Raw genomic sequence first — 72,089 nt, forward strand, 5'->3', positions numbered from 1 at the left:
TCCTTAGAACCTTTTTATCCTCTTTGCTATGATGGGAGTTTTTGGGCCCCAGCCCATTTGACTTTGTGTATGATTTTTGGGGGCCCACCATCTGATGTTATAGAGGCCCATTGGGCCATGATTGTGGGGCCTATTGAGCTAGACCAGCGACCCTCTGAACGTCCAGTTGGGTTGACGTCCAGCATGGCTGGCCGTCCCAGCGTGCAGGCCCACCATGATGGTGTTTTTCATCCATGTCGTCATCCATCCTTCGGTGGCCCACATGAAAGGGTCCACCCTTGGTGGACATCCCCTGTGGGGCCCACCTCAGTTTATGTGGAGCCCACCTTAATTCATGTTTAGCCTTGGGCCGTCCAAGCCTTGGGACGCCCATTGTAGCTGGGCTGCTGCTGGACTTGCAGTCTAGCAGTAGGCCCACTTGGTTTTCATGCTAAATTCCCTTCCTCCATCTGGTGGGGCCCCCTGTGAATAATCCTAGCCCTTATGGGATTAATTCCCACATGATTTAACAAGTTTTTAGACTTCACCGGGCCTAAGATATTGGGTGGGCTGAAAGTCCAGCAAGGGCCCCAAATAAACATTCTTATTCTAGATTTTTATTGAATGTGGGGCCCACCATATTGAGGAATTTTGGTATTTGTTGCTCTTATATTTTAAAATATTCTTAGGCTTAATTAATGTATTTTTGGGTCACATTGATGATCACTTGTGGACCCAAATATATACCAGATTTTTGGGACTTCCAGTGGGCCCAGATTGGGCTAAGATGTCCCAGCTTGGCCCAGCAATATGTATGGGCTGCTTCCACCATTTTGCTGGACTTGTGGGCTGAGGTGAGGGTGGAATTGGGCCCTTGAATGCCCACTTAAATTACCAGTTAATGGGCTAATGTTGTGAGGTCCATTTCACCCAACTTAAACTTATTTTTGGGCCATGTATTTGTGTTCATGGGCTGCCCACCAAGTCTAACTAAATGCATGGATTCTATGGCCATTAGGACTTGGGCCTTAAGGCTTGATTCCTCTCTTTGGGCCCATGTTGTTGAAGGTAGTATTGGACCCTTTTTCTTATGCCTTTATGTGGGGCTTATGTATGTGGTTTGGATGTGGGCCTTGGGCCTTGTAGTTATATGGATTATAGTTGGTTATGCCTTTTGGGAAATAGTGGTTGAATGTCCCCATTTTGAACCCCTCTATGCCCATTTGTATCTAAGTGTAGTTGAATGCCCACCTTAGACTCTTGCTAGGCCCATCTCTATATTATTTAGGCCTATAGCTTGTATGCTTAGTCTTGTGGGCTACCCCATGTAAAGGGCCCCCCACTTGAGGTTATATATTCCTTATAAGGGATTGTTTAAGTGCCTAGACCCTGCTTGGTAAGGTAGAGAGTACATCTTCTCATTCACCTCATGGGCACCCTTATTCATCTTCATGGCCCACTCCCATGCACATCACATGCATGCTTGGTTGAGGTATGATTGATTATGGTTGTACCATTGTGTAGGACAAGTTGGTATCTCCCTGAGGGATGGAGCTTTCCCCTCTTGAGCACGATGGATGCTTGGGATTGATGCATGGTTGACTGTGTGATTCATACATCTGGCATTGCATGGCATGTGGATATTCACCTTTGCCTTATCAGGACCGTAGCCTCCACAGGTATATTGTTGATGGTCGTGTGTGGATGCCAGAAATGATTCTTGAGCATTTAGGGCTCATAGGATGTCCCTGGGTGAAAGCCCCTAAACCTTCATGGTACTGAGGAACGCGTCAATACCGAGACCAAGTGGAGATCATAAGCGCCCGAGTGCCTTATACCGTTAGGCCACGACTCCCACTATTACAAGGTCGATTGAGATGGGGTTTGGCCTTACCCGCCTGAGTGAGGGGGCATAGTTAGACTGAGTTTGACCAGCTCATGAAATAGGTCCACTACCGTCGAGGCTTGTTGGCAATTAGCTGTTCACAGGCCGGCAGTGAGGTCTCTTACGCTCGTTTGACTATGCGGGTCTTGGAGAGCGGCAGTCATCCAACAGTGTACTTGACCCTAGTAGATTCCTTATAGTGGCACTGTACTTGATATGTGGATTGGATATGAGGACTGACATTACTTTGCATTGCATTTGCATCGGCTGTATAAGCCTTATGTTGCATCACCTTGGTATGGCATCCAATACTCATGTATTGCATTGCATAGACTCGGTACGGCTTACTGCATTCATAGCTTAGCCTCGGTACGGCTAGTGGCATTGGTATCTTTCATGATTCCCTCTGCATCCTCCTATTTCTTCTGAGCACCATTGTCACACACTTACACAGCCCTCTAAGCTTTCTATAAGCTTATGCATGATTGATGCATACAGGAGATCCTAGGTTGATGCAGTAGCGGTGGAGCATTGAATTGGAGCATGCTGAGGACCCGTTGTAGACTTATGTACCTGTAAAAGTTTAAATTTCTAGTGGATTTTGCAATGCGTTGCTATGGTTACCTTCTGAGATTTACTTACTATGATCTTGGGTATGCTCGATTGAATTGAATTTATGATATAGAAATCCTCCTTGTAGGATCCCATGATCGAAACCTATCTCAGGAGCCGAGAATGGGGTACTATGGAGGCTGTTGCGGCCAGAACCGGCTATCGGGTTCCTTGTGAGTTTGGTCGCTGAGTCCAAGGGGTGACAGGAGTTGGTATCAAAGTATAACAAGTATTCTAAGAATAACTTGGAATAACATTGCATATCTGCTGCGAGCTTAGGACAAGTCGTGTCCCAAGAGCATTCCCTTCGTTCTGTTGAGCCTGCAAGATTCTGATCCCTTTGCACCCATCCTCCTTGTTGTTTTGTAAGTGATGCCGCCTAAGCGAGGCGCCTGTGGCCATGGTTCTCATTCTACTCCAGCGACCTGATCGACCTGAGCACATCCTGCTCCACTCGTTGTGGACCCTAGTCCCAATCCTATACCTGAGGTTGTGATTCCACCAATGGCACCTGTTCCCCCACCTGAGCCTGCTATTCCAGTTTCTAAGGCTCCTGCTGCTCCTATGCCTCCACCTAAGGCTAGTGCCACCCCTGTTTTCTTGATGGTTCCTGTAGGGATTGAGCATTTTCAGTAGATGATGTAAGCCGTCACTACTACCCTTCAGTCCCATCAGCCTGTCCCTGAGGCCCCTGTGCAGTCTCGATAGTTGCTAGCGAGCGCACTGCTCTACAATTTTAGGAAGCATGATCCCCCGCTGTTTAGGGGTGAGCCCGATCCTTCTGCCACCAAGTTGTGCCGCACTAAGGTGGAGAAGATATTCGACACCATGTAGTATCCATGTGAGCAGAGAGTCCCATTAGCCACCTTCCTTCTACAGGGTGAGGCCCGACATTGGTGGTCATCAGCATTGAGGATGGCCGAGCCCGATTTTGTTTGGACTTGGGAGGAATTCGTGGTCCACTTCGACCAAAAATTCTTCCCCGAGCATGTTCGTGATTAGCAGGCTATGGAGTTTGAGACTTTAGTCTAGGGAGATATGACAGTGTCTCAGTATGAGGTCCGTTTCATAGAGCTTTCCAGATTCGCTCCCTATCTCACCGACGACGAGAAGAGGAGAGCTCGCCGTTTAAAGAACGACTTGCGTCCATCTCTCCGCAGTCGCGTGGTGGGGCATTGGTTGACGACGTTTGATCGGGTCGTTCACAGAGTGTTGGTATATGAGGACTGGTGGCACGCCCCAAACTCAGAAACCGAGCTCACAAAATTCCCGATCACCGAATCCGGTGCCGACAGCCTCCGTAGTACCCCATTCTCGGCTTCAAGCATCCATAAGCCAAATTCCGATCCTGGGATCCTACAAGGAGGATTTTTCAATATACATTTAACTCGTAATAAGCATAACCACAAGTTTACCCAAATCACAAAGGCAACATCATCATCACATATCCACTAATATAATCATTTGAATACAATGCTGAAAGGGAAATACATATATCGAAAATCAAAGCTTCAGAAGACGGTTGCACGCTCCAAGCTCAATGCTGTTGCGACCTAACACCACCTGCATGTATCTATCGTGCATAAGCTTATAGAAAGCTTAGAGGGTGGTGTAAGTGTGTGCGCAAGATAAGTGCCATGCACACAAATACAACATCATAATCATATAATGTCAGAAATGCTGGCAAGATCATAAATCATATGATATCAGAGTAAGCGAAAACATACTAGTAAATCCATAAGTACCATCAGCCTTATCCAGGCTATGCGATGTAAAAACACAATAAGCCAATATCATATACTGAGGAAGCAATGTAGATCAACTATGCAAAGTGGAGACATAGCAAGCTAAATATCATCTACTGAGGAAGCAATGCAATATACAATCCTGACAAGTCCACGAATGCCATCAACCTCATCAGCTTATGCAGTTCAGAAGCAAAGTAAAACAAATGTTATGTGCTAAGGATGCAATGCAATATGCAATGCGAATGAAATGATCAAACTGAAGTGTGAAGTTGGGATGGTAGTACATAATATCGCAAGCTATGGGGTCTATCACAAGGGACTTCTATCCAAACCAGTCCCATACCTAAATTTGGATAGCCAGACTCAATGTGGTAAACCCCTGACCTCAGGTTAATTGCACGCCCCAACTGAAATCCTTACCATTGTGAAGGTACATAACAATTAGTTTTGTACCACTGCCCGAGTGGATAGTGAATGAATGAATAAATGAGTATGCAACTCCTACTCAATGAGTCCACATATCAACACCGTACATCTCTGGGATCATCATCGGGGTCTAGTACACTCCAAACTAGATTGCCGCCCCATCGCGCATAACCAGGTGACTGGAAGAGACCACACTATCTGCCTAGCCAGTAGTCAGCCAATACCTACCCGGTACATCGATAGTGGACCCATTTATGAGCTAGTCAAACTCAGTTGAGTTTTGCCCACTACGAATCATCGAATAAGGCCACACCCCCTTCCAACCGACCACGACACAGTGGGAGACATGGCCTACTGGTATTCAGCACTCGGGCGCTCATGTAATCCACTCGGTCTAGACGTTAGAGCGTCCCCTGGCCACGGGAGTTTAGGAACTATCACCCATGGACATCCAAAGTGCCAATATACTCAAACCAAACATTTTCGGTGTCCCATCTGGCCATCCACGATATGCTTGTAGAGGTCACAGCCCGGATGTGGTTAGGGCACGAAATGATCATGTCACAAAATGTAAGACGCATAAGCCATATCATCTAGTCATGCATCAAACCTGCGCGTACCGCGCGTTCATATGAGACAATCTCCGCCTATCAGGGAGTCTCATAACAATCTACCCAATGACATATGCAATGGTCAACCACATCTCATAACGAACATGCAGATGATGCGTATGGGCATGTATCATGATGCTAAGCTATCACACACTCATAATCGGTATTGGATGATATACTCGTAATTGGTATCGATAATCAGCCTTTACAATCTGCCTCGACAATCAAAATTGTCCTCGATGATCGGCCTCAACAATTGGAATCAGCCTCGATAATCAGAATCGGCCTTAACAATCGAAATTGGCCTTGACAATCGGAATCGGCCTCGATAATCGAAATCGACCTCAATAATCAGCTTAACAAGAGGCCTAAGGGAAGGTCACAATGTGAATATCTAACCACATTGCTCATCAATGTGGACATTTAACCAACATTATTGCCAAGGAGTGGCCCTCATAGAGCCAAAACATATAGTGAGCTCGTGGCCTCACATAAGGGCCAAATACACATCAAGTGGGCCGCATTGTAAGACCCGTGTCCTAATCCATACTGTTCCGTTAGCTTCCGCGATCCTTCCGGTCAAATTCCGGCAACCTTCGCACCGTATTCGGTGTTTGCGCACGATCCTAAGCCAGGTCCCGCGCACCGACGTCGGCTTAGTCTGAAAGTTATATCAGAGCGACCGCGTCGTCGCTGCGGTTCCAACGCCGTGACTTGCGCACCGAACCGATACCCAGGCAAGAAGATGCCGATCAGCGTTTATTCCGAAGAAACACCGCGCGTTGCGGATTTCGAGGGAATCTCTACAATTAGTCCCATCAATCAACCATTAAAGCATCCCATACCTCAAGTACATCAACCCATCCCCACCTTTTTCAAAAGTCCACCATTCTTTCCACCTCACCACTCCTCTTTTCCAAATTTCAACAACAACCATACACCTTTTCACAATTTTCAACCCAAACCATCCCCCATCACTCCATCACCCATCTCTTTCTCTCTCTCTCCCTCCCTTTACAACTATCTCTCTTATTCTTTTTTTCAAAAAAAATCCAAATCCAAGAGAGAGCACCATGAGTCCCCCATGGTGAGAAAACTTCATATGTGAGGTCCACCTTTCCCACCCCTTCATCTCTCATCTCAACCATCCATTTCTCATCTTCCACCATCAAAGAGGAGCTCAAGGAGCTAAGGAAGCCAAGGGAGCAAGAAGATCAAGCGGTGGGTGTTTGGATAGGATAGTTTTTGATGTTTTTAAGATGGGCCAAGTGAGGCCAACCGATCAATGGTTCGGATCTCACTTTGGACCCTAAGATGTGGCCAATGGCCCACTTGGATTACCATGATCATTCCATGATGGGGCCATTCTCCATGGACCCCATCATGATGTTTGTTTTCTTGCATATTTAGGGTCATCTAGACCGTTTAATTTAGTGGAGATGGGATCTCCACCGTTGGATTAAGTTTTAATGGGCCACATGAAATGGGACTCATTTGATGTATGATTTAGTACAAGGGAGGGCCCATAGTGCCGGGGTCCCTCCATCACGCGGATCTCGTCCTTTATCTCTTTCTATCCCTCTCTCTTTTTATTTTATTTTATTTTTAGTCTCTTTTTTTGTGATGTTTATGAGGTTAGGTGGCCCACTTGAATGGACCCCACCATGTAGTATGTATTGTATTTGAATGGGGCCCACCATATAAGTATAGTACCCTCACCATTTATCAGTGGTGGCCCACCTGAGTAGGCCACTTGTATGGCAGACCGTCCAGCGTCTCTGGACGCTGGACGTTGCAATGGGAAAACACAAATAATAGCTTGGTGCAACTTTGGGTGGCCCCTTTATGTAGGCCTCACCTTGATGTATGTATTAAATCCACACCATCCATTCCTTTCCCAAGCCATAATTAGGCGTTGAGCCAGAAGATGGGACCAATCAGACTTTCAGGCGGGCCATAGCATGGCAAACAATGCGCTCACCATTGAAACATTCCCTATTACTTCTAAACACTGAAATATGCCCAATATTGGGCTTGTTTTGCTTGTCTAGAAGCATGGAAGGCCATTAGACGGAGTGGATCATCGGACGTGGGCCCCACCTGTGAAAAACCACAAATAATAATAAATCATAACACAGCAGCAACGCTGCTGTGTCAGAGAATGCAGCAGGCGCTGCCTGCGCCCGCCAGCGCCAACGGACGGGCGGTCAAGCAGCCCCCACGGCTGTGGTTGTGGGCCCCACCTTGATGTTTATGAACCATCTAAACCGTTCATAGGGTGGGCCACCCCCTGACACGGGCCCACCCCAAAAATCAGCTTAGTCCAAGACTCAGGAGGCCCACACCGTAGGAAACAGTGGGAAGGAGCCCCTACCTTTGAAACCCTTTTCGGGCCCACAGAAGTTTTGGATCAGGGTGAAATTTGTTTTCACCCTTCATTTGGGCCCATGGGACCTCATCAACGGGTTGGATGAAATATAAACATTATGGTGGGCCCCACATGGAGCCCACAGTGATGTCAGTGTTTATATCTACACCGTCCGCCTGTACGATGGAGCCCTATGTGACAGTGGACGTGGAGCCCACTGTGATAATTGTGTGGGCCCACTGTGATGGTGGCGTGGAGCCCACTGTGATGCGTGCGTGTGTGTGTGTATATATATATAGATATATGTATATATATATATAGATATATATAATATTATAGTTCATGTAATATTATATGTATATTATATACTATATTATATATATATATATATATATGTATATAAATATTGTACTTACTTATGTTGAGGCCCATGGTTGAGGCCCACTTTGACATATAGGTAAGGCCCACCTCAGTTGCTTGTGGCCCATGAATGAGGACCACTTTGATGTTTATGTAAGGTCAATGGGTCGAGGCCCATAGATGTATTTTGGGGCCTATGGGTTTAGGCCCATTTGATGTATATATGGGGCCCAATTGGCGAGGCCCATTTGATACTCATAAGGCCCATGAGATTAGGCCCATTTGATAGTCATAAGGCCCATGAGATTAGGCCCATTTAATGCATTCTAAAGCCCACAGTTTATAGTCCATTGCAATGCACATAAGGCCCATTGGTGCGGCCCAATGGTGTGACCCACTTGATGAATACATGGCCCGTATAATATGGCCCATTTGACGTATTTAAGGCCCAATGGGACGTGCCTAAGGTCCATTGCAATGTACGATCCCAACATGATGATGTTTATGTCAGGGCTATGCCTTGGGAGCAGTGGTGGTTTGACGTCCATATTGCAAGTATAGTGTGGTTAAATGTCCGCATTATGACTTTTCCTAGGGCCCATTGTTAGGCTCGTGCGTGTTATGTGTAAGCCGTCTAGGCCCACCTTCGTTATGCACATCATCCATCCTATATAGCATGTTTAATTCCATGATTCATAATCATATGCATCATACGTGTGCTTGATATGAGAAATGACTGATCATAGCATATGCCTTTGGGCAGATTGTTTAAGGGCTCCCTTACAGGGGGTGTTGCCCTACATGAGCGCATGATACGCGCAGGATTGCTGTATGACTGGGTAATGTGATTCATGCATTCGCATTGTGTGATATGGTTACTATACGCCCTAGCGACATCAGGGTCGTAGCCTCCACAGACGTACCGTGGTTGGCAGGATTGGATACCGAAAATGCTGTTCTACATGGGGTGCGATAGATATCCCTGGGTGAAAGTCCCTAAACCCTTATGGTACCAGGAGGTTGCTCCAACGTCTAGACCGAGTGGGTGCATGAGCGCTGGGTGCCGATTACCAGACGGTTGTGCTTTCCACTGTGTCGTGGTCGGTTGGAAGGGGGTGCGGCCTTACCCGCCCGAGAGTAGGGGGCAATGCTAGGCTGAGTCTGACCAGCTCGAGGAATGGGTCCGCTATTGACGAGCCGAGCCCGATATTGGCAGGCGGATAGTGAGGTCTTTTCCACTCACCTTATTGCGCGCGATGGGGCGGCAATCTGGCTTGGAGTGTACTAGACCCCGGTGATATTTCAGATTTGAGCCGTATTGACATGTGGACTTAGATGAGGATTTGTATGCTTGACTTGCATTTTGCATGGCCTTGGTATGGCCGACATCATTCTTTGCACCGCATGGCCTTGGTACGGCTAATGGGATTCTTAGCATTCATCAGCATGTTCCGCATTACTCTGATACTGCATAACTACATCATCACCTTGAGCATACACTTTCACCACCCTCTAAGCTTTCTATAAGCTTATGCACGACCGTTGCGTGCAGGTGACGTTGGATCGCAGCAGCGCTGAGGCTTGGACGCGTGGCTGATCTTCTTTTGGAGTTTTGGTCTATCTTCATTGTATTTCCCTTATGCTCATTGTACCTGTAAAGTTTTTGATTATAGTGGAAATGTGATGGAGTTTTTTGTTGTTGTTTGTGGGTTATGCCTTTGGTTATGCTTATTACGAATCAAACTGATGTTAAAAAAAAAATCCTCCTTGTAGCATCCCAGGATCGGAACCTGGCGAATGGGCGCTGGGAGCCGAGAAAGGGGGTTCTACGGAGGCTGTCGGCGCCAGATTCGGCGATCGGGAATTTTGTGAGCCCGGTTTCCGAGTTTGGGGCGTGACACGCATTACATGGGCCTCTCACACATCACATCGAGCTCGCCATCTGGGCCTCACATACATCACACTGGGCCTCACTCTTGAGCCACATATACATCACATTGGGCCTCACTCATGGGCCTCATATACATCAAATTGGGCCGCTCACACGGGCCTAATATACAACATAATGGACCGCATGACATGGGCCTAATACGCATCATGATGGGCCGCATCACATGGGCCTCAAATACATCACAATGGGCCATGAATACACCAAGTCGGGTCTCATTCAAGGGCCAAAATATATGGTCTTCAAATACACAATAGGTGGGCCCTACACATGGGCCATAAATACGTCACATGGGCCTTACCAAATGGGCCAAAAATACATCACAATGGGCCTCATTACATCACATCGAGCCTTGTCAAATGGGCCATATACAAATCAGATTGGGCCGTTGGAATCAAACATATACATCACATAGGGCCCACGTCCCACGGACGACATTGAATGAAACGCATCCATCAAGGTGGTTCCCACCTATCAAATAGATGGACAACATGGAATGAAACACGTACATCATGGCAGGCCCACCATCTCATGCTAGACGGTGCAGTAGGTAAATCACTAAGATGGGCCCCACGTCTAGGGATGGATGATGTGGATACAATAAATACATCTAGGTGTGGCCCACGACACCACTGGACGGTGTGGGAGAAGCACATACATCACGGTGGTGTCCCACCTTCCCAAGTCTAGATGGACGGTGTGGGATCAAAACATACATCATAGTAGGACCCACCGTCCAGACAGCTAGATGGTGTGGGATAGAATACATATAACAAGGTGGTCCACTGTCCAGATGTTGGACGCGTGGACACAACACATACATCATATCAGGGCCCCACATGGCACCATCCAAATAGGTCCAGCACCGTCCAGCACTATCTAGACGGTGTGGATTAAACACATATATATCACAGTGGGTCACACCATCCCACACAGTGGACGGTGTGGAGAAATACATATATCACGGAAAGGTCCCACCGTTTGGATAGTCTGGATGAAACATTTTCATCCACATGGGGTCCCACATCCAAGATCTGGATGGACGGATGGACGGTGTGGATCAAAACCCATATTATGGTGGTTCCCTCACAGGGACGGTGTGGATCCAAAACATACATCACGTGTGGGTTCCACAAAACATGCTGACATCCCTGCAACAGTTATATGCTACTAGGCTTCTGTCTAGTAGCCCAATAGATGGACGGTGCAGATTAGGTGGGTCCACACACGTGGACACCACATACCATCAAGTGGGCCCCATAGCTGATGACCAGTGCGGGTAAAACACACACATTACATGCCCTCAAGGCCTGGATGGTGTGGATTTCACATGCACATTACTTGGGGGGGTTCCACGAATCAAGCTGATATTTATCTTTTCCCCTTCACCCACGCCGGTCAGTAGCAAGGTGGGCCACACAAATGGGCAGTGGGGATGTATCAAGTGCACATCATGGTGGGGTCCACAAAATAGTAAGAGAGAAAGAGAGAGGGAGAGAGAGAGAGAGAGAGAGAGAGAGAGAGAGAGAGGGAGAGAGATCAGAGTAGTGGAGGGACCCCGCCACTATGGGCCCCTCATACAAATCATACATCAAGATGGGTCCCACCATATGTGGGCCCTCAATCATCAAATTCAAGCAAAATGATGCAAAACTAATCTTAGAAAAGCACCCACCTTTGATCTCTTCTTCCTTCTTCTGCCAATGCATGCTAGAGCTTCGAAGGAACAATTCAACGGTTGAGATGGACTTAGTATGGTGGGATTGGGTGGTAGGAAGGTGGGCCACACTAGCTCTCTCCCATGGAGCTTGGACGTGGGTTGCTTGGGAGAATGAGAGAGAGATGAGAGAGAGAGAGAGGTTGTAAGAGAGAGAGAGAGATGGGTGAGTGATGGGTGAGTGATGGGTGTACTTGGTTCTAAGAGAAAGTTGACTTTGGGGAGGGTGGTTGTACTTGGGGATGGGTGTTGTACTTTGACTAATGATGTGATTGATCGGATTGATTTGATTAGAGATTCTCTTGGGTTTTGTAATTACACGGCGTTTCCTCAAACGAAACGCGGGCCCACATCTCCTGGCCTGGGTATCGCCTCGGCGCGTAATATGCGGTGTTGGAACTGCGGTGATAGCGCGGTCTCTAGGGTATAATTCTCGAGTCGACTCGACTCTGAAATATGGGATACAACTCAGGATCGTACGTAACTGCTATCTACATGTCGCGGGTCACCAAAATTCTACCGGGAGGACTGCTGAAGCCTAAAGAATGGTACAGGCTAGGATACGGGTCTCATAACTGGGCCATGACCCAGAGGACCTGAGATCAAAGTTCTGGCAGAGACTGGAAGAGGAGGGCACCTTCCGGTAGCTCCAAATAGCACCTTCAGTAGAGACGGAGGGGCAGATCTGAGTTTAGGCAGTTCACAGCGCAGTCAGTAGCATCATCATCAACATAGCCAGCCGCTTCTTCATCCAAGTTGTTTTCCACTATTTGCTATGGATGTGGGCAGATAGGGCATCAGAGGCGTGATTGCCTCTCCCCTTGCAGCAACAGAGGCCACTGCAATTGCCTCCTCCCCATCCTCCTCAGTAGCAGCAGCATTAGCAGTGAGTACAGCATCAGGCTCCCACTCTTAGGCCTCCTCCTCAGCAGCAGAGGTAGTCAGGCAGGCCTCCACAATGGCCATAGCAGCAGCAGAGATAGCAGCAGTAGAGGGGACATGTACGTCCCCCACAGGCCTTGGGTCAAGTATATATTGCCGCACAGCAGGTTCAGAGTCAAGATCCACAGTCTTTAGGCTTGCTTCCTTTTCCAGCTCAGGGCAGATTCTATTTCGTGCAGCAGGTGCAGGGCCAGGACCCGCAGTCTTCTTTTGGTGGAGTCATCGAGGGTATTCTCCTTATTTCTGCTTATGTTGTTCATGTTCTGTTTGATTCTGGTGCTTCTCATTCTTTCATGGTCAAGGATTTTTGCCAATCGACCGGTATTTCTTTGGAGTCCGCATTTGAAGCTTTGGCCGTTTTAACTCCCTTGGGGAAGTTCGCTGTTTTGTGCCGTCATTGCCCTTCTTGCTCGGTTTTGGTTGGCGATATATTCTTATCCGTTGATTTTTTTATGTTGCCGATGGTGGAGTTCGATGTTATCCTGGGTATGGATTAGCTTACTGAGTACCATGATATCTTGGATTGTGCCATGAGGACGGTCAAGTTTCATATTCTCGGCTTGCCAGTGTTCCAGTTCATTGTTGAGCCCAGAGGAGAGCCGTTATCCAATTTGTTGGCTTGTATTATCGAGGAGTTTGTGGCAAGGTGTATTGAGTAGCTGCCAGTAGTTTGCGAGTTCTCGGATGTGTTCCAAGAGATCCCGGGTTTACCGTCGTGTCGGCAAATTGAGTTTCAGATTGATTTGGTGCCCGATACAGTGCCTATCTCGAAGGCCCCCTACCGGATAGAACCAATGAAGTTGTGGGAACCGCAAGAGCGGTTGGATGAGCTCTGGGAGTTAGGTTTTATTCATCCCAGCAGTTCGTCATGAGGAGCCCCGGTATTGTTCGTGAAGAAGAATGATGGCTCATTAAGGCTCGATGTGGATTACCGCGGGCTCAATAGGGTCACTATCAAGAACAGATACTCGCTTCCCATGATAGATGATTTGTTCAACCAGCTACAGAGTGCACAGTTCTTTTCCAAGATAGACTTGCGCTCCGGTTACCATCAGATTTGGGTCTAAGAGGAGGACATACCGAAGACAGCATTCCAGACGCGCTACAGTCACTTTGAGTTTCTGGTCATGTCATTCGGATTGACCAATGCACCCGCCATGTTCATTTAGCTGATGAACGAGGTCTTCTAGCCCTTCCTCAATCAGTTCATGGTTGTGATTATTGATGATATTTTGGTATATTCGAGGACCCGGGAGGACTATGAGGAGCACTTGCAAATTGTGCTCGAGACCCTCCGTGCCCACCAGCTGTATGCGAAGCTAGAGGAGTGCGATGTCTGGCAGGAGAAGGTGAAGTTCCTCAGTCACGTGGTGACAAGGGAGGGTGTAGCTATGGACCCCTCGAAAGTTGATGCAGTGTATCAGTGGGGCCAGCCCGCGAACGCTACTGAGATTCATAGCTTCCTTAGTCTGGTGGGATACTATCGACGATTCATCGAGGGTTTCTCCCGTATTGCAGCACCGTTGACTTGGTTGACATGGAAGGGTGCTAAGTTTGTCTGGAGTGACGCATGTGAGGAGGCATTTATGGAGTTAAAGGACCACCTCACGTCCACTCATGTCCTCACTCTTCCTGATGAGAGTGATGATTTTGTTGTGCTTATCGATCCTTTAGAGTTGGCTTGGGTGTTGTCCTGATGCAGCACGGGAAGCCTGTGGCATATGCCTCGCACTAGCTCAAGGTCAATGAGCTGAACTACCCTACCCATGATCTGGACCTAGCATCAGTTGTCTTTGCACTGAAGGTGTAGAGGCATTATCTTTATGGGGTTAGGTTCGAGCTCTTCTCGGACCATAAGAGCTTGGAGTATTTGTTTTTGCAGTCCGAGTTGAACATGCGATAGAGGCGATGGATGAAATTGTTGAAGGATTATAACTTCGACCTTCAGTACCACCCGGGTAAGGTGAACGTGATGGCGGACGTACTCAGTCATCAGCCACGAGGCATGGTGGCACAGATGATGGTTCGAGAGTGACAGATGCTCGAGGATGTTTCAGAGTTTGACTTTGAGCTTGGTCTGCATTCTTCCATGGTTCAGCTTTTAAGCTTATCGATTTAACCCTCTTTGGTTGTTAGGGTGTTTGAGGCTCAGCAGATGGACGGGTCACTTCAAGAGTACCGAGTAGAGGGAGCATTCGTGGAGCAGTCAGACTGGCAGATTGGTTCCATTGGTGGATTATGCTTTAAAGGTCGATTGTGTGTCCCGGATGTGCTAGAGTTGCTTCGTGATCTGATGACCAAGGCACACCGATTGAGACTTACCATCCACCCAGGCTCCACAAAGATGTACAGAGATACGAGGAAGCAGTATTTTTGGTTAGGGATGAAATGCTAGATTACTAGCTTCATGGCCGAGTGTGACACTTGCCAGTGTGTCAAGGCCGATCGCCAGAGACCCCCTGGTCCCTTAGAGCCGTTGAGTGTTCCAGTTTCGAAGTGGGAGCATGTATCGACGGATTTCATCAGGGTTTACCGAGGACTCAGCACGGTCATAATGTCATATGGGTTGTCGTTGATTGTCTGACGAAGTCAGCGCATTTCATTTCGATGCGTGCTTCTTGGACTATGGATCGGTTGGCGAAGATCTTCATTGAGGAGATAGTGAGACTACACGGCATTCTGGTTTCTATCGTATCTGACCGAGACCCCAGATTTACGTCTCAGTTTTAGAGGAGTTTCCAATAGGCGATGGGGTCCACTTTGCATCTCAGTACCGCTTATCATCTACAGACGGATGGGCAGACCGAAAGGGTCAACCAGATCCTTGAGGATATGCTCAGAGGCTGTGTGATTGACTTTACGGGCAGTTAGGATGAGCATTTATGCCTTGCCGAGTTTGCGTACAACAACAGTTATCAGGTGACTATTGGCATGGCTCCTTTCGAGGCACTGTATGGTAGACCGTGCAGATCTCCTAGTTGTTGGACCGAGGTTGGAGAGCATCGTCTCCTAGGTCCCAAGCTTGTGTAGCAGACATCAGAGGTTGTGGATATTATTAGGTAGAGGATGCGCACAGCTCAGAGCCGGCAGAAGAGTTTTGCTGATCGTCGGCGTCGACCCCTCGAGTTTGTAGTCAGGGACATGGTATATCTCAAGGTCTCGCCTATGAAGGGCATGGTTCGGTTTGGAGAGAAGGGCAAGCTTACCCAAAGGTTTATTGGACCTTTTGAGATTACCGAGAGTGTGGGCACTGTGGCCTACAGCTTGACTTACCTTCAAAGTTGTCCGGCATCCACGATGTGTTCCATGTATCTATGTTGCGGAAGTGTGGGTTGGACATCATTCCAGTGATTGATTGGCAGCCCCTTGAGGTCCGTGAGAATTCTTCCTATATTGAGCAGCTGATTCGTATCCTTGATCAGAAGGAGCAGGTTCTCAGGACCAAGGTCATTCCCCTGGTAAAGGTGCCAGTGGGGTCATCATTCGGAGGCTGAGGCATCTTAGGAACATGAAGTTGAGATTCGAGAGCGTTATCCCCATCTATTTGATGCTTGATTATTGTATGATTTTATGTATTGCCTTCTCTTATGATTACTGATTGATATATATGATGGTGTTTTTGCATTCCTTTTTATCCTAAATTTGGTAAATTTTGAGGACAAAATTTCTTTGTTGGTGGAGAGAGCTGTAAGACCCTAACCCGTGTGTGCACATCATTCCTTTAAGTCTCGCGGTCCTACCGGTCGAATCCCGATGACCCGCGACCTATGGATAGTGTTTACAATCATCATCAAGTTCGGTCATGTCGACCCAACTCGCATCAACCAGAAACCTATGCCATTGTGTCCGCATCAGTTCCACGGTTCCAATGCCATGTCCCGTGCGTGAATCTGACATGTACATCACAAGTTATGGGCCACGCTCGATATGGACCATTGATGTGTGATTGGTAGACCCTACCATGGTCATACACGTTTTCCCATGTGATGGGTGATTTCATGCCTAGGTGTAGGTTTCTAGAAACCCTATAGCTAGAGCCTAGCCCCTAACAACATTGGTTGCATCTCCCTAGCCGAATCATCCCATTTCTATAAGCTAGGTAGTCTCTTTTATAGAGATAATGATTATCTTTTTCTACAACTCCATAGCTACCTCTCTTTCCCTCTCATTTCTCCTCTTTCTTTCTCTTCTCCATTTGCTAGCAACCCCCTCCAACGTCCCACCCTATCCATATTTTCCAGCCACTTCTACCTAAAATCCCCTCCAATCTAACCCTTTTTAATCCATCTCACCTATAGAAACACCTTCATTGGAGCTCGTAGAATAAGGTGGTGTAGATTTGAAGCTAGATCCTTAAGGTGGGTGTGCATGTAATTGTAAATTCAGATTTCTTCCATTTCTTACTTGCTCTTCCCTTTTCTTTCATGTTGAAGCTTATGGGGCCCATCAAATGATGGTGGTGCCCCTAAGATTTCATAGATGAGGCTCATATCCCATCTTAATTGCATGCATGTTCCATGCAAAAGGCCATTCTCCATGGACCCCTACATGATCTTCCTTCTTTAATCAGGGATCTTTGTCTCATCTAGACCCTTGAACCTTCGTGGAGATTGCATCTCCACCATAGATCCCAAGTAGATCTTGTGATAGTGGAATGTGTATGCATGTGTGACGAGGGGAATGGCCTCAATGTAGCGGAGACCTTTCCCTTGTGGCTGAACCTTTATTTTCCTTTATTGATAACCTTCTGATCATGAGTGTGTGGCCCACCTTGAGGACTAAAAATATCCAGACCGTCCATGGAGGGTGGACGTCCATGACAGTCCACACTTGGACATTGGAGCCCCCTAATCCACCTATAAGGGCCACATGCAAAGGGTATTTTGTAATGGGAAGGGTCTGGATGTTTGTGAGGCCCACTGGGGTGGTCCATACCATGATTTTCTTACATTAAATCCCCTTTTGAATAGTGTTTATTTATTTATTTTCAGTTATTTGTTGCTGTCTAGAACTGTCTGGACAGATTTTTGGGTCATCTTAAGGCTAGAGTTTTGGACATTTGGTGGGGTGTTTGGTCCCATGTAATATATGTTTCTTGAAGGTGTGGACCCCACCTATAATCTTGCCAAATTTCAGCCTCAATTGACCTCATTTGAGCCTCCAAAAGGGTGGGCCAACATGGTTGGATTGTCAAATTTTCTGTTGTGCAGTCCAGCAACATTTGCCTCATGAAAGCCTCAATTCATAAATATTTCTACTATAGGTGGGCCACTTTTTTAGACTCCATCTTGTTGTATACATGTTAAGGGACCTTGGCCCCCATTTTTCAGAATTTTAGAGGCTCTGGACCCACTCCAATGGAGTGCCCAAATTGAGGACAGCAACATGCAGTTGCAGAACTTTCCTTAGAACCTTGTTGTCCTCTTTGCTATGATAGGATTTTTTGGGCCCCAGCCCAGTTGACTTTGTGTTTGATTTTTTAGGGCCCACCATCTGATGTTATAGAGGCCCATTAGGCCATGATTGTGGGGGCCATTGAGCTGGACCAACGGCCCTCTGGATGTCAAGCTGGGCCGATGTCCAACATGGCTGGCCGTCCCAGCGTGCAGGCCCACCATGATAGTGTGTTTCATCCATGCCGTCCTCCATCCTTGGGTGGCCCACATCGAAGGGTCCACCCTTGGTGGATGTCCCCTGTGAGGCCCACCTCAGTTTATGTGGAGCCCACCTTAATGCATTTTAGACCAGGCCATCTAGGCCTTGGACCGCCCAGGCCTTGGGACGCCGATTGTAGTTGGGCTGCACCTGGTTTTCATGCCAAATCCCCTTCCTCCATTTGGTGGGGCCCCCTGTGAATAATGCTAGCCCTTATGAGATTAATTCTCACATGATTTAACAAGTTTTTGGACTTCAGCAGGCCTAAGATATTGCGTGGGCTAAAAGTCCAAAAAGGGCCCCAAATAAACATTCATATTGCTAGATTTTTATTAGATGTGGGGCCCACCATTTTGAGGAATTTGGGTATTTGTTGCTCCCTTATATTTTAGAATATTCTTGGGCTTATTAATGCATTTTTGGGTCACCATTTATGATCACATGTGGACCCAAATACAGACTAGATTTTTGGGACTTCCAATGGGCCCAGATTGGGCTGGGACGTCCTAGCTTGGCCCAACAATATGTATGGGCTGCTTCCACCATTTTACTGGACTTGTGGGCTGAGGTGAGGGTGGAATTGGGCCTTTGAATGGCCACTTAAATTACCAGTTAGTGGGCTAATTTTGTGAGGCCCATTTCACCTAACTTAGACTTGTTTTTGGGACATGTATTTGTGTTCATGGGCTTCCCCCCAAGTCCAACTAAATGCAGGGATTCTATGGCCATTGGGACTTGGGCCTTAGGCCTTGATTCCCCTCTTTGGGCCCATATTGTTGAAGTAGTATTGGACCCTTTTCTTATACCTTTATGAGGGGCTTATGTATGCGGTTTGGATGTGGGCCTTGGGCCTAGTAGTTATATGGATTATGCTTGGTTATGCTTTTTGGAAAATGGTGGCAGAATGTCCCCATTTTGGACCCCTCTAGGCCCCTTTGTAAATAAGTGTGGTTGAATGCCAACCTTAGACTCTTGCTAGGCCCATCTCTATATTATTTAGGCCAGTAGCTTGTATGTTTAGTCTCGTGGGCTACCCCAGGTAAATGGGCCCCCACTAGAGGTTATATATTCCTTACGAGGGATTGTCTAATTGCCTAGACCCTGTTTGGTTAAGTAGAGAGTACATCTTCTCATTCACCTTATTGGCACCCTTATTCATCTTCATGGCCCACTCCCATGCGCATCATATGCATGCTTGGTTGAGGTATAATTGGCCATTGTGTAGGACATGTTGGTATCTCCCCGAGGGATGGAGCTTTTCCCTCTTGAGCACGATAGATGTTTGGGATTGATGCATGGAATTGCATAGCATGTGGATATTCGCCCTTGCCTTATCAGGGCCGTAGCCTCCACAAGTATATTGTTGATGGTCATGTGTGGATACCGAAAATGATACTTGAGCATTTGAGGTGCATAGGATGTCCCTAGGTGAAAGCCCCTAAACCTTCACGGTACCGAGGAGACGCCTCAACGCCGAGACCGAGTAAAAATCATGAGCACTCGAGTACCTTATACCATTAGGCCGCGACTCCCACTATTGCGAGGTCGGTTGAAATGGGGTTTGGCCTTACCCGCTTGAGTGAGGGGGCATAGATAGGCTGAATTTGATCACCTCGTGAAATGAGTCAGCTACCATCGAGCCGTGTTGGTGATTGGCTGTCCACATGCGGGTAGTGAGGTCTCTTACACTTGTTTGACTGTGCGGGTCTTGAAGAGCAGCAGTCATCCAGCAGTGTACTTGACCCCGGTGGATTCCTTATGGTGGAATTGTACTTGATATGTGGATTGGATATGGGGACTGACATTACTTCGCATTGGAATTGCATTGGCTGTATAAGCCATATGTTTCATCGCCTTGGTATGACGTCCAATACTCATGTATTACATTGCATAGCCTCGGTACGACTTACTGCATTCATAGCTTAGCCTCAGTACGGCTAGTGGCATTGGTATCTTTCATGGTTCCCTCTGCATCCTCCTATTTCTTTTGAGCACCATTGTCACACACTTACACCGCCCTCTAAGCTTTCTATAAGCTTATGAACGATTGATGCGTGCAGGAGATCCTAGGTCGGCGCAGTAGCGGTGGAGCATTGGATTGGAGCGTGCTGAGGACCTGTTGTAGAGTTTTCTCTTCCTTTCTTACCTTATGTATTTCCTTTTGAGCCTTATGTACCTATAAAAGTTTAAATTTCTTGTGGATTTTGCAATGCGTTTCTATGGTTACCTTTTGATATTTACTTGATATGATCTTGGGTATGCTCGATTGAATTAGATTTATGATATAGAAATTCTCCTTGTAGGATCCTAGGATCAGAACTTGTCTCAAGAGCCGAGAAAGGGTTACTATGGAGGCTGTTGCGGTCAGAACCGGCTATTAGGTTCCTTGTGATTCCAATCACCGAGTCCGGGGCGTGATAATAGGCGCCTTTGTTCCTTCCTATAGGACATGCCGCCCAGGAGAGCGACCCGAGCGACTCCCGCTACACCACCTGAGACTCCTGCTCCACCAGCTGAAACTCCCGCTCTACCACTTAGGACTCCCACTCTACCACCAGAGAACCAGAGATCCCTGCTCCCCAGCCTGAAGATGTCGTTCCTCCACCTGAAACCGGTGCGGATTTGACCGTACCCGTCAGTGTCTCTCAGTTACAGCAGATGTTGTAAGCTGTGACGACCGTAGTCTAGGGGTAGGGAAGGCATCCCATTGTTATGCCAGCCCAGGCAAAGCAGGAGCACACGAGTGCCCTTCTTCGAGAGTTTCGATAGCTCGATCCCCCACATTTCCAAGGCGAGCCAAACCCGACAGCATCCGAGAGATGGCGCTCTGAGGTGGAGAAGATTTTTGATACGATGCATGTACGACCCAGCAGCGGCTCTGGTTAGCCGTATTTCTTCTCCACGGTGAGGCCAACCATTAGTGGACCTCCGTTACCCATGTTGCAGGGCCTAATTTCGTTTGGACATGGGAGGATTTCATTGACCGATTCGACCAGCAGTACTTCCCCACCACATTCATCCACAACGAGTGTTAGAGTTCGAGACCTTGGTGAAGGGAGACATGTCTATGGCGTAGTATGCAGCTCGTTTCATGGCGTTATCGAGGTTTGCGCTATATTTGGTTGATGATGAGGAGCGGAAGGCCTGTCATTTCGAGAATAGCTTGTGTTATGGTTTTTGAGGCCATGTTATTGGGGATGAGCTTCCGACTTTTCAAGCGGTAGTACAGAAGGCTCAGATTTATGAGACTGAGTGGGTCGACACGCAGAGCGATCGAGACCAGAGAAGAGATCAGAAGAGGTGGGCCACCTCCGGTAACTCCCAGCAGCAGCAGCGTCGATGGCCGCAGAGGCACAGAAACTACCCCGCCGTCTGAGCATCGGCAGCACCCCTAGTCCACATCCGAGGCAGTTCGTCGGTGTCTGTCATGGGTGCGGTGGGACGAGACACCACTGGCAGGAGTGTCCCCGCCTTTAGCACCAGCAGCAGCGACAACAACTCCTACCATCGAGACCCCAGTAGCAATCGCGGCAACTACGACCACAGAGAAGACACACACCTCCCCGATAGGCACAGGGTAGACTTTATGCAGCCCAGCAAGACCCTTAGTCATCAGAAGGAGTCGCTGACGATTCACTCGACCAGGCCTTAGGACCATCTTGTTAGATTAATCGTTGATGAAATTCTGAGGCTACAAGGTATCCTAGTTTCGATTGTTTTTTATCCAAGATCTGAGGTTCAGTAGGGGTCACCATAGTGCTGATGAAGAGCCATGGGAGCGCGAGGCCAAGATTTAAGAGCGTTATCCCTATCTCTTTGATGATTGATTATATATTGTATCTTGTATGCTATGTTTCCTCTTCCTTATGAGTTATGTCTAATTGAGATGAATGTGTAAATTTCGAGGATAAAATTTTTATTAGGAGGGGAGAGTTGTAAGGCCCGTATCCTAGACCTACCGTTCTATAGACTTCCGCGGTCCTCCTGGTAGAATTCTGGCAACTTGCAATCTGTAGATAGCATTTGCCCACGATCCTAAGTCACATCCCATAGATCTGAGTTGGCTCGACTCAAAACTTGTACTCTAGTGATAGCGCCATCGCCGCGGTTCCAACGTTGCATCTCGTGTGCCGATGCGATACCCAGGCCAAGAGTTGTGGGCCCGCATTTATTTCGAGGAAAACGCCACACGTTTTGAATTCCAAGAGAATCTCTATAACCCATCATATTAATTAATCACCTCAAGTCAAGTACACATCCCATCACTCCCCTTAGAACACCCTTACCCTACCTATCTCTCTCCAATTCCCAAAGTTAACTCTCTCTCTCTCTCCACCCATCTCTTTCTTACAACACCATTCCTCTCTCCCATACATCACTCCATCTCATCCCATTCTCCACCAAATCCCAAGCCTCCATGAGAGAAAAATTCTAAGGAGAGAAAGCCTAGTGTGTGGCCCACTCCCTACCCCTAAATTCTCATCTCCACCCTTTAATCTTTATCATCCATCATCAAAGGTTGAGCATAGGAGCTAAGGAAGCCAAGGGACCAAGAAGAAGGCCAATCGGTGGGTGATTGCTAGGGTATATCTTTGTTTTGATCCATGGGATAAGTGGGGCCTACCGGTCAATGGTAGGGATCCCACTTGAACCCTAGGTGTGGTCGATGGCCCACCATGATTCATATGTTCATTCCATGATGGGGCCATTCTCCATGGACCCCATCATGATGTTTATTTTCCTAGTATGAAATGGTCATTTAGACCTTTCATTTTATGGCGGAAAGGGATCTCCACTGTTGATATTTTTTATTGTTGTTGGGCCTACATGTAATGGGACCCACTTGATGTATGTCTTGGATTACATGGAAGGGAGGGCCCATAGTGCCATGGTCCCTCCATCATGTCATCTCTCTCTCTCTCTCTCTTCTTTTCTTTTGGTGATGATGATGATGTGGGTGGCCCACCTATGTTGTATGTATTAAATCCATATCGTCCATTTTGGGACGTATGAACCCCACCGTGATGAATGGATTAGATCCACACCGTCCATCTGTGGACCACGTATACGTGGGGCCACCTCAATGTATATGGCTGGTGGGTGTAACGCCCCAAATTTCGTGGGTCGAGCAAAGGCTCAACTCTCGAGATCCATTGCATCACTTATGCAACATAGATAATGATGATTAAATGTTGTCCGTATTAGTGCATTAAACATGAATGGGATTACACTAAATCAGCATATCATACTCCAAAGACAATTAGATTATGCAAGCGGAAGACTGTGATAAATATATAAACATATAAGTGGTTGTAAATCCCAAGAGTATGAACATGTTACCAGGTTAAATAATTATATGTATAGTTCCAAAATTTACAAAATGATACAATGTAATGGCATCTAATCCGTATCCCTGTAACCCCGTCGACGCAACTCCAGGTCTACATAGACCCGCCAGAGAGTTGCATGTAGGAGAACTCCTCCTCGTCATCATAAAAGTCGGGCTCTGCCTCGTAAGCCTCGTCGTCATCTGAAACTAAAACAGGGTCTGGTTGGTGTTTTAAAACACTGTCCCAAAGTGGGAGTGAGTGATCAACTCAGTGGACCTATAAGGCAAAGGTTAACAAGTTATCAATTCAAATAAGTAGTAATGATAAAGCAGTACAACAATCATGTCTTAAGTACTCTTGTTAATGCAAGAATGATATGCTATAATGATGCATGCCCTCGCCTACACTCCCTCAGCGACATCATCTCACGATCGCGCATACAATACTCCTGTTAAACATGTGCTTCCTCACCAAAGCACATGCAATGCATGGCATGATCGTGTTAGCCAAGTTCTTATTTAGGCTTATTCATACAACTGGTTTGGGAAGCTAAGGTACCTCCCTTTATATCATTTACCCCAACAATGATCCATCTAGGGTCGTCAATCCTAATTAATCACATACGATAGGCAAGTTATAGGGTAACATCACCCCTGATTGAAAAGCAGTGGATAGGCAAGTTCAGGTCACTACGAAGAGGCTCGTCACCTCAGCGTAGGCCTAGTTTATACTCGAGGTCACTACGGAAAGGCTCGTCAACTCGAATACAGTGTCCTATACCACCGTATTCAGCTCACGAGTTTGGGTTGCTCAATGGACACTATGGGGAGGCTCGTCACCCTAGCGTAGGCCGACGGCTTGACTACGGTGTCCTATACCACCATGCCCGACTCATGAGTCTTAGTGGATCGTGGTACGAAGGTTAAACAGGCTTTTCATTGGTAAGTGGTACCTTAGATTCAAGCAGTAGCGTCCATACATGGTGAACATACATTAAACCAATTGGGTTACTTAACAAGCTTGACTGGTATGAGCGCACGTTAAATTAATCAACATGGAGCGCATACGCACTCCTCGTGGCCTAACCACTGTCGCTAATCACCGTACGACTCGGATTCATCGAACGTATCCGTTGTGGCGAATCTAGTTCGGTCATTGATCGTAAACCGTTACCGATTGCCTGGACTACATATTAGTCCCAATCATACTCAAATACAATAGGCATTCATATGTGATAGTCAAAACAACATGTGACAACCAATTCAAATATAAATCTCATTTGAGGATTTTAACAAACATATAGTGCACATGTTATCATTCATAAGCATTTCATCCATAAATCTCGTAGTAGCGAGATAGGTTACATGAAGGAAACTGTAACTATAGATACGATAATTGAGGATCCTATCTCAACGCCCTTATTAAATACATTTCAACAAGTAACTTATCATTCAGACATTTTATTAAACACTTAGACTACACATACCAACATACATGTAATAAATTAGTTATCACATACAATATAGCAAATCCTTTCACAAAGGAGTCGTCACACGTACAACAATCATATATTCTTAATCAATAATCATGGAAAGCACAAATCATAATTCCATATTCATTCAAACATTTCAACAAACACATGGAATGCATTATATTCAACATAATTTATATATATGTATAATACACAAAAAACATTGCATCTAAGTACATGTGACAGCAATCAAGTCAGTCATAAATCATTAACTAACATTAAAAGCCTTGAAAACCATAACCTAAATGTTTATAGTCCGCACCTTTCGCCGATACGCCAATTACGAACTCGGTTCGTACACTACGCCATTGTCTACGGCACAACGGCTACCTAAATCATGAAATAGGTTAGCTATTTCACCGTTTCCTCTATTCAGATTCCTAAAATAGATTAAGGTTTGGATTTCTTGCCCAAAAATGAATTCGGATTCGACGGTGTAGCGACACGGGAGAGATGATTTGGCACGTGGAGTGGTGGGAATGAATCCCAGCAACTATCTCTCTCTCTCTCTTTCTCTTCTCCTCACTCTTTCCTCCTCTTTTCTCTCTTCTCTCTCCTAGGGTTTTAGGAAATTCGTATGAAATGAGAGAGGGGTGGGTTTAGGGCTTTAAATAGGCCCAGAAGTGATGTCAATGGCCCCAGGGCCATGGTATACTTAGGTTATAGTCAAGAGGTGGCTGTTTTGGGCCAACGGAGCTCAACCGGAGGTCCATTACCTACATACGGTCCGGAGAAGGTTCCCTAACAATGGATCTATGTCAGGTTAAGATTTTGGTTTGATCGGATTTGTGGATCAACCGTGGACCAGTTTCAGTTCAACGGTTATCGTCACTCGATCAGGGCCACAAGTACATTGACATGTGTAGGGAAATTTCTCTGATCTAAGAGTTTAGTTTAGTCAGAATTTGACAGTCTAAAACCTTAAATTTGGCCTGCAAGTAAATGGCCCAAATCACTTAAGTTTGGGTTCATTTTCTAAAGATATTCGCATTTCTCACACACTTCGCTCCGGGCTCAAGTTGTGCATTTTTGGATACTATTTGGACTTGATTCCCGCGATGGTTGTCAAGTCCAGTAAGGCGGTCATAACTGTATAGTTTCGCAGTAGTCGGACTTTCGACGCGCGGTCCAGGTCCGATAGGAAGTTTCAATGTGCTCCTGAGACCAACTAGGTTTTGAGATTTCTCCTAGGTTTTTAGGTAATGTAGAGTTAACGATTCTACAGGTTTTGAGTTTTATAGTTCGTATAGAAAGTGGTTCAAGCTAATCTTCTAATTAATTAGTTTAACACTAAATTAATTTCTCATCTAATTTATAAAGGATTCGGTCCTTAGTGATTTTTGCTTGAGGTGATACTCAGGTCTTTGTACGGATTTTTCCGAGATGTTCCAGTGGGACACATGTACATGGACCCCACCTTGATGAATGTATTACATCCATACATTGGATGTCCAGCAGCCTTTGCTGCTGGACTGTATAAAAGGGAAGAACAACAGCAAGCTTTGAGTAAAAAAAAAAAAAATAATAATAAATAAATAAATAAATAAATATCTAATATATATTATATATGATATATATATTATGGTGGGCCCCAAGTGGGGACCCACCTGCGTTAAAAGTAGATTGGTTGGTGTACCTCACACCAGCTATATAGCTGATGTAATTAACATCAGCCAAGCTCCGTGGGCCTGACCTTGATGTATATGAGTACATCCACACCGTCCATCCATCAAGTGGGACCTATCTCTGCTGTAATCCCAGTTGTCCATCATCTAGATGGTGGGCCAGCATCCCACACAGTAGGCAGCTGCTACTACCCTGGATGCCAGCGAGTTCTGTGGGCCCCACCGTGAGGAGTTTGTTACATCCAGCTGTCCATCACATAGACCCGACTCACTGCACGTGTGCAATATCCAAACCGTCCATTTGCTAGGGCCCCACCTGCCTTACTGTTGTGATGATGTCAGTAAGTGAGGCTGACGTGAGGTATGTGATATATCTTCACCATCCACTGTCTGGACGGTGAGACCCACCTGGCACGTGTGGTGTCTGCACCGTCCAGCAGATGGGACGGTGGACCCACTGCAGATGTATGTGTTACATCCAATGGTGAGCTCGTCTTAAGGCTTGAGCCTAAAAATGAGGCAAATCCATATATCAAGTGGACCACACTGCAAAAAAAAAAAATGTGGGGATTGAATGTCTATCATTAGAAACGTTGGGTCATAGAAGCTTTGGATCAATAGGAAATTTATTTTTCCTCTTAATTCGGGTCTTCGTGACCGTATAAATAGATTAGATGGAAAATAATCATGATGGTGGGTCCTGTAAATTTTAAGCAGGAAAATCATTATCTCCACTGCTATTTGTGGTATGGTCCAGATGATCTTCCGATATGATTCATTTTTTGTGGGTAATGCTCTAAAATGATCTCTCATAATAGATGAATGGTGTAGATATTCTAGTTAGGACGATGGGTCTACCTTGATGTATATGAGGCCCATTGTTGTGGCCTACCTTGATGTACATGAGGCCCTTTGTTGCGGCCTACCTTGATGTATATGAGGCCCATTGTGATTGAAAAGGCCAAGCTAAACGTCCTAGAGGGGGGTTGAATAGTACAATGCCAAATTAAAAATAAATGTGGAATATAAAGATAGATTGCACAATCAAAAAGGAAAGAAGCACACATGAATAACAACCTCAAATGCACTAGTCTTGAGAGGTTGATACAAACTTAGTTCTAAGGACAACCTAACACCAAAAGCCAGAGGCTTATGGCAGGACAACCTTACTAGAACGTTTGTAAGTATCAAAAACCCAAACTAATAAAGAGGCAAAGAAAATAAACTAAGTTATTACAACATTCACCACAAATGCATAAAATAAATTACACCATTCACCACAAATGCTCAAAATAAATTACAACATTCACATACATAAGCACATTCAATCATCCACCACAACTCTGGGAATTATAGTGGTTTGTTAGTGTGTACACCAACTATTAGAAAATAGCCACACAACAACTCCACTCCTAATATCCACTCCCTGGGGATATTAGCGTTTGACTATCAAAAAGGTTTTCCAAGGTTCACCTTAAAACCTTAATTGTGTCTTTAGTTAGGCTTACACAATTATAAAAACCCCACACTCTGAGATTTTCTGGATTACCTCAGATAAAACCAAAAATGATATTTTCCTGGCACAACATCACAAACCAAAAGGGATATACAAAATATAAAGGATACTTATCTGGAAATTCTCCTTTTGAAGAAGCCCGGTAGAACCAATCCGATGTAGACGAAGATGTTCAATGTCCAGTCTTATAAATGAAAAGGTTCTAGTTCTAAATAATTTTTAATTAAATCAACCTGAGCTAGCTTGATTTGATTTTGATCTCAAGAAAGGGTAAAACACAAATCCATTCTTTAATATAAGATTGGAATGAAGATCACAAAATCAAATTACAAAAGCTAATAAAGAGAATCTAAAATGAGCATAATATAGCTTAATAAAATCACAAACTTATCTCTCAGAGTGGTGTCTTGATTTAGCTTAGAATGAATGAACAAACTCTGAAATTCGTGCTCTATTTATAGGTTAACAAGCTGTTCACTCGACTGGTCTAAGGGTCGGTTCGACTAGTCGAAGGACCAACTAAATTTTAAATTTTTTGTCATGATAAGATAAGATCGTTACTCAACTGGTCAAGTGGCATGCTCGACCGTTTGTGCTAATCTTTCCTTAAGTAGTTGTTTTGGGGTAATTAGCGCTTTACTCGATTGCTTGTGAAACTCGCATCAATCACTTTAAATTGTATCTGCGCATGGCTCTAAACGTGTAGATTAGTGAGCGCTACGTTACTGTGAAATCTGGGATCCATCGCTAAATCCGGTTGTTCGAGGAATTTTTGGAAGATCTGGATCGGACTGACCACGCGTCGAAAGTCCGATAGCGATGATCTTAGGCATTATCACCGAGTTGGGCTTGGTCTTCACCTCAAAAATCAAGTCGATCGGATTTCTCGGTCGATTTGGTTGAGTTCGGAGTGAAGAGTGTGAGAGCGGTTGGAATTTATTAAGCTTTTTATGAAATTGAGTCGTCGTGACGCTTGCGCGACGATTTTAAGCTATCGACCGTTGGATTCTGGACCCAATTTCACCCTCCGATCGGGATGGTTGGCCCAGGCATATCCTAGTGCTTGTGGACCGATCGACTTTCCGTGACCGTTGAATTGAGTGTGGTCCGCCACGGTTGATCTGAAGAATTTCAGGGCGTTACACTGACCTAGATCCATGGTCAGTGAGCTTAAGTCCGACCTTTCGTGGTTATAGGCCCACCAGAAGTGCTTCGTTGGATCGAGAAAGGCGTGCTTTGGTTATAACCTAAGTATACCTTGACCCTGGGGTTATTTCCATCATTTTAAGGTCTATATATAGTCCTTAAACCCTAGCTCTCATTTCCATACGAATTTTCTCTAACCCTAGCTTGGAAAGAGAGTGGAAAAGAGAGAGGAAGTGAGAGAGATTAGTTGGTGAATCACCTTGATTCTTCCTTGTTCTTCTTCACCTTTGAATCTTCACTTTGAATCGTTCCTTTGGCGATTCTGAGTTCTTTTGGGGTAAGTTAACCTAACCCTAACCTGTGTTAGAGCTTAGATTAGACTTGGTGTTGTTGTATCTCATTTCTATCCTTATTTTAGGGTATTCTTGCGCCGTTGACGAAGACAACTCGTCTAAATCGGTTCGGTCGTTCTTTCTTTGCTTAAGGTGCGGACTTTAAGTGTATAGGTTATGGTTTTCAAGGCTTTCAATCCCAGTTAGTGATTTATTCTTGTTATGGATGAGATTTCACATGTCAAATGTTATGTTTACATTGCTTTCCTGATATGCATGTGCTATATTGAGATTTGTGTATTCTAAGTGTATTTATAAAGTACCGTATACGTATAAAATACGCACTTGTGCTTGCCATGATTATTGGTCATGTATGTATGCTAGATGCATGTATGACAACTCCTTGGTAAAGGGAATTGCCTAAGTACATGTATTCCAACATACGTCATGTATGTTGTTCCTTGTATGCTAAGTGTTTGTAGAAATGCATGAATGGTCTACGTGTAACTGATTACACTAAATGCAGGCGTTGAGAAGTGGTTCTCAATACTTCTATGGATGCGCATGATTTCCTTTATGCATTTACATTCCAAGTTATTTAAATTCAAGCATTCCTATGCTTACATTTATGTTAAGTTGATATTCTTCAGATGTGTATGCACCATGATTTGAGTTATTGTTCCATTACTGTTTTACATTCCATATGAATATCTGTAGTAGTGTAATGTATTTGGGACTATGCCTTAGTCCAGGAAATCGGTAATTGACCCTATGGTCGTGGTTGAGATTGCTTTCGCCACGTGAGACGCATTAGACGAACCCGAGTCGTATTAGAGTTGTCGGCAGTGGTTCGACCACGCGGAGTGTTTGCGCACTCCATGTCGTTCAATTCAACGTGCGCTCGTGCTAGTCGAGTTCGTCAACTAACCCGATTGTCCAGTGTATGTTAACCATGTATGGACGCTACTGCTTGAATCTAGGGTACCGAACTTACCAGTGAAATCCTAATAACCATGGTACCTGATCCGCTAAGACTCATGAGCCGGACATGGTGGTATGGGACACCGTGGTCGAGCCGTCATACCCTGGGGTGACGAGCCTCCCGTAGTGACCAAAGTGAGCAACTTAATCTCGTGAGCCGATTATGGTGGTATGGGACACTATATTCGTCTTTGTCGGCCTACATTGATTGGTGACGAGCCCTTTGTAGTGACCTCGAGCATACCGGATACCGCAAGGAGGTGACGAGCCGATCTGTGGTAGTAAAGGCATGAAAGGCGTGCATTGATTGGTGACGAGCCCTTTGCTACGACCTCAACTATATGATCGTATGCAATGTCTAGGATTGACGACCCTAGTATGGATCACTGTTTGGATGGTGATATGAGGAAGGTATCTTAGCTTCCCAATCCTGTTGTGTGAAATGGACTAATAACAACTTGGTAATCATAACCATGCACCGCATTTGCATGTGCTTTGTAGATGTGGCGCACTTTGAGGCGATGTCATGCGTAACGTAAGATGAAGACGCTGAGGGTGTACGTGTGAGGGCACGCATCATATTGCATTCATACCTGCATTAATAAGAGTACTTAGGATTTATTTAATTGTCCTGCTTTATCATTACTGTTTGATTGAACTGATAGCATGTTAACCAGTGCCTTATTGTTCCACTGAGTTGATCACTCACTCCCACGTTTCTGGGGCGGTGTTTCACACCCACCAGACTCTGTCTTAGGCCCTGATGTTGCAGATGTGGATGCGACGTCTGAGGCAGAGCGGGAGCTGGATGACGACGAGGCTGCCTTCTCCTATATGCAGTTTTCAGACGGGTTCTAGCGAGCCTTGGTCTGATGCGCGGGATTCCTGGGATATTTTGGGGATTGAAATGATGTAATTTGATACTTATAACTTTGTTAAATAACACTTTTACACGATCTGGTTGTATATGTAATTCAGGGATTTACACTTGTACACATTTTTACTATAAGTCTTCCGCTTGCTTTATTCACTTATCCCTGAATCATATCTGCGTTTTGGCTTAATCTATCCCATGTTTATGTGCTAATACAGTCAACATACATCATTCATTAATTATGTTGCATAAGTGATGTTTTGGAACTCGGGAGCTGAGTTATGCTCGAGATCGTTACTCAACTGGTCAAGTGGCATGCTCGACCGGTCAAGTGGCCTACTCGACTGGTCGAGTGGGACAAGAAAAGCTTGCTAGACTTTGAGTCGAGCCTGCATGACCGGTCGAGCACTGTTCACTCAACTGGTCAAGCAATCTCCAAGACTGGTTGAGAGTCCAACAGAAAATTTTAAAAAATTGCAACAAACCTTGGACTGGTCGAGAAAACTCTTAAACTAGTCAAGCTAGTAGTTGGACTAGTCGAACAAGGACTAAGACTAGTCGAGAAAATGACTTATAAACTTATGAAATGACCCATATAAAATATGCAATGAATATGACTCAACCTATGGTCAATCTAGGGTCATCCATACCTTGTTTGTGAGTTGGAACCATTGAAACATCATTTGCTTCAGAACCTTAAATTCCTGTGATACGAGAAGCTTAAGTTCGATCTCTTGAACTTAAGCTTGACTTACGTTTGAGTTCTTGAGTCTTTAGCATATAGCATTTGAACTTCAAACTTGAACGCGAGTTCTTGAGCCTTAGTTCTTGAATTTGAGCTTGAAACCATGAACTTCAACAATCTTCTGTTCAACTTGAAAATGTAGGCAAGTTCGATGAAGATGTAGACAACTTTAAAATGTATGAACCTGATCAATTCAACTCAAAGCATGATACAAATTCTAAATGGTTTGGCACAACAAAATTTAACAACTCTTCAGGTGCTAGATTTATACTATAGCATTTACAATCTCCCCAATTATGAAATTTGTGACAAAACCAAATAAAGAATCATGCACAATAAAGAATCATGCACCAGTTACATGCATAAAACGAATCATGCACTATATGAGCAACAAATGATCAATAGTTCACATCTCCCCCTCATTCCAATACTCCCCCTCAATCCAGGAGAGATGATTTGCAAAACCTATATATATATATATAAAATCATACATCCCTACATTCCATTTCCACAATCACAAAATCATCTCCACAATTTCTCCCCCTTTTTGTCACAATATGACAAAGGAAAGAAATATAAAGATAAGAGATGAAATGAAATAAGAAAGGAAAGAGCATCACCATGACAATCATAATATCAACTTAAGGCATAACATCATGTCCATATAGTAAGAAGTAAAAGTATAAGACTAAGAATTATCCAAACACACAAAGAATAGAAAGAGTTAATACATGTCCAGAATAAAATAAAAGGCTAGTCAGATCCATACGATGGAGCACGAATAGATGGATCTATCTGATGTAAGTCCCTTGTTAATGCGACTAAGGTATTTGTGCATGTATTTGAATTGATTTTCCTGGGACACATGCAGACTTTCCATCTTTTCCTCTAGGGATCGCAATCTCTAATCAAAATCAGAAGGTTAAAAATCTGGATCAGCCGCAGAATCTAATTCTATCTCATTAAACAAGTCATCCATATTAACATCATCAGGAGGCAAAGCATCTTCCTCTCCAATTTCTTCAGCAACTCCTCCAGCACCCCCATCAACTTGGCCAGGAGCCAACCTTAGATTCATCTTATTAATGTTTGAATTGTTGAAGGGTAAATGATTAATATGAGCTTCTCCAATAGGCATAACCACACGACTATGAGTAGCTAGTGAGGTCATCAGAAATGCAAAGGGAATATCACTGTGACCAGGATGGAGAAGAAACTAAATGATAATGTAACAAATAAGAGGTGGAAGACATACATGAACACCAGTAACAACAGAATGAAGGATGCGAGTAATGAAAGAAGTTAGCTCAGTGTTGTTACCAGACCTAAGATACACATTAGAGATGAAAATACGATGAAGAATCCCATATCTGGGTAACATATATTTGGAACTGAGCGCAATACCAGAGTTCCAATCAGCATCCATGTTGCATAACACTCTAGTTAGCATTCGTTGCTCAGATTCAGAAGGTCTTGCCACTAAAGTAGAAATAGGTATTCCTTCATCATTTGCTAGAATATCCATCAATCGAGATATCAATGATGGTCTACATCAATAGGACCTTCTCTAGTTGTCACAGTAAAAGTTAAATTTTCAGCAGAGAAGTCACTTATACAAGCAAACATGGCCTGCACAATGGAATGGTATGTAGGACCGCCCCAATTTAATATGTTAGCCCATCCTACAGTTTGAAGGAAGGGAACAATGCCGAATGATTTCAAATGATTTGAGTTAACAGTCCGCTCAACAATCACATTGCAGAGACGAATATCCCCCACATATTCGAGGTCTTCTTCGGGTGAGCGAAGATGATGCACTGTGATTGAAGCGGAACAGGAAGAAGAGAGACCATGAGAGGATCTCTTCTTATTCCTACCTTCCATAGCACAAAGAATATAAGAATTACAAGTAATGTATGAAAGGAAAGATGAGTTTCAAGGAAATCAAAAATTTTGCTAGAAACCCCAATAAACCACCAAAAACCTTAAAATAAACTACAAAATCAAGGAAATGGAAGTGCAAAGAACCTAAATCCACAAGGAAAATGAAAAAGATGCACTAACCATGAAGGTATCGAAGGTGGGTTTGACCGATTGTGGTAGGGCTTGTTGGGGAAGATGAAAAAATGAGAGAAAAAGTGCTTTTTACACGACAAAAAGCCCCAAACCTGAGCAACTCGACTGGTCGAGTACATAGTCAACCGGTCATGCCATGACTGGTCGAGTGTGTACTCGACTAGTCGTGCACCTCATAAATTTTATATTTTTCCATATTCTTGATATTTTAAAATTTTATAAAAATAAAAACATGCAATATAGTACAAATAAACATAAGCAATTCAAATCATATTGCACATACCCATATCCAATTTTAATTTAGCAAACCTGTTTCTGTCAAGCAATTTTCTAAAAATGTCTGTAAGCTGATTTTTAGTCTGAATACAATCTAAAGAAATAATCTTATCTTCTACTAATTCACGAATATAACGATATCTAATGTCAATATGCTTAGTTCGTGAATGCCAAATTGGATGTTTGGAAATGTTAATTGCATTAGAATTGTCGCAATACAACACCATAGAATCTTATGCAAATCCGTAATCACTTAACATCCTCTTCATCTACACAAGTTGGGTGTATGCATTACCGGCTGCAATATACTCAACCTCAGCTATGAAAAGTGATACGAAACTCTGTTTCTTACTACACCATGAAACTAGGTAGTTCCCGTCATAAAGATATCCACCGCTGGTAGACATGTGGTCATCAATATTACCAGCCCAATCAGCATTCAAATAACCGGCTAATTGAACATTAGTATCATGAGGATACTAAAGGCCGAGTTTGGCTGAACTTACGACATATCTCAAAATGCGCTTTACAGCAATCAGGTGGGACTCTTTAGGGTCCGATTGATATCTAGCATAGATTCCTACATTGAATGCAATATCAGGTCGGCTCGTAGTTAAATATAATAAACTATCTATCATGCTGCGATACAACTTAGGATCTACACTTTTGTCTGTCGAATCCTTAGAGAGTTTAACCGTTGTACTCATAGGAGTATCAAAATTTTTACTATTCTCAAAACCAAACTTTTTCACCAAGTTTAGAGCGTATTTGGTTTGAGAGATAAATAACCCATCAGTAAGTTGTTTTACTTGCAAACCTAAGAAATAATTCAGTTCTCCAACCATGTTCATTTCAAATTTGGACTTCATTAAATCTACAAACTCAATAGTCATGTTAGAACAGGTAAATCCATAGATAATGTCATCAACATATATCTGTACTATCAGTATGTGATAATTGTGTTTCTTTATAAAAAGTGTCTTATCAACACTCCCCATTATAAAGTTATGACTTAGTAAAAACTTAGTCAATTTCTCGTACCATGCCCTGGGAACTTGTTTTAATCCATAGAGTGCCTTTTTCAGGCAATAAACATGATCAGTATGTTTAGGGTCTTCAAAACTAGTAGGCTGTTCTACATATACTTCCTCATGTAGATCACCATTCAAGAAAGCACTCTTAACATCCATTTAATAAATTTTAATTTTTTTGTAACAAGCAATGGATATAAACAATCTGATAGATTCAAGACGAGCTATTGGGGTAAAGGTTTCATCATAATCAATGCCTTCTATCTGAGTATACCCTTGTATAACCAGTCTAGCCTTGTTTCTTATAATATTACCAAGTTCATCAGACTTATTTTTAAAAATCCATTTAGTTCCAATAATGTGTTTATCATTAGGTCTAGGAACTAAGTACCATACATCATTCCTTACGAATTGATTAAGTTCTTCTTGCATTGCTACCATCCAGTTTTCATCAGTAAGCGCTTCTTTTATGTTGGACGGCTCAATCTGGGATGTGAAGCACACATAATTACAAATGTTTTCTAATTGTCTACCAGTGAGAGGGTTCTCAAGAATTTGATCAGTTGGATGGTCTTTAACTGACCACAGTTCAGTGTCATATTGACTAGATGAAGAGTCTGGTTTATTAAATAAAGAGACTTCATCATCTTCTGAACTTGAGGCAAGTGTATTCAGGTGATCATCTATAACCACATTAATGGACTCCTGAATTACACCAGTCCTCTTGTTAAGAACACGATACGCTCGACTATTTAGCGCATATCCTAGGAAAATACCCTCGTCACTCTTAGTGTCGAATTTTCCCAAATTTTCTTGGTCACGTAAAATGTAGCACTTGCTGCCAAAAACTCGAAAGTATTTGACAGTAGGCTTTTTATTGAACCATAGTTCATATGCAGTCTTATTATTAGATTTTCTAGTATAAACATGGTTAATGATATAATAAGCTGTGTTCACTACTTCAGCCCAAAGATTTTTAAGAAGTTTCATGCTATTTAACATTACATTAGCCATTTCTTGAAGTACTCATTTTTTCTTTCAACTACCCCATTTTGGTGAGGCGTCTTGAGTGTAGAACGCTCATGCGATATTCCGTGATTGCTACAGAACTTCTCAAAATTGCTATTATCAAATTCAGAACCATGATCACTGCAGATTTTAGAGAAGTGATTCCTTCTCTATTTGGATACGCTTGAGTATCTTTTTCACTTCATCAAGAGTTTCTGATTTCTCTCTCATGAAAACTACCCATGTATACCTGGTAAAATCATCTACTATTACTAGAATATGTTTCTTATTGCCTTGACTCTCCATTCTAGTCGGTCCAACAAGATCCATGTGGAGGAGTTCAAGGGGTTTTGACATGGTATTGGAGTTCGCTTTCTTGTGACCACTCCTAGTTTATTTCCCAATCAGACATTCAACACAGATTTTATCCAATTTCTTAATCTTGGGTAGACCTCTTATTACTTCACCTTTGTTCAGTCTATAAAGATTACGGTAGTGTACATGTTATGCCATAAATCGGTCTCATTGGTTTAGACCATGTAACACGATAACTTAGACGAGCTTAAATCACTGACTATATAGCATTTTTCAAATGTTCTGCGACCAGTTAATATCATAGAACCATTCTCATTAGAAATTTCATACCCTTGGTTGGTGAATTTTACGCTATGCTTATTATCATAAATTTGAGAAATGCTTAAGAGATTATGTTTACGACCTTTTATAAATAAGACATTCTCAAATGGAGGAAGATTATAAAATTGAACCGTACCTTGGCCAACAATTCTACAGTCGCTACCATCACCAAATGTGACTGAACCATCAGTCATATCTTTGAGATTGGTGAACAAATATTTACCACCTGTCATGTGTTTAGAACAACCATTGTCTAGGTACCACTTTGATTGACTCGAAGCCTTGAAAGCGGTGTGGGCAACTAGACAAGCAACCTTAGGAACCCATTTCATTACTGTTTTGGGTTTTGGAGCATAGTTGGTTTTTCTATGCTTGTAGTTGTTGTATATTCTACCATTCGAGTTAAATTTTAGAAGCTCCTAGAGTAAATTAATAATTTTCTCAGCTAAGGGGTTATGATTCTGATTTTTATAGTTGATGTAAGGCCTATATCCTAGACCGTACCATTCCGTAGGCTTCCGCGGTCCTCTTGGTCAAATTTTGACAACCCGCGACCTGTATCCGGCATTTGTGCGTGAACCTAAGTTGCGTCCTATAGATCTGAGTCGAATCGACCCTAGACTTGTACCCTTGCGACCGCGCCATCGCCACGGTTCCGATGCCGCGTCTCGCGCGCCGAGGCAATACCCAGGCCAGGAGATGTGGGCCCACATTCAGTTCGAGAAAAATGCCGTGCATTTACAAAACCAAGACAACCTTTCAAATCAATCCCATCAATCACGTCAAATGTCAAGTACAACCATCTCATCCCCAAGTACAATGCCAATCCCCTAAAGTCAACTCTCTCTCTCCCCACCCATACATGTCAAGTACATACCCATCACTTCCCATCACTCCATCACTCACTCTCACCCATCTCTCTCTCTCTCTTACAACCTCTCTCTCTTATCTCTCTCCCTCATTCTCTAAGAAACCCAACGTCTAAGCTAACTCCATAAGAGAAGCCATGTGTGGCCCACCTTCCTACCTCCCATCTCCACCCTCCAATCCCTATCTCAACCATTGGATGACATTCTTTGGAGCTATAGAACGCATTGATGGAAGAAGGAAGAAGAGATCTTGAGGTGGGTGTTCATCATCTCGTTGCTTTGATTTAGGGCCCACTTGTAATGGGACCCACTCAATGTATGCATTGTATTTAGAGGGACCTATAGTGGCGAGGTCCCTCCCATCTCCACCGTTCTCTCTTTCTCCCTCTCTCTTTCTCTCTCTCTCTTTAATTTTTTTATGTTGTTAATGATGAGGTGTGTGGCCACCTGGTGTGTATGTGTGTGCGTGTGTGTATGGCCCACCATGATGTTCTATATCCACGCCATCTACTCGTGTGACCCACCTTACTAGACTATCTAACGGACGGGATTGCTGCCCGTCCATCTAAACAGACCCTGATAAAAGGGAAAACAAAATATCAGCTTGTTTCAAGGTGGGCCACATAAATGTGGACCCCACACATGATGTATATGTTGTATCCTCACTGTCCAACTGGGACGGTGGGACCCACCCCCCTGCAGTGTGCAGGGTCCTCCTTTATGTATGTACTATATACTGACCGTCCATCTGGACGAAGAGAAAACACATATATCATCTTGATTGGTGGGCCACCATGTGGCACCACCTTGATGATGTGTTGAATCCACCATCCAGCCCATGGACGATGGGTCCCAAAATGATATATGGGTTTTACCTGCACCGTCCAGCAGGTCTGGACGGTGGGTACCCACCATGAGATACATGTTTCATTCCCACCGTCCATATGTTTTGGGTGTGGGCCTACCCACACGTGTGGCACATGTGGGGTGGGACCCACTTGGTTGTACATATTTTATCCCTGCCACATGTGTGGCCTGCCATGATGTAAGTGTTACCTCTGGACCATCTATCATCGTTGTGGGCCCAACACGATGTATGTGTTATATATACACTCCGACCGTCCATTTCTGGATGCGTGGGGCCCATCCCAAACGTGTGACATGTATGGGGGTGGGACCCACCTTGATGCATGCATCTTATATCCACACCGTCCATCTGGACGGTGGGCTAGCATCTTGCTACTGCCTATTGCACGTCAGCAAGCTCTATTGGGTCTGATCATGAGGCATGTGTTATATCCAAAACGTCCATCTGTTTTGCCAGATCCTGGGCCCACCCTAATTTATATGTGATTTTTCTACACCGTCCATGGTGTATGGGTTTTATTCTTATCATCCATCTGTGTGGACCCCACGCATGAGATATGTGCTATGTCCACACCGTCCAGTGGTTGGGACTGTGAAAACCCTCCTTGATGCACGTATATCCACGTTGTTCATCTGCAGGGCCCACCTGCTATGTACATAAGGCCCACTTGCTGCATATTTGGGGCCACCTTCGATGTACGTATTCTGTATCTACACCATCCGTTCAACGGCGTTGTGAACTGCACCATGGTGTATGTGTTTAATCCACACCGTCCAAATAGTGTTGGACAGTGCTAAAATCGTTTGGACGATGTTGTGGGGCCATGCCTTTATGTATGTATTTTGACCCACACTGTCCAATGTTTGGACAGTGTTAGATAATGTTTGGGTAGTGCTATGAACCCCACTTGATGTGGTTAGGCCCATGTGATGCAGCCCATAGCGATGTGATGTATAAGGCCCATGCGATGCAGCCCGCTTGATGTATGAGACCCTTGTGTAAGGCCCTTGAGATTGTATGTGGCCCATTATGATTGTAGGTGGCCCATTGAGACTTGTATGTCACCCATCGTGGTTGTATATGATCTATCGTGATTGTAGGTGACCCATTGAGACTTGTATGTGGCCCAATATAGTTGTATATGATCCATCGTGATTGTAGGTGGCCCATTAAGACTTGTATGTGGCCCATTGTGATTGTATATGATCCATCGTGATTGTAGGAGGCCCATTGAGACTTGTATGTACCCATTGTGATTGTATGTGGCCCATTGAGATTGTACAAGGCCCATTGTGATATATTTTCGACCCATATGATGAGGCCCATTGCAATGTATTTTCAGCCCATTTGGTAAGGCCCATTGTGATGTATTTCCAACTTAGATGGCAAGACCGATGTTATGTATGAGAGGCCCATGGTTATGGCCCATTGTGATGTATTTAAGGCCCATGGGAAAGGCTTGATGTGATGTATTTATGGCCCATGTGCTAAGGCCCATTGTAATGTATATGTGGCCCATAGTGATGTGTATTAGGTCTATGTGTGAAGCCATGGGCCCACTATACGCTTAGTTCTATGTGGACCACTCCTTAGGAGTAATGTTGGTTAAATGCCCACATTAATGGGTGATGGTGGTTAAATGTCCACATTGTGACCTTCCCTTAGGCCTGGTTAGGCCTATTTTCATCATTCTCTAGTGGGTTAACCCAAATGATTGGGCCCCATTGAATTGCTTGATCCATCATCGGTCATCCATCTATGGACCCCACCTTCCGATTGTCGAGGCTGATTTCAATTATCGAGGCTGATTCTGATTGTTGAAGTCGATTCTAATTTGTCGAGGCTGATTATTGAGGTCGATTCTGATTATCGAGGTCGATTCCGATTGTTAAGGCCGATTCTGATTATCGAAGCTGATTCCAATTGTCGAGGTCGATTCTGATTATTAAGGCCGATTCTAATTATCGAGGCTGATTCTGATTATCGAGGCTAATTCCGATGGTCGAGGCCGATTCCGATTATTAAGGCCAATTCTGATTATCGAGGCCAATTCCGATTATAGAGGCCGATTCCGATTTGTCAAAGCCAATTCCAATTGTCAAGGCTGATTCTGATTATCGAGGCCGATGTCGAGGCCTAATGTAATGCATATGCGGCCCGTAATTAAGGCCCATTGTGATGTGTATTCAGCCCATGTTTAAGGCCCAATGTGATGTATATGAGGCCTATGTGATGAGGCCCATTGTGGTGCATTTAAGGGCCAGGCGATGGAGCCCTTTGTGATGTATATTAGCCCATGTGAGAGGCCCATCGTGATGTGTATTAAGATCTTGAGTGAGGCCCATGGTGTTGTATATTAGGCCCTTGTGTGAGGTCATGGGTCCACTATATGTTAGGCTCTATGTGGGCCATTCCTTGGGGGCAATGTTAGTTAAATGTCCACATTGTCGAGGCTAATTGTTGATGTCGGTTATTGATATCGATTATGAGTATGTGACAGCATAACATCATGATACATGCCCATACACATCATCTGCATGTTTATTGTGAGATGTGGTTGACTATTGCATATGTCATTGGGCAGATTGTTATGAGACTCCCTGATAGGCGGAGATTGTCTTACATGAATGCACGGTATGCGCGGGATTAATGCATGACTGGATTGTATAACTCATGCAACTTGCATTGTGTGTTGTAATTACTGTACGCCCGAGCAACATCAGGGCCATAGCCTCCATAGGCATATCATGGATGGCCAGATGAGACACCAAAAATCTGTTACTAGCATCGGGCCGCCATAGATGGCGCTGGGCGAAAATTCCTAAACCCTCTTGGTACCAGAGAACGCCCCAACGTCGAGACCGAGTGGATATATATGAGCGCGTGAGGGCTGTATACCAGTAGGGCGCATCTCCCACTATGTCATGGTCGGTTGGAGGGGGTGTGGCCTTACCCTCTTGAGGGAGTAGGCAATATTAGGCTGAGTATGACCAACTCATAAATGGGTCCGCTATCGATGAGCCGGGCCGATATTGGTAGGCGGGCAGTGAGATCTCTTCCACTTACCCAGTTGTATTGTGCGCTTGATGAGGTGGCAAGCTGGCATAAAGTGTAATAGACCCTGGTGATGATCTCAGACATGTACAATACTGATATATGGATTTATTGAGTAGGAGTTGCATACTCATTCATTCATCCATTCACTATCCACTCGGGCTGGTGGTGCATAACTATTTGTTACGTGTACCTTCGCAATGGTCAGGATTTCGGTTGGGGCACGCGACTAACCTGAGATCAGGAGTTTACCACATTGAGTTTGACTATCCAAATTTAGGTATGAGACTGGTTTGGATAGAAGTCCCTTGTAGTAGATCTCGTAGCCTGCGATACTACGTACTATCATCCCAACTTCACACTCCAGCATGGTCATTCCATTCGCACAGCATACTGATTACATCCACGGCATATGACATTTTGGGTTACTATGTTTCTACATGGCCTAGATACGGCTAACGATGTTCATGAACTCATCAGAAATTGCATATTGCATTGTATCCTTGATATCTGATATATGGCTCCTTATGACTCTTCATTTGCATAGCTAATCTACATTACTTCCTTAGCATATGATATTGGCTTATTATGTTTTTGCATCGCATATCCTTGATACGGCTAATAGCATTCATGGACTTACCAGTATGTTTTCGGTTACTCTGATATTGTATGATTTATGGCATTGTATTGCATACTTGGCACTTACCTTGTGCACACACTTACACCACCCTCTAAACTTTCTATAAGCTTATGCATGATAGATGGGTGAAGGTGGTGTTAGTTGCAGCAACATTGAGCTTAGATCGTACAGCGGTCTTCTGGAGCTTTGATTTTCGATATATGTATAATTTCCTTTCAACACTATCTTCAAATGTTTATATTAGTGGATATGATGATGATGATGTTACCTTCATGATTTGGGTATACTTGTGGTTATGCTTCTTATGAGATAAATGTACGTTGGAAAATCCTCCTTGTAGGATCCCAAGATCAGAATCTGGCGTATAGACGTTAAGAGCCAAGAATGGGGTACTATGGAGGCTGTCGGCACCGGATTCGACAATCGAAAATTTTGTGAGCCCGATTTTCGGGTTTAGGGTGTGGCAGTTGATATGGTTACTTTTAAGTTTCATAGCCAGAAAAGTTTTAGGATTTTTAAAATTATTTTGTTTCAAACTTTTCCCTTTTGAGCTAGAGGACTCCCCTTTAACAAACTTGGGTGGAGTGGACTAACTTTTAGGATGTGTATACTTATCGTAGCCCAGACTAGATCTATCGCCACATTTCCTTGATCCAGTTAGCAATCTTTCTAGCTTAGGATCAGCCTGGGCATACCTCCAAGTATCCTTCATACTCAAGAGAGAAGAGACTTCTAGTTTTAGTTTTTCATTTTCTGATTTAAGGTTTTCAACTTGGGATGTTTTGAAATCTAAATCACACTTAGCTTTTTCAAAACAATCAGAAAAATGCGATTTTTCTAAAACTAAGTTATCAAAATCTTTTTTTAACTTTAAAAACTTTTCCTTTTAAAGTTTTAGTTTTACAGCTATATTGCAACTTTCCCTGTATAGGGCATCTTAGGCATCTTGAAAATCATCATCATTTTCAGGATCACTTCTCAGATTTTCATCACTAGTTGAATCACAACTGTCTGAGTAAGTGACTTTGGCTAGAGTCATTAAGGCTTTAACCTCATTAGCAAACTCGGGTTCAGAATTATTTGACTTAGAAGAGGCTTCAGAGCAAGACGAGTCATCCCATGTAGCCAACATGCCTTTCTTTTTAGATTTATCCCTCTTTGGACATTTGTTTACCAGATGCCCGTATTCATGGCAGTTGAAACATTAGCTGTCTTTAATAGATTTTCAAGTTTTAAATCTAGCCCTTTTCTTTTCAGAAGGTTTTTGAAAATCTACCCTCTTTTCGCTTTTGAAAATTTTATAAAACTTCTTGGCTAATAGTGTCATATCATCTTCAAAATTTTCACAATCAGAATTACTAGCTTTATCATGAGAAATATTTTTAGAAGATTTAAGGGCTATGGACTTACCTTTAGGAGCCTTAAAATTTAACTCGTAAGTTTGTAAAGAACGAACCAGCTCTTCGACCCTCATATTATCCATATCACGAAGTTCCTGGATCGCAGTCACCTTAGAATTGAACCTATCAGGCAATGAGCGTAGTATCTTTGCACAGACTTTACTTTCTGGGATGCTATCACTGAGACCCCACATAGAGTTGACTATGTCATTTAACTTAGTATAGAAGTCCATGAAAGTTTTACTTTCTTCCATATGTATCTCCTCAAACCGAGTGGTGAGGTTTAAAGTTTATATTTTTTGACAATAGTCGTACCCTCATGTGTCATTTCTAAAATGTCTCAGTCTTACTTTACAGTATCATAAGATATAATTCCTTTAAATTCATCCGGTGATAGTGAGCAAGTAATTACATTTAAAGCCTTTACATTAGCACTACTCTCATTTTTCTAAAGTGTGGTCCAAGAAAAATATGGTGTAACCTTTCCAGTTTTGGATCCATCAGTGTCAGTCACTTTAGTGGTATGAGGGGTCCATCTAGCCACTGTGGCTTGCCACATGCTCTGATCTATGGACCTTAAAAAGATCCTCATTCTGGCTTTCCAATAGGCGTAATTGGAGCCATTAAAAGGTGGAGGCCTATTAATTAAGAGGCTATCAAATTTTGACATCTTATAAGCTCAGATCGGTTAGCTCAAGAAATAAATCCAAATAATAAAAAAGAGTTATTAGGCTCTAATACCACTTGAAAAGGCCAAGCTAAACGTCTTAGGAGGGGGGTGTGAATAGGATAATGACAAATTAAAAATAAATATGGAATATAAAGATAGATAGCACAATAAAAAAGGAAAGAAGTACAAGTAAATAGCAACCTCAAATGCACTAGTCTTGAGAGGTTGATACAAACTTAGTTCTAAGGACAACCTAACACTAAAAACCAAAGGCTTATGGTAGGACAACCTTACTAGAACATTTGTACATATCAAAAACCCAAACCAATAAAGAGGCAAAGAAAATAAAGTAAGTTATTACAACATTCACCACAAGTGCATAAAATAAATTACACCATTCACCGCGAATGCTCAAAATAAATTACAACATTCACACACATAAGCACATTCAATCATCCAACACAACTCCAGGAATTATAGTGGTTCATTTGTGTGTACACTAACTGTTAGAAAATAGCCACAAAACTACTCCACTCCTAATATCCACTCCCTCGGGATATTAGCATTTCACTATGAAAAAGGTTTTCCAAGGTTCACCTTAAAACCTTCACAATTGTGTCTTTAATTGGGCTTACACAATTACAAAAACCCCACACTCTGAGATTTTCTGGATTACCTCAGATAAAACCAAAAATGAGATTTTCCTAACACAACCTCACAAACCAAAAAGGATATACAAAATATAAATGATACTTATCTAGAAATTCTCCTTTTGAAGAAGCCCGGTAGAACCAATACGATGTAGACGAAGATATTCAATGTCTAGTCTCACATATGAAAAGGTTCCAGTTCTAAATGACTTTTAATTAAATTAACCTGGGCTAGCTTGATTTGATTTTGATTTCAAGAAAGGGTAAAACACAAATCCCTTCTTTAATATAAGATTGGAATAAAGATCACAAAATCAAATTACAAAAGCTAATAAAGAGAATCTAAAATGAGCACAATATAGCTTAATAAAATCACAAACTTATCTCTCAGAGTAGTTCTTGATTTAGCTTTGAATGAATGAATAAACTCTAAAATTTGTACTTTATTTATAGGTGAAAAAACTGTACACTTGACTGGTCTAAGGGTCGGTTCGACTGGTCGAAGGACCAACCAAATTTTAAATTTTCTGATGCGATAAAATCGAGTGGCTTGCTCGACTGATCGAGCAATGCACTCGACTAGTCGAGTGGGACCAAAAAAGCTTGCTAGACTTTGAGTTGAGCCCGCACGACCGGTCGAGCACTGTTCACTCGACTGGTCGAGCAATCTCCAGGACTAGTCGAGAGTCCAACAGAAAATTCTGAAAAATTGCAACAAACCTTGGATTGGTCCCAAAAACTCTTAGACTAGTCAAGCTAGTACTTGGACTAGTCAAACAAGGACTAAAACTAGTCGAGAAAATGACATATAAACTTATGAAATGATCCACATAAAATATGCAATGAATATGACTCAACCTATGGTCAATCTAGGGTTATCCATACCTTATTTGTGAGTTGGAATAATTGAAATATCATTTGCTTTAAAACCTTGAATTCTTATGATATGATAAGCTTGAGTTCGATCTCTTAAACTTGAGCTTAAGTTACACTTGAGTTCTTGAGTCTTTAGTGTATAGTATTTAAACTTCAAACTTGAACTTGAGTTCTTGAGCCTTAGTTCTTAAATTTGAGCTTGAAACCATGAACTTCAACAATCTTCTCTTCAACTTGAAAATGTAGGCAAGTTCGATGAAGATGTAGACAACTTTAAAATGTATGAACCTGATCAATTCAACTCAAAGCATGATATAAATTCTAAATGGTTTGGCATAACAAAATTTGATAACTCTTCGGGTGCTAGATTTACACTATAACATTTACAGTGATATGTTGGAGGCCCATTGTTAAGGCCCATATATTGCGGCTCATTTGATATATATGAGGCCCATATATTACAGCCCACTTGATGTATACAAGGCCCATGTGATGCGGCCCACTTGATGTATATGAGGCCCATTGTTGTGGCCCATGTGATGTAGCCCACTTAATGTATAAGAGGCCCATTATTCTGGCCCATTAACATGTATATAAGGCCCATGAGATGTGGCCCATTGTGATATATATGCGACTCATATTTGAGACTCATTGTGATATATAAGTGGCCCATACTTGAGGCTCATTGTGATGTATATGCGGTCTGTATTTGAAGCCCATTATGATGTATCTACGGCCCGTGTAATGAGGCCCAACGTGATGTATTCGAGGCCCATGAGTGTGGCCCAATGTGATGTATATGAGGTCCTTATATGAGGCTGATTGCATACGTATTAGGCCCATGTGATGCAGCCCATTGTGATGTATTTGAGGCCTATGAGTTGTCCATTATGATGTGTATTAGGCCCTTATGTGAGGCCATGGACCCATTATACGTTAGGCTCCATGTGGGCTACTTGTTGGGAGCAATGTTGGTTAAATGTCCACATTGATGGGCAATGATGGTTAAATGTCTACATTGTGACCTTCCCTTATGCCTTTGTTAGGCCTATTCCCATCATTCTCTAAGTGGGTTGACCCTAATCATTGGGCCCCATTGATGTTTACATGACCCACCTATTCATATTGGGTTAACCCATAACGTTGGGCCCCTATTGGTTGCTTGTAGGATTATTTTCTTTTAATCTTGGAGTCCATCTAGGACTTATTTGGGCCCCCCAGGGCATCTAGCAAGCCATATGATAGTATGGCGAAAGAAGCCCACCCCGGATCCTTAGGAATATAGGTAGGCCACCTAGGCCCAATCTTGATATGAGGAGAGTATAACGTCACCGTAGACAGAGGATCTATGTTATCTGATTTAGTATATTTATTATCGAGGACCGATCCTCATATTATGGATTAGATCTGCTGTCCTTCTATGGACCCCGCCATATATATAGGCCGATCATCGATTACGACTATGTTGTTATACACACTGAGTATGTGTTAGCATAACATTGTGATTATATGAGACCCATCGTGACCATGTGAGGCCCATTGTGATTACCTGAGGCCCATTATAACGACGTGAGGCCCATTGTGATTGTATGAAGCCCATCGTGACCATGTAAGGCCCATTGTGATGGTATGAGGCCTATTGTGAATGTATAAGGCCCATTGCGATGTGTGAGGACCATTGTGTTGTGATGGTATGAGGCCTGTTGTGATTGTATGAGACCCGTTGTGACTAGATGAGGCCCATTGCGATGTGAGAGGCTCATTGTGATTGTATGAGATTAATCATTATTATGTTCAATAATCATGTATAGCATCATGTTATATGCCCATACGCATCATCTACATGTTTGATATGAGATGCGGTTAACCATTGCATATGTCATTGGGTAGGTTGTTTATGAGACTCCCTGATAGGCGTAATTGCCCCATATGAGTGCGCGGTACGCGCAGGTTTGATGCATGACTGGATGGTGTGACTCATACATCTTGCACTTTGTGATATGACCACTGTATGCCCCTAGTAACATTAGGGTCGTAGCCTCCACACACATATTATGGATGGCCAGATGGGACACCAGAAATATTTTCTACATGGGGTGTCATAGATGTCCCTAGGTGAAAGTCCCTAAACCCTCTTGGTACCAAAGGATGCCCTAACGTCTAGACTGACTGGATATATATGAGCGCATGAGGGCCGTATACCAGTAGGCAGTGTCTCCTACTGTGTCGTGGTCAGTTGGGAGGGGGTGTGGCCTTACCCGCCTGAGGGAGTAGGCAATGTTAGGCTGAGTCTGATCAGCTCATAAATGGGTCTGCTATCGACGAGTTGAGCCCGATATTGGTAGGGGGATAGTGGGGTCTCTTCCACTTACCCAGTTGTGTGCTTGATGGGGCGGCAGGTGGCGTAGAGTGTAATAGACCCCGGTGATGATCCCAGAGATGAACGGTACTGATATGTGGACTTATTGAGCAGCAATTGCATACTCAGCATTTTACTCATTCATTCATTCACTATCCACTCGGGCTGGTGGTGGGTAACGAATTTGATATGTGTACCTTCAAAATGGCCAGGATTTCAGTTAGGCACGCGACTAACCTGAGATCAGGAGTTTACCACATTGAGTTTAGCTATCCAAATTTAGGTATGGGAATGGTTTAGATAGAAGTCCCTTATAACGGACCCCATGGCTTGTGATACTATGTACTATCATCTCAACTTCACGCTCTAGCTTGGTCATTTCATTCACACCGCATATTGCATTGCATTCTCAGCACATAGCATTTGGTTTACTATGCTCATGTATTACATATTCTGAATGACGTTGATGATATTATGGACTCACCAGGATCTGCATATTGCATTACATCCGCGGCATATGGCATTTGTGTCACTATGTTTATACATTTATATGGCCTAGATGAGACAGGTAGTATTCGTGGACTCGTCAGGATTTGCATATTGTATTTTATCCTCAGTATATGATATTTGGCTTACTATGTCTCCGCATTACTCTGATATTGAATGACTTATAGCCTTGCCAGTATTCCGCTTACACTGATATTTGTGTGCTTGGCACTTATCTTGGGCACACACGTACACCACCCTCTAAGCTTTCTATAAGCTTATGCACGATAGATGCGTGCAGGTGATGATAGGACGCGATCGAGCTAAAGCAGGAGCGTGCTGCAGAGCTTCTGGAGCTTTTGACATTTACCTTATATTTTCCTTTCAGTACTGTATTCAACTGTTTATATTAGTGGATATGTGATGATGATGTTTCCTTTGTGATTTGGGTAAATGTACGTTGGAAAATCCTCTTTGTAGGATCCTAGGATCAGAATCTGTCGTATAAATGCTGGGAACCGAGAATGGGGTACTATGGAGGCTTTAAGAACAGGTTTTGGCAATCGAAAATTCTGTGAGCCTGGTTTTCGAGTTTGGGGCGTGACAAAATCAGACCCCAGATGATTGGGGAGTGGATCCCAAAATGGGGCGAGGCACAGTTATGCAGAAAATGTCCTATACCAAAAATTGTGTGTGCATAATCAGTTAGTCCCAGCTTATATTTTTTGAAGTCCATATATAGTACTACCAAGGGCACCTAATGGCAAGCTAAAAAGTGGTCCCTTGTGATCATGGGGCATACTCAAAATTGGGCCAAAACTAATTCTACACAGTGTTTCCTGCATATTTTCTCCTAGTACACATGTTTGGGCCATCACCGTAAATTGTACACACTCAACTAATGAGGCCCACCTTACACTTTTTAAAGCCCATACATAGAGCTACCATATGACTCCTTTTTACTAGATGTGGGCCCCACATGCTCATAAATGTGAATCGAAGATGGCCAGAAACTAACCTTGCACCAAAAATCTATTTGACATAAAATTATGTGGGGCTACATCAATGGTGTCCACCACCTTCCCAGGGCATTTATGTAGCATTTAAATCATAGAAAAGAACTCGTTGGTGTTGGTGAGCCCAAAACCTTAGCTGGGTCATCTTGTGTGGGCTATCTTATATGGGCCTTACCCTTCATCTAATGAGGCCCACCTAGCATGTTTTGTAAATAGGTGTTATATAAGTCATGAAATGCGTAGCGAACAGATCTTGCTATCCAGTTGTTGTCTTAAGATATGGGTGACCTTAGGCCCATCCAAATGAGCCAACACTAAGGCCCAAGTGGGCCTAACACAAAGAGAAATCGTTGTGGAGTGAGAAGCCCATCATGATAACTTTCCTTGAGCTCATTGGGAAGGCCCATTGCCTAGTGGTCAGTGTACCTTGCACACTACCTCTAGTCAAATAGACCACACCTAGCGAGGCCTATTGTAGAATACATAAACTAGATAATTGGGCTTTTTCTTGGGTTGCTTGTGCATATGGCTTGTGGGCCAATATGATGTATAACGTGAAAGATGTTAGTATGTTGCCATTATGTTTGAGATTGTGCATTGTTTCTAATTAATGGTGAGATGTGTGAGGTTCACTTAGTTGTGGAGTTGGATCCACACCATTGAAGGCCTTGTGGTTGGAAGCGTATCCCTTTGAGTTAACCTAGTGGTTCACCAAGTAGGACTCACGCTTGACCTATAGGACCGCATGCCTTGCACGTCCAAGGTCGATCAAGGTGTCACACTTAGGTAGGACGAGCTTACTATTGGTTGAAATGATAGATATGATCTAATTGATGATGATTATGGTAGGGTTAATATCGATTATGGTGATGGTTTAATGGATGGGAATTGATGGCATATGCATTGATGATGAATGAGTAGTTGTTTGTGGTAGTCGTGACATTGCCTATGTTAATCATGAAGTGGAAGTGATCTTCATGCTAATGATGATGATAATATGTACATATATATGATGACAAAATATGCTGGTTGATCACCACGCTTTACTTGATGATCATTACATGGATGATGGGGTTGATATCCTAGTTGATAATTATGCATATGTTGCTGCTCATGACGATGATATGTGTATAATCACTCGGCTTTACTTAATATTGATTGCATAGAAGATGATATTGATATCCAAGTGACAATAATGCACACGTTGATGGTCACGATGATCTCATGCATATGATAACCTCGTTTTACTTGATGCATGGATGATTATAAATAAATGATGTTGGTGAACATAAGGATTACCTCATGCATGATAGATGCCCAATTCCTAGGGCATGTATGATGCTAGTATTGGATGATGGCCATGATATTGATGATACATGTGAATCCTAGTATGTTATGTACTCTACGCACATGCTTGCATGATATAGGTTATGACAATGAATTTGATGTTGAATAATGTCTATGATAACGATGATACATGTGAAAACTTGTGTACCAACATAACCCATACATCCTATGTATGTGCGTGCTATGTGAACCCTGGTGGCCATTTGTTAAGTATTCACAAGAGGTATGGGGCCTTAGTGTGCTACCAAGCACCCTTAAATGTATGGACCTTGCGCCACATTGGCTTTTCATGTGTTAGGCCTAGTGCCTTGGGCTTGTGAAAGCCCACTTACCCATGGAACTTGGAATGCAAACTGGTTACAAGTAACTATTGGATGAGAGGCCATGTGAGCCCATTTCCATGGTCAAGGGAATGGTGTTTTGATTATTGTTAGTTTCCTGTTCTATTTGGCCAATTGACACTATTGTTAAGTAAAGCCCATGAGGGCATGTGATATGATGTATGGTGAAGGCATATGATGTGTTGTGATATGTGGTGAAGAATAACGGTGTGATGTGTGTCTCACACAAATGTTTATAGCATGTGTTATGCAGCCAATATGTGATAGATATGGCATGCATTGTGTAGCCTATACACAATGTTAGGTCTCATAAGACCAGATTATAAATTGATGATTAATCCTTTTATAGGCCCAAGTCAAGGGGTCATTGTTTATGGGTATTAGGGCCATGATCCTGCCCATATCAAGACAAGATTGAGGGTCCAGATGGACATTCTCATGGATGATAGGCTATGACCTAAAGGTCTACTATTAAGTATCCATGTGCTATAGCTTGGCAATTTGATCTATCCTGCCCTTATTTATTTTGACATCAACTTGATAGTTTGATATACATAGTTGATTCATGAGCATCCATTTTATATACATGCATGAGCACATCATGAAATAGAGCCTACGTGCTAGTCCATGTACTTGGATGACATCCAGAGGAGTTATGAGATTATGGATATTGTTTAATTTGGGCCCTTGTGATGGTCCATTTGATTGTATGAGATCTAGAGATGTACTATGTTTGGGCCCTCGTGTTGGTCTATATGCCTTGATGAAATCCAGAAAAGTGGGGGTCTGTGAATATGCTTATATGGGCTTTCATGGATGACATATTTCATGAGCGGATGTTTTGTGTGGTGGCCACATGATGGCTGGTTTGGTGAGATGGTTGTGTTGAGGCCTTGTGATGGTAAAGTGTTAATATTATTAAGAAGGTTTGAGAAGGGTACACTATGACCACCTTAGACTTAGATTCTGATATTGGAGATGTCTATCCTTTAATGAACCTGCTAGGATTGGCCAATCGGGTCTTCTTCCGTCGTGTGCCGAGTGGGGGTGACCACAGTAGGATGGGTGCTTCAGTCCCTACCACTACTGGAACCAGGAAAGGAAGAGGTGTGACGATCCTACCTACTGTCATGTGCTGGTTCAAGGTGAGTGGTATTCTTGAAATTGCGGTAATGACTACTTTAGTTGAAGTAGGAATATGCCAAGATGTCCTAGAGGGGGTGAATAGGACTTTTTAATATTTTATGGACATTTTAAACCTATCAACCCTATCCTGAATAAATATGCAAGTATCAGTATTTCTTCAAAATAACTTTAATGGCTTCCAAGCCAATTAGAGGATCCAATCACAAAACTTATTCAAAAGATAAACAAGATGCACAATATAGTTTATGATAGATGTGACTGTGTGTGAGATGTGATTGTACTCGGTTCCAAATAATCATGTATGCAATGGATATGAGAGCATTCAGAGAAATCACACAAGCAGTAGAAGTAAATGGCAATCTCAAACACAGTTGTTTTTATAGTGGTTTGACTACTTGTCTACTCCACTTCCGGTGGACACACTCAACCCTTAAGTGTACCGGATCTCACTAACAAAGGTTTCAAATCAGCAACCTACTCTAGGCTGACTCTGACGTGTCTCCACGACACAAGTTTATGCCCCACATAGGAGCAAGGGTTAACACACAACACCAAAGTTTTAGGCCACACAGGCCAAGGATCCACTCAAGGAACCTACCAATTTATGCTCCCATGAGCAAGGTTCAACACACAGCACCCAGGTTTTATGCCACACAGGCCAAGGATCCACTCAAGGAACCTACCAGTTTATGCTCCCATGAGCAAGGGTCAACACACAGTACCCAGGTTTTAGACCACATAGGTCAAGGACCTATACAAGGACCTAAGTTTATGCTCTCTACAAATCAAGGGTTAACATAAAGCACCCCCACATACACTCCCATCGGAGGCCTCTTATGAGGACTTGAAAGGGGTGAGAATCACCTTTGACCCAATCCTACAGAAGGAATGATCACAAGGGTTCTCTGAACTCTAATGACTTACAGATAAGTAGATGAGCCCTATTAAGCATGTTGATGAAGATCTCCTCCTTTGACGACGAAGAATCTTCAGCTCCCTTGAACCGCAACTCAGATGATGTACCAAGATAAGGCTACGAGTTAGGTCAAGGTTATGATGGAATCCTACTCTATTAAATGTTTTCCTATAAATGAGACAGAGTGATTCCAATCATCTATGCGTTCAAGGCATTCCAGCTTAATGATTTGTCATTAAGATGGTAGCTGTAGGATCTTGAATCCGGAAGTTCATTCCCCAATCCACTCTATTGAATGTCAATGATGGGGGTGGATTGGAGGATGAACTCCCATGAGAAAAAAGGCTTAGGGTATATGATCTGGGTTTAAACACATAAAAGCACTCTCTATTTTCTCTACCAACAACCAAAGGCAAGCTCTCATTAAATAGGTAAAAGGTTCCAACGGATATAAAATAGTTATATTTTTTACAGAGTTCGAAATCATCGAGGCGAGCGTATACTCTCGATAACATCAAATGCCCACTCGATGACACGAACTTAATCTGTCAAACGCTTTTTGAAACTTTTTGCTAAGGGTCAACACTCCTTGATGTCATTAGATTTTAAACTCTGAATCCATCAACACAGGGTTCGATTCCTCGACATTTGAAAATGTGAGAGCACTTGCCTTTGAAACTTAACAAGTATAAGATATGATCGAGCATCACTCGATATCATCGGAATTTGAATATCGATGATATTGATGACGGTGTCGATTCATCGATAATTTCAGAAAATTTTCCTATAAGCTTGCTGGACAGTTTATGTCCTATTTTGATGACATCGACCATGCCTCGATATGATCGATATTTGAATATCGATTTTATCGAGTGATCCCCGATACATAAAAGTTTTAACATGAAAACTTACTAAATAGATTTGTGTCTTAATCCGATATCATCGAAGGTTTACCGATATCATCTAGATTTGAATTTTGAGGATATCGAGGGTCCCTTCGATATATCAAGAATCGCATGTTTTGCCTTAGCAGTATAATGGACACAACTGACTAGATGTCGATTTTATCGAGTCCACTTGATGGACTTGAGATTCAAAATTCAATGATATCGAACAGTCCATCGATTCATCGATAATTCAGTCCAGAGTTCTTTGTGGTTGTTGGACATCTGAAGTCCTCAATTCGATAATATCGAGTGAGTTTCGAGGACATTGATAACAGGGTTCATTTCCATCAAACCACCTGTCAATAAATCGACAAAGGTAGAACAACTTAAGATTTTCCTGATTTTGTAAAATAGTTTTCTCACCTTAAACCCTAAGATGTTCTATCTATTTTTAAGGGTTTTATATACCTAGTGTTTTAGGACATGGGATGTGAGGCTAAGGTTTACCTTTGGTGAGTTCGGGCACACATCTTGTTGAGGTAGACACTCGAACAATCTTCTGATGGAGCTCCTTTGTCTTGTTGACTCTACACTCACTCTAATTGACAAACCAGGGCACTTTCAATCTCCCCCTTTGTCAATTACGTGACAAAACACCCTAGAACAACTTCTATACTAACATCCTAAATTGTGTGTACATGAACTTTACACAATTTTACAAGGCTATCTAGTTCACACACGATTGTATCATTCAGTAGTCGCTCCTCCTGTCTTCTTGCAGCTGCTCCCCCTAACACTTGTACCACCATTAGCAAACAGAGACACAAAATTTTTCTCCGGGGTGGAATTTTTTCTCCCCCTTTTTGTCAGTCATTGGCAAAGGGCAATATAACAATAGATGTTAACTAAAGTTGAAGTACATGGGAGAACCAAAACGCAGATAGTATATTAACATAAAATGCATAATCCAAGCTTGGCAAGAGATAGATGGAGATACATAACAACCCAATCCAGGAATATGCAGGAAGAGGCATTCACAGTTGATAGATGAATACAAACCAGGTAATCATGGTATTAGCAGAAATATCCAAACTAGATGAACAAGGATAAACATCATTTGAATCAAACTAGATAAACATGGCAGCAAGGATATATGAATTGTAACCAACCCTTAACAAAAACATCCAAGAGTAGAGCTGCCCAAGCTTGGCAGTCTTGCAACATCCATCCCAAAATATCAAACAAAAATATCTAGCCCATCCATGGGCAAACAAAAGACAGTATTTTCCTCACTCAGAGGGTATCCAAACTTTTCACAAAAAAAAATAAAAATTGTTAGACTTTCCAAATTAGTCATCCATCACATACACTCATATGATCGTAGGGCATTCAAAAAGATACCCATGTCCATACGATGAGATGAGAATTGGGTGTATGTGATGGCACAAAGATTGTCTATACTATGGTGGAGGGGTGGAGGAAGACGGTGTTTTATCGTCATGCTGGCAGGTGATCAAATCCACTAGTTGTTGCACCGACTGCTGCACCCCGGCCACCAAACGTTCCAGGACAGTGAACCTTGCATTCATTGTCTCCTTCAGCTGAGTGACTTCTTGCAATGTCGTTCCAAACTGATCTTGATGTAGCTTGAATCTTTTTGCCTGCACAGGGTCGGACGGAGACAGAGCTTGTTGCGATGCGAGAGGGTCACCTTCGACCATTCCGGCGCCTTCGGCTTGTGCAGCCCCTTCACCAAGTTCACCATCTTCATGAATCCCTTCCTCGGGTTGGTCCTCGAGATAACGGTGGAACTTCAAATCCATCTTTCTAATCTTATTTTTGTTGAAGTGTTGGAGAGGAAGTTCCTGTTCCGTCGAATCCCGCGATCCTTCCTGTCGAATTTCGGCAACCTGTGACGTATTATTGACGTTGCGATCGACCCTAAGTCGTATGCTGTACATTTGAGTCGGCTTAAATCAAGACTTGTACCTTTGCGACCGCACCGTCGTCGCGGTTCTAACGCCGCATCTCTCGCACCAATCCGATACCCTGGCAGGAAGATGTGAGCCGGCGTTTATTTCGAAGAAAACGCCGCGCGTTTGCAATCCCAAGAGAATCTCTACAATATGTCAAATCAATCCCATCCATCACCTCATGTCAAGTACAAGCAACCCATGCTTTCTCTCTCCAAAGTCAACCCTTTTCTCACCCTCTCTCTTACACACCCATGCTAGTCAAGTACACATCACCCCACCCATCACTCACATCCATCACTCTCTCTCTTTACATCCCATCTCTCCCTCTCTCTTTCTCATTTCTCAACTCAATTCCAAGCAACCTAAGAGAGCTCTCACGTCCAAGCTTCTCCATGTGAGAGAGTGCTTGTGTGTGGCCCACTTTCCCATCCCAAACCCTCCATCCTAGCCTTTCATTCCCCATCTTCCACCGTTAAAGTGAAGCTTAAGGAGATCGACTTTCCATCGGACCGAGAAGATCGACCGGTGGGTGCTTCTATAGGCTAGATTTTTATGTTCTTATGATGGGCCAAGTGAGGCCTACCGATTAATGGTGTGGATCTCACTTTGGACCCTTGATGTGGCTAATGGCCCACCTTGATGCTTAAGATCATTCCATGATGGGGCCATTCTCCATGGACCCCATCATGATGTTTATTTTCTTACATGAATATGGTCATCTAGACCTTCTAGTTTGGTAGAGAAAGGATCTCCACCGTTGATTTTCAATTTGGTGGGCCCATATGCAATGGGACCCACTTGATGTATGATTGGATGCTTGAACGGAGGGCCCATAGTGCCGGGGTCCCTCCATCACACGTGTATATCTCTCTCTCTCTCTCTCCCTCCCTTTCCTTTATTCTTCTTTTCTTGTGATGTTGGTGTGATTGTGTGGCCCGCCCGAATAGACCCCATCATGAGGCTTGTATTTTATGCTAAACCATCTATAGGTGGGACCCACCTTATATGTATTATATCCACAACACTCATCAATTGGTGGCCCACTTAAATAGGGCCCACCTTTTGCATGTGAGAGGCCCACCGTCCAGCGTCAGGGACGCTGGACGTCCATGTGAAAACACAAATATAAGCTTGGTTCCCAAGCTTCTTGGTGGCCAACTCATATAGGCCTCATCTTGATGTATGCTTCAAATCCAAGCCGTCCATCTCATTCTTCAGATTATTTTAGGCGTTGAGCCGAAAAATGGGACTGATCTAACTTTCTAGCGGGCCACACCCTTGAAAATAGTAATTCCTACCGTTGAAACTCACTTTAATTTTTCTACATGCCCAAAAATGCCCAATATTGGACTTGATGGATTTGTTATACATGGTAGAATCCATCGGAGGACCCGGATTCAGCAGATGTGGGCCCTACCTCTGAAAAACCACAACATGTAGGGTTTTCAAAAAAAAAAAATAAAAAAAATCAAACAGCAGCGTTGCTGCTGCCACTGGTGTCAGACGCTGACACCGCCTGGCGCGGGCGAGCGGACAGCAGGGTCCCACGGCTCCAGCCGTGGGCCCCACCTTGATGTTTATATGTCATCTAAGCCGTCCATATGGTGGGCCATTAGGGCGGGGAGCCCCCCTCCAAATTTCAGCTTCTTCCAAGACTCAAGTGGCCCACATCATGGGAAACAATGCGATTGAACGTCTGCCCTTTGAAGACTTTATCCGGGCCACAAAAGTTTTGGATCAATCTGAAATTTGTTTTTCCTCTTCGTCCAGGTCCATGTGACTACATGGACAGATTGGATGGGGAACAAACATTACGGTGGGCCCCACGTGGGACCCACAATGATGCATATATTTTATTCATACCGTCCACTGCCAGGCAGTGGACGGTTGGAGCACACAGGTGGTGTAGGCGGACGGTGGGACCTCTCCATGTGTTTTATTCTCACTGTCCCATGACAGTGGGGTCCATCTTGATGCATGTGCTGCATCCAAGCTGCCCAATCACTTTAGAAGCCTATTTTAAGGCTTGAGACTAAAAATAAGATAGACCTGCAGTTCAAATGGACCCCACCCTGGCATATGTTTGGGGCCCATCTTGATTTACTTATGGCCGTCCATTAAGGCTCACCTTGTTATATATCTAGGGCCCATATGATTAGGCCCATTTGGTATGCATAAGGCCCATATGATTAGGCCCATTTGGTATGCATAAGGGCCCATATGATTAGGCCCATTTGGTATGCATAAGGGCCCATATGATTAGGCCCATTTGGTATGCATAAGGCCCCATATGATTAGACCCATTTGGCATGCATAAAGGCCCATGGGGTATGGCCCATTGCAACGTACATAAGGCCCGTTGGTGGGGGCCCATTAATGCGGCCCATTTGATGAATGTAAGGCCCTTGTGATACGGCCCATTTGATGTGTCTAAGGCCCATGGGTCGAGGCCCAATGGGATGTCCTTAGGGTCCATTGCAATGTGTGATTCCATATGGTTTGTGTAATGGTATTTTATGGCGAGCCATGCCTTGGGAGCGATGTTGGTTTGACGTCCACATTGTAAATACAATGTTGGTTAAATGTCCGCATTGTAACTCTCCTTAAGGCCCATTGATAGGCCCATACTTGTTGATAGTTCCTTACTTTATAACATGCTTAGTATAGCTCCATGATACATGCCCATACGCATCATATGTATGCTTGATATGAGGAATGCTTGATCATAGCATAAGCCGTTGGGCTGAGACATTTACGGGACTCCTTATGAGACGGAGTGCCCCCACATGAGTGCGTGGTACGCACAGGATTACTGCATGATTTGACGATTTGACTCATGCATTTCGCATTGTGTGTCATGATTCACTGCATGCCCTAGCGACATCAGGGTCATGGCTCCACAGACACATCGTGGATGGCCGTATCGGATACCGGAAATATTGGCTCTAGCATTGTGGGCACTTAGGATGTCCTTGGGTGAAAGTCCCAGAACCTTTTTGGTACCAGGAGATGCTCCAACGTCTAGACCGAGTGGATACACGAGCGCCCGAGTGCCGAATACCAGTAGGCCGCGTCTCCCACTGTGTCGTGGTCGGTTGGAAGGGGGTGTGGCCTTATCCGCCCGAGTGAGGGGGCTATAAGCTAGGCTGAGTTTGACCAGCTCGCAAATGAGTCCGCTATCGACGAGCCGGGTAGATATTGGCAGACTACTGGTCAGGCGGATAGTGTGGTCTCTTCCACTTACTTGACTGTGCAGCTAGGGAGGAGGCAGTCAGTGTGAGGTGTATTAGACCCCGGTGATATCCAGAGAGGAACTGTACTGATATGTGTACTTGATGAGGACTGACATGCTTGCTTTGCATCTCGCATATGACATTTGGCTACATAGGCCTCGCATCGCATGGCCTTGGTATGGCCGATAGCATTCATGTCTTGCATCATATAGCGTTGGTACAGCTGATAGCATTCATGGACTTATCGCATATTTCCGCATTACTCTGATATTGCACACTTGGCGCTTGCCTTGCACACACACACCACCTTCTAAGCTTTTGTGTGCTTATGCACAACCGTTACGTGCAGGTGGCATTGGATCGCAGCAGCGCTGAGGCAGGAGCGCACATCAATAGTTTGAAGCTTTTGATCACCCTGTATTTCCCTTTCTGCATTGTACTTAAAAGTTTTGATTTAGTGGATATGTGGTGATGTTGTTTTGTGACTTGGTTATGCTTGTGGTTATGCTCTATTACAAAAAAAAATTTATACTGAAAACCCTCCTTGTAGGATCCCAGGATCGGAACCTGGCATGAGAATGCCGGAATCCGAAAATGGGGCACTACGGAGGCTGTCGGCACCGGATTCGGCGATCGGGAATTTTGTGAGCCCGTTTTCCGAGTTTGGGGCGTGACAATTTAATACTTGAAGTGTTGGAGAGGAAGTTCCTGATCGTTTGTTACCGAAAGACCGATCATATTACACAGCACGAATAATCCAAGGATAGGGTAAATGGACATCTCGAGAAGTGTGAATTGCATACACTAACTGGTGAACAATTAGAGTGGGAAGGCATATCTTGATCCCAATTACTACACAATATACTACCATGGCCATGAAACCTGTAAGGTCTGCTCGGTTGGTAACCCAAGGATACACATTTGAGGCGAAGATGCCATGCAGAATAAAATACCTTAGTTCCATGAATTTTGCCTTTAACGCATTACCTTGGTGCCAAGGAATATTCTGTTTATGACAAAGAAATTTCGTGACCATAGATCGAGTGTCAACGTGTTCAAGGTCCAGGTCAGGGATGAAAGTGCCCTGGTTTGTTAATTAGCGCATGCGTTGAGTTAGCTAGACAGAAGAGCCCCACAGGAAGATTGATCAAGTGTCTGCCTCAACTGGATGTGTGCCAGAACTCGCCACAGGTAAATCTTAGCCTCACTTCCCATGTTCCAAAACACCAGGTAATTAAAATCCTTAAAATTGAATAGATCACCCTAAGGAATTATGGTTAGAAAACTTTTTTCAAACTCAGAAAAATCTCTAAGTTTCCTACCTTTGTTTATTTATTGACAAATGGTTCGATGAAATCGAACACTGTTGTCGATGTCCTTAAAGCTCACTCAAAATTATCGAAATGAGGATATAAGATCTCCAGTAACTGTAAAAATCTCTGGACAGAATTATCGATGTATCAATAGAGGATTCGATATCATTGAAATTTGAATCTTGAGTCCATCGAGTAGACTTGATAAAATCGACATCAGATCCGTTGTGTCTAAAGTTCTACTAAGGAAAATCATGTAATCTTCAATACATCGAAGAGCTCCTCCATATCCTCGGAATTCGAATCTCGATGATATCGGAAGCCCTTCGATGATATCGGATAAAGACACATTTATATCCAGTAAAGTTTTTTAGGTTATTTTTTTCTCGGATCGGAGGTCACTCGATAAAATCGATATTCAAATATCGATCATATCGAGGCATGGTCGATGTCATCAAATATGGACACAAACTGTCCAGTAAGCTTATATGAAAATTCCTTAGAATTATCGATGAATTGACACTGACCTCGATATCATCGATATTCAAATTCCGATGATATCGAGCGATGCTCGATCATATCTCCTTCTTGAGAATCTTTAAAGGCAAGTCTCTCTCATTTTCAAATGTCGAGGAATCGAACCTTGTGTCGATGAAATTGGAGTTCGAAATTCAATGACATTGACGCATGTTCGATTCCCTCAACCAGCTGGCAAAAGGTTTCAAAAGCGTTTGACATTTGAGTTCATGTCATGGAGCGGCTAGTCAATGCTATCGAGAGTATACTCTCGATGATATCAACCATACTCGATGATATCGAACTCTGTCAAAAATGTAACCGTTTTATATTCATTGGAACCTTTTGCCTATTTAATGAGAGCTTGCCCTTGGTTGTTGGATAGAGAAAATAGAGAGTGTTTTTGTGTGTTTAACCTTAAATCATATACCCTAAGCCTTTTCTCTCATGGGAGTTCATCCTCCAATCCACCCTCATCATTGACATTCAATATAGTGGATTGGGGAATGAACTTCTGCATTCAAGGATCCTTTAGCTACCACCTTAATGGCAAATCATTAAGCTGGGATGCCTTGAATGCATAAATGATTGGAACCACTCTATCTCCCTTATAGGAAAACATTTAATAGAGTAAGATTCCATTTTAACCTTGACCCAACCCGTCGCCATGTATTGGTACACCTTCTGAGTTGCGGTTCAAGGAAGCATAAGATTCTTCATCATCAAAGGAGGAGATCTTCAACAGCACGCTGAACGGGGCTCATCTATTTATCTGTAAGTCATTAGAGTCCAGAGGACCCTTGTGATCATTCCTTTTGTAGGATTGGGTCTAAGGTGTTTCTCACCCCTTGCAAGTCCTCATAGGAGGCCTCCGGCGGGAGTGTATGTGGGGGTGCTTTATGTTGACCCTTACTCTATAGAGAGGATAAACCGTAGGTCCTTATATAAGTCCTTGGCCAGTGTGGCCTAAAAGTCGGGTGCTTTGTGTTGACCCTTGCTCTATGGAGAGCATAAACTTTTAGGTCCTTGTATAGGTCCTTGGCCAGTGTGGCCTAAAAGTCAGGTGTTATGTGTTAACCCTTGCTCAGTGGAACATAAGCAGTGTCGTGTAAACACATTGTGTCAGCTTAAGTGTAGGTTGTACTGGTTAGAGGTGAACCTGATTTAAAACCTTCGGTTTGAGGTGAACCTGTTGTGAAACCTCCTTTAGTGAGATTCGGTACACTCAAGGGTTGAGTGCGTCCGCTGGAAGTGGAGTAGACAAGTAGTCGAACCACTATAAAAATGACTATGTTTGAGATTGCTATTGTCTTCTATTGCTTGTGTTGATTTTCTTAAATACATTTTATACTTGATTATCTGAGATCACACCTTACACACAGTCACATCCATCATAAACTGATTTACATATTGTTTATCTCTCAAAATAGTTTTATGATTGGATCCTCTACTAGGCTTGGAAGCAAGTAGAGTTACTCTGTGGCAATCCCGATGCATGCTTACTTTTATATTAGAGTGATAGGATTTTAAATTGTCATAAAAAGTCCTATTCACCCCCTCTAGGACATATTAGCATATTTTCACTTCGCCTAAGCGATCATTACCACAATTTCAAGGGAGACCGATGGGAGACTGAGTGAGGCCAAAGAATCTTGCAATAGATTCAGGGGTAATCTCTACATCAACATCCCCAACAGAAACAGTGATAAAAGGAGGTTCTACCACTGAAGAGTGACTGGAAGCAAAGAAGTTATAGGTGCTTTCATAGTGACATGGGCCGCCAAAGTTGAGGAGAGGCAGCCAATCAATTACGGCTAACAGCGGTTCCAGATTGTATGGTTTTAGGTACTCCCTGTCAATTTTCCTTTCATGGACCAGCTTTCTTCCAGTTTATTTTGTCAGAGCTGGATTTGCCCTAATAGGAGGAGGGACCGATGCGTCAGGTTAGGACCCACCACGCAATGTTTGTCTTTTTCGCTGGCGTGTTGGGGTCCTATGATCAGGCGCCCTCACCCTTTCCTTTAGAGCAAGGACTTTTTGTCTGGAGGATCTTAAAGATTTTCTAGGACCAGATGTTTTTCCCTTGTCCTTTCCCATTAACCAGTGACCACTGAGAGAGATTTGATGAATTTAGGATTTTACAGACAGAACTTCTCTTAAAAATCTAAAAATACCCAAAAGACACAAGATGTAATCTTGAGGATTAAAGAAATAGATGAGGTATTATCGAATTTTAATGATTTTGTAGGACTCACAGATGAAGCTTCAAGTGGAACAGCTGAGAGAGACGAGTAGAGGAGAGAAAACGATCTTTGAGAAGTGAAATGAAATTTTCCCCGCTCGTCCGCCTTTTATCGGGCGGTAAAATTTGATATCATTGAACATGGTTTCAATGATATCGATATACCTTATTCGATGTTATCGAAGGTGTCCTTGATAACATTCTTGAACATGTGACTCTTCTGATTCCAAAGGGGTGTCGATGATATTGATTTTAGTTCGATTTCATCGATGATCCACACGGTTCATTGACAGACATATCAAAGATGTATATCTTTCATTTCAGCATTTCGACAATATATGTATAACTCAGTATATTTTCATATCAGACAGTATACACATCAAAATTTGTACAAATACTGTACCATCCAAAATTATAAACATTAATTATGTTTATGCACATAAAAAAATGAGGTAGAGAGACCTCAGATATATCATGAAAATTATCAAAATTGCATCAATTCATCAAACATCCAGATCTAGATGCATGACCTGGACATGTTTTCCATGCTCAATTGTTGCTAAGCATGTGGATCAACCTTTCCATTACCATTGATGACATAACAGTGGTCACTAGTGCAAAGACCCTCCATAATTGATTTTCTTAATAGATCCAAAATCTTACACTTTTGTTTGTCAAAGGTAACCACATATCTATTGTCACATATTTGAGAGATGCTTAAAAGATTATGAGTCAGTCCTTTTATGCAAAAAGCATTCTCACTTTTAAGCATTTTCATTCCTTTAATGGTTCCCTGTCTTATTACCTTAGCAGTGCTTCCATCTCCATAGGTGACTATCCCATTATCAAGATTTGAATAATTGTTGAGGAGAAATTTGTCACCCGTGACATGTCTAGAGCATCCGCTATCCAGGTACCACTTAGCATCATTGCCTATTATATGATTTGAGAGAGTAACAAGGAAATTTTTCTTCTCTTTTACTACCCATTTTGTAACAGGATTTCTTACTGTGGTAGTTTCTATTTCATTAATCAAGTTGGGTAACTTAACCATGTTTCCTTGTTTCACAAATTTATTAGTTTTCAGGTTTAATTTAGCCACTTGATTCAATAACTCCTTCACTCTTTCAGTCATTCTGGGTGGTGATGGATGTGTATTACCTCTATCCATATTCCTAGGTGGACTCTTGACATCTTGTATTATTTTTCTAGTAGGTCTGTATTTACTGACATGCTTTTGACCAGAATTGAGTTGGGTCCTCCTAGGAGATATGCATTCAAATTTATAATGACTTGAATCTCCACATAAATAACAAACAGGAGGAGTTTTTGTTTTACTTCCTGATGCAGCAAATTTTTCAGACATTGGTGCTGCATTTTCAGATTTTGTTTTGAACTTGTCATATCCTAAACCACTCTAGTCTTCTCTAGGTCTTCCCATCCCTATGAGTTTTTCTAATTTTTTAGTACTCTAGGAAAATTTATAGTTCAGTTCAACAGACTTTCTGGATTTTTCTAAATCAAACAAGAGTGAGTGATTTTCATTCTAAAGATGCATGTTTATCTTTTAATAGTTCAATCTGTTTGTTCAGTTTTCAGACTCAGAATTGAGAAAAGTATTGATTCTTTCAAGCCTATCATTTTCTGAATGGTATTATTGTAGATCATTAATAAGAAGTGTATTGACTTCCAATGTTTTGTCTAGATCTTTTTGTAGTAATTTATTTCTGTTTTCAGTTATTCCAAGTCTTTTAAGGATATTGACGTTATGGATATAAAGTTGATTATAGGCATCCTACAGTTTATCCTTTTCTTCTTCTTCTTTCTCTGTTTCCTCATTATCTGATGGAAATGATTCAGTGGCCTGGGGTTCTTCAATGTTCTCAATTTCAATGGGAATGATGGAGGCATTAGAGACCATAAGAATTTTCAGGAATTTTCGGTCTCCATCACTCTCTGAGTCACTACATTTTGAATTTGACTCTTCAGTATCATCCCATGTGGCTGTCATTGCCTTTCCTTTAGTTTTCCTATTTGGGCATTCAGTGGACAGGTGTCCAAACTTTCGATAGGTATAACATTGTGATTCCTTGGTCTTTTTATCAGATTTACCTGTAAAATGTTTGTTGTCTAGCTGTCTTCCTTTAAATGGTCAGCCACAATTTTTATGAATGAACTTTCTGAACCGTTGAGCCAACAAAGCCACTTCCTCATCTTCATTCTCCCTTTCGCTTTCATCTTCCTCCTTTGTAGTGTTTTTTAAAGTTTTGAGGATAGTATTTTTGGGTTTAGGAGTTTGCTTGAAGTGCAGTTCAAATGTTCGTAGGGAACCTACAAGTTCTTCTACTTTCATTTCATCCATGTTTCTACATTCTTCAATAGTTGTGACTTTAGAATTGAACCGTTCTGGTAAGGAGAATTTTCATACAAATTTTTGGAACCAAAATTTTTTTCTCCTAATCCACCCATGGAGTTACAAATGATGTTCAGTTTTGTGAAAAACTCCATGAAGGTCTCATGCTCTTCCATTCTGAGACTTTCAAACTGTGATGTTAGGAGCTGTAGTTTGGATCTTTTTACTGTGCTGGTTCCCTCATGGGTTGTTTCCAACAAGTCTCATGCTTCTTTGGCTATTCCACACATATTGATTTGATTGAAGACTTCTTGGGACATAGCACAGTAGATAGCATAGAGGTCTAGTTACAGATGAGCCCTCTCCCTTGGCCATATTACTAACTTCGGTCAAGATCACTCTCTAGGCGGTTGAATAGGACTTTTTTATATTTTATGGACATTTTAAACCTATCAACCCTATCCTGAATAAATATGCAAGTATCAGGATTTCTTCAAAATAACTCTAATGGCTTCCAAGCCAATTAGAGGATCTAATCATAAAACTAATTCAAAAGATAAACAAGATTCATAATATAGTTTATGATAGATGTGACTGTGTGTGAGATGTGATTCTACTTAGTTCCAAATAATCATGTATGCAATGGATATGAGAGCATTCAGAGAAATCACATAAGCGGTAGAAGTAAATGGCAATCTCAAACACAATTGTTTTTATACTGGTTCAACTACTTGTCTACTCCACTTCCGGTGGACGTACTCAACCCTTGAGTGTACCGGATCTCACTAACGGAGGTTTCAAATCAGGTTCACCTCAAACCAGTGCAACCTACTCTAAGCTGACTCTAACGTGTCTCTATGACACAAGTTTATGCCCCACATAGGAGCAAGGGTTAACACACAACACCCAAGTTTTAGACCACACAGGCTAAGGATCCACTCAAGGAACCTACCAGTTTATGCTCCCATGAGCAAGGTTCAATACACAGAACCCAGGTTTTAGGCCACACAGGCTAAGGATTCACTCAAGGAACCTACCAGTTTATGCTCCCATGAGCAAGGGTCAACACACAGCACCCAGGTTTTAGACCACACAGGTCAAGGACCTACACAAGGACCTAAGTTTATGCTCTCCACAGAACAAGGGTCAACATAAAGCACCCCCATGTACACTCCCCTCGGAGGCCTCATATGAGGACTTGAAAGGGGTGAGAATCACCTTTGACCCAATCCTACGAAAGGAATGATCACAAGGGTTCTCTGGACTCTAATGACTTACAGATAAGTAGATGAGCCCTATTAAGCACATTGATGAAGATCTCCCCCTTTGACGATGAAGAATCTTCAGCTCTCTTGAACCGCAACTCAGATGATGTACCAAGATAAGGCTACAGGTTGGGTCAAGGTTATGATGGAATCCTACTCTATTAAATATTTTCCTATAAAGGAGACAGAGTGATTCCAATCCTCTATGCATTTAAGGCATCTTAGCTTAATGATTTTGCCATTAAGATGGTAACTGCAGGATCTTTGAATGTGGAAGTTCATTCCCCAATCCACTCTATTGAATGTCAATGATGAGGGTGGATTGGAGGATGAGCTCTCATGAGAGAAAAGGCTTAGGGTATATGATCTGGGTTTAAACACACAAAAGCACTTTCTATTTTCTCTACCAACAACCAAAGGCAAGCTCTCATTAAATAGGAAAAAGGTTCCAACAGATATAAAATGGTTATATTTTTTATAGAGTTTAATATCATCGAGCAGGGTTTGATATCATCGAGCATATACTCTCGATAGCATCGAATGCCTGCTCAATGACACGAACTCAATTTGTCAAATGCCTTTTGAAACTTTTTGTCAACTGGTCGAGAAAATCGAACACTCATCAAGTCATCGGATTTCAAACTCTGATTCCATCGACACAGGGTTCGATTCCTCGACATTTGAAAATGTGAGAGCACTTGCCTTTAAAACTTAACAGGTATAAGATATGATCGAGCAATACTCGATATCATCAAAATTTGAATATCGTTGATATTAATGATGGTGTCGATTCATCGATAATTTCAAGAAATTTTCCTTTAAGCTTGGACAGTTTATATCCTATTTCGATGACATCGACCACGCCTCGATATGATCAATATTTGAATATTGATTTTATCGAGTGATCCCCAAAAGATGAAAGTTTTAACCTGAAAACTGGCTGGATAGATTTGTGTCCTAATCCAATATCATCAAAGGTCTACCGATATCATCGATATTTAAGTTTCGAGGATATCGAGGGTCCCTTCAATATATCGGGAATCGCATGTTTTGCCTTAGCAGTATAATGGACACAACTGACCAGATGTCAATTTTATCAAGTCGACTCGATGGACTCAAGATTCAAAATTTTATGATATCAAATAGTCCATCGATTCATTGATAATTCAGTCCAGAGTTCTTTGTGGTTGCTGGACATCTGAAGTCCTCAATTCGATAATGTCGAGTGAGTTTCGAGGACATCGATAACAAGGTTCAATTCCATCGAACCACCTATTGATAAATTGACAAAGGTAGAAAAACTTAAGATTTTCCTGATTTTGTAAAATAGTTTTCTCACCTTAAACCCTAAGATGTTCTATCCATTTTTAAGGGTTTTCTATACCTGGTGTTTTGGGACATGAGATGTGAGGCTAAGGTTTACCTTTGGCGAGTTCGGGCACACATCCTGTTGAGGCAGACACTTGAACAATCTTCTAATGGAGCTCATTTGTCTTGCTGACTCAACGCTCTCGTTAATTAACAAAACAAGGCACTTTCAATTCCGACTGTTGAGGCCAAGTAGGGCAAAACAAATCAAGATCCCCCATTGTTAAGCCGATGGCTAGATGGGCAAGGGTTGACGCAGCTATTACTTTGCTTGTTGGAAATGCGTCCCACAATTGTATGAGGATGATGGGTTGCACATGTGTGATATGTTGTAATTATGGTGGAGATGTATCATGTGGCATGGAGATGTACTAGTAGAGATGAGGGATGTCCAACCCCACATTATAAAGGATATTGACCATGAATGGTGTCAAGCTGACACGATTAATCCTCCTTTGATATACATTTATGGACAAGATTGAGTAAAGAAGCAGAAATGGACTGGACATTGTTGATGACCGAAGGGCATTATCGTCGATCCACGGCTCATCACACCCGTTACATAGAGATTAGGTCATCATGACCCGGACCTAGGGAGAGGTCAGGTCATAGTCTGGTTGGGGTCTATAGACATAAGAATACCTACCAATGTAGTAATGCAAGCGGGGGTAATCCTAATAAGATGGCCATCAACATCTACATCAAAAGACGAGTGTAAAGGGTTGGATTTTTACATTTAGACATAAACTTATACACTTGTTTTTTTAACCATACTCTCAAACTTTAGAACATTTTCCCAACCTATGGATCATACATAAACTGTGAGACCCGTATCCTAAATTGTACTGTTCCATAGGCTTTCACGGTCCTCACGGTCGAATTCCGGCAACCCGCGACCTGTAACTGATATTTGCGTGTGATCCTAAGTCATATCCCATATTCTAGAGTCGACTTGACCCGGGACTTGTACCCTAACGACCACGCCATCGCCGTGGTTCCGACGCCAGGTCTCGCGCGCTGAGGTGATACCCGGGCCAGGAGATGTGGGCCCACATTTAGTTTGAGGAAAATGTCACGCATTGCAATCCCAAGAGAATGTCCCATCAATCACATCAAATGTTAAGTACTCTATCCCATCCCCGAGTACAACCACCCTCCCTAGAGTCAACTCTTTCTCTTACAACCAAGTACACCCATCACTCACTCACCCATCACACCCCATCACTCACCCATCCCTCTTTCTCTTACACCTCTCTCTCTCATCTCTCTCTCATTACTCCCAAGCAACTCCATGAGAGTCCAACGTCCAAACTCCATGAGGGAGAGCTAGATGTGGCCCACTTCCTACCTCCCATCTCCACCATCCGAAGATCATCTCGACCATTGAAATCGTTCCCTTGGAGCTCTAGAGGCTATAGGCAGAAGAAGGAAGAGGAGATCAATGGTGGGTGTTTTCTAGAGTCAATTTGTGTGATCTTGATGGATTGAGGACCCACATATGGTGGGACCCATCTTAATGTATGCGATTGTAAGATAGAGGGGCCCATAGTGGTGGGGTTCCTCTTATTTCCACCGATCTCTCTCTATTTCTCTATTTCTCTCTCTCTTTCCTATTGCAGCCCACCTGATGAAAGTATGGATCCACACCATCCATGTAGGGACGGTGGGGCCTAATGTGGTGGCCATCCATTGATGTGGACCTCACCAGCTAATGACTGATGATTGTGACATCAGCAAGTGTCGTGGGCCCCCACTTTGATGCATACATTCTGTAACTGCACCGTGCTGTGTGGAGCCCACCTAGATGTAGGTAAATCTAGACCATCTGTTGGATGGACGTCCAACCATCTGGACGCTGGACAGCTGATATATATATATATATATATATATATAACATAGATATGATGGTGGGCCTTACGTGACCCACCCATTTGGTACGAATTGGCTGGAGTACCTACACCAGCCATTAGCTGAGGTATTGACGTCAGCAATTGGGACCCATCGATATATATGGATCTATCCACACCGTCCAGATCTTGGACGGTGGGAAATCGGATTGGCTGGTGTACGCTAACACCAGTTGTATAGCTGTTGTATACAGTTAGCAAGTTTTGTGGGCCATACCGTGATGTATGTGTTTCATTCCAACCGTCCAGATGGCTGGACAGTGGATCACCGCATGATGTATGTGTTACATCTGAACCATCCATCCAATTGGCAAGCTCGTCTTAAGGCTTGAGACAAAATGAGGTAGATGTATCAGGTGGACCACACCGTGATGTATGTGTTGTATCCCAACCGTCTAGACAGCTGGATGGTGGTCCACGCCATTGATGTATTATTTTATATCCACGCTGTCTATCAGGTGGACCACGCTGCAAATCAGTGGAGATTGAACGTCCACCATTGAAATCCTTTTGAGGACCATAGCAGCTTTGGATCAAAATGATATTTATTTTTCCTCTCAACTAGGTCTTTGTGACCATATGAACAGATTGGATGGAAAATAAACTTTATGGTGGGCCTTGGTAATTTTAAGGGTGGAAATCATCATCTCCATTGTTATTTATGGTGGTCCAGATGACCTTTTGTTATGATTCATTTTTTTGTGTAAGTGATCTCTAAAAATAGATGTATGGTGTAGATAGTTCACCTAGAACGGTGGGCCCGATTAAATGTACTTGAGGCCACCTATTGTATATTTGAAGCCCATTTGTGCGGCCCATTGATGTGGGCCACTTGTTGTATTTATGGCTCAATTGATGCGGCCCCCTTGATGTATATTTGAGGCCCATATATGTAACACCCCGTACTTTCCAGTACTCGAGTGTTACCATTTAATTTAATTTTATATAAATATAAAAAAATAATATAACCTAAATATATATACTATGAAATGTTATTTATATATTTTATAAATATTTAAAGTTTCATATTAAA

General features: G+C 43.0%; 1 protein-coding gene across 1 annotated transcript; it reads left to right on the forward strand.

The window, feature by feature from the left end:
- Window positions 1–13,804: 13,804 nt before the first annotated feature.
- LOC131246261 (uncharacterized mitochondrial protein AtMg00860-like) lies at window positions 13,805–21,627 on the forward strand. The gene is made up of 2 exons (XM_058246198.1): window positions 13,805–14,168; window positions 21,434–21,627. The coding sequence occupies exons 1-2, from the start codon at window positions 13,805–13,807 to the stop codon at window positions 21,625–21,627; spliced, it is 558 nt and encodes a 185-aa protein (XP_058102181.1).
- The last annotated feature ends 50,462 nt before the right edge of the window (window positions 21,628–72,089 follow it).

This window comes from Magnolia sinica, chromosome 1, assembly GCF_029962835.1.
Source record: "Magnolia sinica isolate HGM2019 chromosome 1, MsV1, whole genome shotgun sequence".
NCBI lineage: Eukaryota > Viridiplantae > Streptophyta > Magnoliopsida > Magnoliales > Magnoliaceae > Magnolia > Magnolia sinica.

Coding starts and splice junctions, on each gene's coding strand:
- LOC131246261 (XM_058246198.1), top strand. CDS start 13,805: ATGGTTGTGATTATTGATGATATTTTGGTATATTCGAGGACCCGGGAG. Junction 14,169..21,433: donor GTTTGTCTGGAGTGACGCAT/GTGAGGAGGCAT, acceptor ATGGTTTTTGAG/GCCATGTTATTGGGGATGAG.